The following is a 72,089-nucleotide window of genomic DNA, read 5'->3' on the forward strand; positions in this document are numbered from 1 at the left end:
ACTAAGAGCAGGAAAAATGCTACTAAGAATGCATTAGGAGATGAGTAATTTGAGGGGGATGGATCAAGAAAATAAATACAATATCTTGAAACTTACAGTAAGGGGTCCATTTGTGATAGACTGAAATTCAGCAATCACTTGCAGAACAAGAACTTTAAAACAGAATGGACTAGTGAGGCTCTATTACGTAAGTTTTATAAGAAGTTCTACATTTCTAAGGCAACTTTCAGAAAATCCATCAGTCTGGTGTAAAAGCTTTAGCAAAGCCCTTTCTCCCCTCACGCATATTTCACTTGGAACAAAGAGAGGGCCCTTAAAGTAAATTCCCACCACTATCAAGAGTTTAACCTAAACAGGGGCGCCTGGGTGGCGCAGTCGATAGACGTCTGCCTTCGGCTCAGGGCGTGATCCCGGCGTTCTGGGATCGAGCCCCACATCAGGCTTCTCAGATAGGAGCCTGCTTCTTCCTCTCCCACTCCCCCTGCTTGTGTTCCCTCTCTCGCTGGCTGTCTCTGTCAAAATAAATAAATAAAATCTTTAAAAAAAAAAAAAAGAGTTTAACCTAAACAAAATCAGTACATGGTTTGTGATAAGGACTGTTAATAAAGCCATCTTTTTGATTCGGCAGCTGTTCTTTGCTAGTCATTCTCTTACAGGATCTCATATGCAGTCAAGGTGGCTTTAAAACTGGACAATGTTAGGAACCAGAAGCCCAGTGCAGGCTTTACCGGTATTTACAGGTATTTTTTTTCTTTAGGCTTTACAGCTATTGAATATTCTTCTATTCTGGTAATTTAGTAAAGGAAAATTCTTATCAGACTCTGCTGAGCCTTGGGAAAGACAGTCGCTGACAGAAATATTGCGACTAGAACTTAAAATTATCCCTACGTGAAAATGCCCTCTTCTACCTCTCCTTGCTGAAAGAAGGCACTCCACTTGCTTTTTTTGGAGAAAGTAAAAGTATTCTGCACCAGAGGAAAATAACAGGTTTTTAACTTATCAGGTGGAAGAAGAAGAAGTTTCTTTAAAAAAATTGTTTTTTAAACTATGCTGTCGACCACTCTGCTCCATTATACTGAGATGGGGAGAAGACTGAATCAGGAGATGTGGTGTTAGGAGGGATCTGGTATGTTCGGGTTAGAAAGGCTGGCCAAGTGATTCCGATCCCCCACTTGAAGCAGCACTGCCCTACAACAAAGTAAGTGATCCACAGAAGGTGACAGGCCTTAGAGATGGTTTTATAGATGGCTGAGAGATCAACAAAATGGGGACTGTCACCACTATTTTTATAGAGATACTTCAAATGTATCAATACTCCAACCTTGGCTAACATAAACCACTGGGACCAAGTAATAGAGTAAAATTATATATCAAAGGAACAATAAGCATCTCACTGATTTGGATTCGGGAGAGAGATGAATTTGAGTTAATTAAGATTTGATTAGATAAACAGAGGTATGATACTGTCAAGTATGAATAGTAACTAGAACTGCTCTAATAGCTTTCATGGCTAAAGGAGAATAATGACAGTGACTCCCACGGCAGCTAACACATACCGACCGACCACCTGCTATGTGCGAAACACTGTGCTGAATACTTTATTGCATATTACTCTGATTTTATGGATTAGGAGACTGAGGCTCAAAGTTTAAGTAACTTAATCAAAGTCACACAACTAGGTTTAAGAGTCAGAGTGAGGACTCAGCTGAAGTCTATGTGATGCCAGTCATAGTCTGCTTATAAATTCTGATCGGCATAATTAATTCCTTATCTGCCTAATATTTCTGGAGAATTTGGGAATGCTCATTGTCTTACGAATTTCATTCATCCTATAATCATTTTAGCCTCTTGATTTGCCTAGTAAAACCTCCTAAAAGATAGTTTAAAGGTAAACATTTTGGCTTAACCAATTATCACAAATTCTAAATAGAATCAGTTTAATTAACTAATTAGTGAAGTATTATCAGAGACTAAAATGGTAAAAAAAAAAACACAAAACCAGCAAATTCTTGGCACTTTTAACCTGTACCTTCCAGGAAAGGCCCAAAGACATTCTCTAATATACGTCTAGAAACCAGTGGACACCTGGTTAATGGGTCTGCAGAAGAATGTGGATTAAGAAAGAAAAGCAATAAACAATTCAATGGTGATTTCTTTGGGATGTGATTTCTCTGTAGAAAAGCAGAACTTTGAGATTCATACGTGTTTTATGGTAATTAGAGAAAAGTGCTTTTATTCAGGGAGAATAAAAGATTCTGATTACTGCTTTGAAAACAGACTTTTTGATAGTGAACTAAAATTGAAAATAAGAAAGGATTCCTAATTTGGATCATCTGTAGCAGTGGATGGGAAGGGCATTGTTCTTACAATCTATTCTCATCAGATTTTAATTGTTCTACACCCACAATGACATAAAATTAAACAAACCTCAGCGATGTCCTTACAAAATTAAAATGGACTGTAGGAAATTATGGTTTTTGTTGTTGTTTTTGTTTTGGAAATTACCTTTTTAAAAAACTGGACACACAGGATGGATTTCATTTCAGCAAAGATTAATGATGTGTACCAAAAAATTCTATTCCAAGTAGCTAGCAGAATGTGTTTCATAGTGTTTTCCAAAACCATGATTCTAATACTTATTAGCTGTGTGGCCTGAAGAAAAATCACCCAAGCCTTGGTTTTCTCATCTAGCTAGTAGGAATAATACCATGAATTTGCTTCAGTTTCTCCAAGCATCCCTGGTCCCCAGAAAAAGAGAAGTCCCCAGTTAAAAACTGGGGGAGTGCAAGTTATTCCAGCTGCTGTTCTGTTGAGCAGCACGGCACCTATCATACCAGAATGACGGGGTCTTCCCATTACAGACTGTCATTAGTGACTTCAGGAGCAATAGCCCTCAAACTTCTCTCAGAACTGAGATAATGCTGCCACCACCAATGTGTCAAATTCTATCTATTTCTGTTAATTTTGACCCTTTGTGCTCAAATTTCTTCGCTCTTGGTTCAGTTCACAGTCCCTAATAATGGTACCATATGCATTATCAAGCAAGAGGCTTTTGGTATATAGCCCAGGGAGCCTGTCTCTCTGGGGAATTACTTAAGTCTATCAAACTATATAAAAATCCATTCCTTGCTCTAGGTTGTGTGAGAATAACATGAAAAAAATGTATAAAAAATACAAATTTTTTGGTAAATAATAAACATTTAATCACATACACACAATTCATTATCACTGATCATCAGTTTAGATGACTAGGACACAGGTAACATTCTCCAGGCTCTATCATTATAGAGAAAATATGTGACTCCTTTAGGATCTTTAGAAGTGCCACATTTAATCACACACACAAAAAAACTATTCTTAACTATAATAAATTGAAGCAACTCACTGTTAATCTTGATGATCTTGGGTAAGTCGCTTCATTTCTATAGACTCCCTATTCCTTAGGATAAAATGAAAGGGTTAGCTCTGTTGATTTCTAATAAACTGCCTAAAGTACTTTTTCCATGAGACCTATATCTTACTTCCAACCCCATCCTACCACCTTACAGTAAGGAAGAGGTGAAGCCGCACAGCCAATGCTATAAGAAAAGGCCACTGGCCATGCAATCAAGGTGAGCGCTCCCACCTTCACTAAAGCAGAGATCAGACTGCCACCTGCTCCCTCCTTCCACTCACACCACCCAAACTACCCTACAAGGCTATTGCGCAATTCACAGATTTCTGACATTGAGTTAAACCTGGTCACATCCATATATGAATATTTTGCTGCAATGCTGTTCCAGGATATGTTGGGTGTAGGGACAGGAAGGAGAAGGGAGTTGTGGTAAGGTTTTGTTTTCTTAGCATGGGGGGCAGAGATAGCAGCATCCAGTGAAATGTATTCTACATGGGTCAGCTCCCACTACGAGACTGATCACTAGAATTACTGCTTATCCCTCTTCCACCACCAAATCTTTTATTCTTTAAATTTTCTAATAACCTATGGTGAAAAATTACAAAGACACAGGAAAGTTTTAAGGAATATATGGTAAAAAAATATATATATAAAGATTCTGCAATTACTAACAATTTACTAAATGTGATTCACCTAGAAAGTTCATTCATATCCCTTCTCAGTCAATCCTGGCCCCCACTTTGGCTCCCAAAGGCAACCACTGATCTATTTTTCCCACGTGTTAGTTTTGCTTGTTCTAGAACTTGTTGGTAATGCAATCACAAAACACATTCTCTTCTGTTTTTTACTTCTCTTACACAATCTCATGTTTCTGAGATTCATTCATGCCGCTGCATGTATTTTACAACAATATAGTGGGTTATTTATCCATGCTTCCATTGAGAAACAGTAGGGCTACTCTCAGATTTTGCTATTATGAATAAACCCACTATGAACCTTCTTGTACGAGTCCTTTTGCAGACTTATGTTTTCAATTCTCTGGGGTAAATACCTAAGGGTGGACTTGGTGGACCAAAGAGTCAGTGTATGTTTAGATTTAAAGATTTTAAAGAAACTGCAATATCTTTCCTAAAGTGGTTTTACCGTTCACATTTCCAACATAGGAGAATGAAATATGTGACATCCATGTACGCCTTATATCCTACAATTTGATGCTATAATTGTTGCTTTCAACAGCCATACGCATATTTTTTAAATTATGAGCAAAAAGGTAAAAGCAGTATTTTATATTTACCAGCATATGTATTATTGACGGTGCCATTCCTCTTTTCCTAAAGATCTGAGTTTCCGTTTGATACCATCAGCCTGAAAATCCTCCCTCAACCTTTCTTACAGTGCAGGTCTGTTGACATTTTTCTTGGTTTTCATTTCTCTTTAAATATCTTTATTTCGCTTTCGGTCTTGAAAATTATTTTTGCTCATTCTTGAGTTCTGGGCTGACAGGGTTTTATGTCTTTTCCCTTCAGCATTTTGAAAATTTTGTTCTGTCTTTGGGACTCCGTTATTTCTTATAAGAAATCAGCCATCATTAGTATAGCTGGTCCCTTTTTGTATAATAGGTCATTTTTCTCTGGTTACTTTCAAGACTTTTTTCTTTACAATTGGCTTATAGTCAGTCATTTCCCTATAAATTGCATAGGTGTAGTTTCCTTTGTATTTATTCTGCTTGAGGTTAGCTGAATTTTTAGAATCTGTCAATTTGTTTTTAGTAAATTTAGGGAAATTTAGCCAGTATTTCTACCAGTGTTCTTTTTTCCATTATTTTCTTTATCTTTCTGCAATGGATATATATAGATACAGATATCTATATATATGTAATACCCTTTAATATTGTCCAACAAGACACTGAGGTTCAGTTAATTCTTTTCAATCTATTTTCTCTCATTTTCAGATTAGATAATTTCAAGCTGGTATCTCCTCTGTCATCTCCAATATTCGATAAAACCCATTCAGTGAGGGTGCTTTGGTGGCTCAATCGGCTAAGTGTCCAACTCCTGATTTCACTTTGGATCATGATCTCAGGGTTGTGGGATCAAGCCCTGAGTCATGGGCTCCGCACTGGGCGGGGAGCCTGCTTAGGATTCTCTCTCCCTCTCCCTCTGCCCTAACCCCCCTTCTTAAAAAAAGAAAAACAACAACAACCCATTCAGCAAATGCTTTCATTTCAGATATTGTACTTTTCTGTGCTAAAATTTTCATTTTGCATTCTTTACTTTCTTATACAACAGTTCTATTCCTCTATTGAGATTTTCTTTTTTTTATATATATATATTTTATTTATTTATTTGACAGAGAGAGACAGCCAGCGAGAGAGGGAACACAAGCAGGGGAAGTGGGAGAGGAAGAAGCAGGCTCCCAGCAGAGGAGCCCGATGTGGGACTCGACCCCAGAACACCAGGATCACGCCCTGAGCCGAAGGCAGACGCTTTACGACTGAGCCACCCAGGCTCCCCTCTATTGAGATTTTCTGTCCATCCATTATGAGCATATTTTACTTTCCAGATTTGAACAGTTATAATAACTGTTTAAAAACTCTTGTCTAGTAATTCCAACCGTTGGGGCATCTTGGGGCTGGTTTCATTGAATGCCTTTTTTCTCTTCAGTATAAATCATTTTCCAGTTTCTTCATATGTCCAATATTTTAGAATATACCCTGCACATTGTGAATGATACATTGGAGACACTCAAGACTTTGGTATGTTACCCTACAGAGTATCAGTTTTTTTGTTTTTGCAGGCAGTTAAACTCAAACACCAAACAGCTCCACCGTGAGTAGCAGCTGAAATCTCTTCAGTCCTTCAGCCTTAGCCAAGTCGCTTGGACTCTGCCCTCATATGCTTACTGCAGAGATTACCCAGAGATTTGATGAGAATTTATACACAGAATCTGGGTCTTCTCTATGTAGATATCTCCTTTCCAGGATTTCCTCCTTACTTTCCAGTTACCGTTGTGAGGTCAACTAGGTCCTCCGATTCCACAACCAATAAGGCTACAGGTTTCTATATACATTTCAGTACCATTGTGGGGTATGGGGCTGGCATTCTGGCAATAAAGACATTAAAAATAGGAAATTATTATTTACAATAGCCAACGTATCGAAGCAGCCCAAGTGTCCATCTATAGATGAACAGATAAAGGAAATGTGGTATACGCATACAATGGAATATTATTCGTCCACAAAAAAGAATGAAATCCTGCCATTTGTAACAACATGGATGGATCTAGAGAGTATAATGCTAAGTGAAATAAGCCAGAGAAAAACAAATACCATTTGAGTTCATTCATGTGGAATTTAAGAAACAAATGAACAAAGGAAATGGAGAGAGAAAGACAAACCAAAAACAGATTCTTAACTACAGAAAGCAAACTGATGGTTACCAGGGGGGAGGTGGGTGGGGTTGCGTTAAATAGGTGAAGGGGATTAGAAGCACACTTATTTTGATGAAGACTGAGTAATATATGGAATTGTTGAATCACTATATTGTATATTTGAAACTAATATAACACTGTATGTTAACTACACTGAAATTAAAATAAAATTTTTTAAAAACAGGAAATTCATCTAGAGTTAGTCCCTTCTTCCAGGTGTTAACTCTCCTTCAATTTCTGCTAGTTTTTGGTCACTCTCCAGTACCTCCATGTAATTGTTTGTTTTATATTTTTCCCAAAGTTCACAGTTGTTATATGTGGCTGAGTTACCTTCCCATTACCTGAAGCAGAATCTTCCCTCTTTCCCTGTTCATCAACAGAAAATACAGATAATTCTAGTATAAACAGCAGGTACTATGGAAAAATGGAGGTGGTCTGTGATTCACACTGATGCACTTTTTGCCTTCTGATTAAAGTTTAGAGCTACATAAAACTCTAGTTGCAATATTCAATAAAACTTAGGTAACTGAAATTTTTTTCTATGATATCTGATATGGTAGCCACTAAACACATAGGCTATTGAGCACTTAAAATGTGGTTATTGTGACTGGGGAATTGAATTGTTTACCTTAATGTTAATCAATTTAATTTAATGTAACTACTTGTGGCTACTACAGTGGACAATAAAACATCATCTGATCTGGTCTTCCTGTTTACAGACAGTGAGCCAGCAACAAGAGGGCTTCCAGAAGAGGTCTGCCCGTAATATATGGCTACTAGTAGCAAAACCAGGATTCAAATTTAGATTCCTCATTCCTAGTCTGAGGTTTCTTCTACTCTGTAGAAGGGACTGCACAAACACTATCACTGGAAGAGGACACCCAAAATATAATGGGTGAAATGATGATAAAGTAGAACTTGAAAAAATTAGTTGGAGAATGGAACAGCTAAGGGCAGAATGATTTGCAAACATATCAGACATCACACACACACGCACACATATTCACTGGGTGTGCAATTTCTTTTGAGGCAATAACTATTTTATCAGTATGAGAGAAAGAGCTTTTTTATAACTCATTACAGGCTCAAAAGCTCTGGCTCAGCTAATTTATAATACAAAGTACAACGAGCACAATCAAGAAACTGATGTCCTATCTCCATTCTTCACAAGTGTCTACTTTCCAACTCTTCAGTGATTTGAAGAGTTACAGCTTAAGAATCTTATTTGTTTCTTAAAAGCCTGTAAGATACACACCACTGAAAACTGCCAAGCATTCCCCTCCTGAACTTAATACTCCCTATGAGGATATGGTTCTCTGCTAAAATGGAATGCTTTTTACCTTTTAACCTACTCTCCTGTACTACTGGTAGTAGAATAATTATTTCACTCCATTCTTTGTCTCTGTGTGTGTGTTTGTCCCTCTCACCCCTCTCCACAAATCTTTGTGTGGACTTTATACTAATATACTAATGCATACAGTGTAGAAAATGCTGCAAAAGGGTCCAAGAAAAATAGCATTGTTTTCAGAGAAAGTGCTGTGGTCGGGATGATGTCATCAAAACACTGTCTAATTAATTTCCTATAGCTACGTCCTAAAGGAAATCTAGCAGGATCAATTTTCTCAAAAAGTCAAGCAGTCCTTGGGGGGCGGGGGTGACTGTTCCTGTGAACCCAGAGGTTCATAAATTGATAATGATTATAATTTACTTTAAATTTTCAAATCACAAAGAATGATATTTCATTTTTATTTATTATATTATATTATATTATATTATATTAGTCACCATACAGTACATCCCTAGTTTTTGATGTAAAGTTCCATGATTCATTACTTGCGTATAACACCCAGTGCACCATGCAATACGTGCCCTCCTGAAATTTCATTTTTAAAACATCTTTTATATGGTAGGTATTATCAGAATATAAAAAGTATCCTTCTGAATGTAAATCTTAGATTTTAGTTACCGACACAAAGTACCTGCAGAAAAGAAAAGTAAAATTAGTCGGTATTTACAACTGGGCTTCCATAAGTCTTCCTCTCCAGCTCTGAACAAAATGAAGACCACCATTCATAAGAACCAAGGAGATAAGAGGACTCTCTAGCTACTATAAGCCTCAGTGTTTTTCCTCCGGGCTGTAAGCATTTACTGACACTGGACTGGAACACTGCAGATGGTTTGCCAGAACATTTGAGCTCCTTGAGGGCAAGAACAATGGCATATTCACTTTTATACCCAAAGGCATTACAGCATCTGGGACACAGTAAGCACCGAGTAGTAAACATGTGTTGAATGAGGGAATGAATGAGATTATCGATATAAATAAGCTATTCTCCTTTCCCTCCAGAAGCTGCCAATTATACAATGGGGAGAAGACCACCATTACAAACAAATGGTAAGTACTATAACTGAGGTATCACCAGGGGCTACATACTGCCAATCAATTTGGAAAAAAAAAATAAAAAGATTAATATCAAGGGCTTGTGGGTTTAGAACAACATTTTTGGTGTGCAATTTGGGAAAATCTTTTAATTTCAAACGTGTATCATAGCTGTATACCCAGCAATTCCACTTGCCCGATACTACTCTACTCCTGAATGTATACAAAGTGACTTGTACAAGGTCTTTGTTATGGCGACCATGCTCATAAAAGGGAAAAAAAAATCTCCGGAACATTCCATCAGCAGATGAATGGTACAACCATAACTGCAATGGTACAACTATCACTACACAGAAGTTCAAAAAAATGTGGTTGACCTACACGTGCTAACATGAAAAGAGGTTTAAGATTATTGAGTGAAAAAACCATTTGGAAAACAGGATCATACTCCCACATATGAAAAACAAAACCATAAGAGAAAATGGGCTGGAGCCATGCTGCCTAATACAAATAATTTAAACTTTCTAGTACCACATAAAAATATAAAACAAGAAAAGTGGAATTAATAACATATTTTACTTAATCCAATGTATCCAAAATATTATTATTTTTTTTTTTATTAATAATGATTTTTTATTATATTATGTTAGTCACCATACAGTACATCCCCGGTTTTCGATGTAAGGCTCGATGATTCATTATATCAAAAATATTATAATATTGTAGTCAATATAAAAACTTAGTGAAGAGATATTTTGGGTTTTTTTTTTTTTTCATTCTAAGTCCTCAAAGTTCTGTGTGTATTTTACATTTACAGCACATCTCAATTCAAACTGTTCACATTTCAAATGCTCAACAGCCACACGCAGTAGAGGCTACCACAGTGGACAGTGTAGGTCTAGAAGGGAAATACTTCAAACCGGTAACAGGGGTTACTTCTGGAAAGGGTAATGTTTTAATCTTTTACATCAATAATTAACTCATATTACTTATATAATGGTAAAAATATAAGAATAAAAAACAAAGTAGTATGGGAATATGAATGGCTGTGCAAAGAAACCTATTCCAAGGGCTGAATATCTGGGTTGAGGAAGAAAAGCAGGAAAAAATAAAATTTTTAAATGTCGCTTACAATAGAGAACAAACTGCTGGTTACTAGAGGGACGGCGGGTGGGGGATGGGTGAAACTGATGAAGGGTATCAAGAGTACACTTACCGTGAGGAGCACTGAGTAATGTACAGAATTGCTGATTCACTATATTGTACACCTGTAGCTAATATCATACTGTATGTTAATTACACTAGAATTTAAAAATAAATAAAATACTACTGAATTAAAAGAAAAAATAATAAAATACCTTTTACAATAGCATGCACATATGCACACACACACACCTAAAACCTAAGGATAAAACTAGAGAAAGATACACAATAGTTCTACACTGAAAACTATCAAACATTGTTGAAATAGATTTTACAAGGCCTAAATAAATAAAGAAATATACCAAGCTCATGGACTATAAGATTCAAATATATTTATAGATTCAGTGCTATCCCAACCAAAATTCCAGCAGGATGTTTGAGTGAAGGATGGGGAAACCATGAGCTAATTCTAAAATATATACATTTACTTACATGTATATAGATATAAAGAACCTGGAATAGCCAAAACAATCTCAAAGAAAAACAAAGCTACCAGAATTACATGATCAGAATTCCAAACTCATCAAAACGTTGCAGTAATTAGACAATATGCTATTGGCATCAAGATAGACAAAGAGATCAACAATGCAGAAAAGACAGTCCCTTATATACCTTACACCTGACTTACGACAAAAGCAGCATACAGCGCAATCTTGTTGAAATACTCAGTACCGGATCAACTGGATATTCATATGAGGGAAAAAGCTGAACTTTGATCCCTACCCCAAACCAAACATAAATGTAAATTCCAAGTGGCAGAAGACCTAAATGCAAAAGGTAAAACAATAAAACCTCATAGAAGAATATTTTCATGACATTAGGATACACATTTTCTAAACAGAACATAAAAGGCACTAACCATTAAAAAAAGAGAGATTGGTAAATCGGACTTCACCAACATCTGTATGATAATGGGTAAAAAAGATAAAAATTGAAAAAGAGAGCTTTCACGATGCAGAGAAGATTTAATCACACCTGAATGCAGAAAACCTTGCTGCGGGGTCAAAGATGGGGTCTTCCGTGCAGAGGGCCTCAAACGAGTAAAGATATGAAGGGTACAATATAAAGCATGTTTAACAAAGTATAGCAAGTAGGCTTGTATGAACAGATGATAAGGTGTATACAGAGTAGCCAAAGTAATGGGAAAAGATTATGAAGGGGTTTGGACTTTATTCTGAAGGCAAGAGAAAGTTATCAAAGGCTTTTAAGCAGGAAAATTGTATGATCAGAGCTGAATTTTCTGGGGATAACTCAAAGATCTCTGTAGGTGATGAATCAAATCGAGAAGAAACTAGAATCGGGGCAGAGTTAAAACAGATTTCACAAATTACAGTATTTATATTCTCCAGGGTGACAAGAAGTATGCAAAGTTACCTAACAGATAAAGAACACTTCTTCCAAGCATGCTCAGTTTACTTGACTATCTGGGGGAAAACAATTTTACACTGAATTAAGCTCTGCTATTACATAGGCATATGCAACTGCATAGGAATCATTTAAATGATGGTGACAACAGTAATGCCAATAATAACAGCAGCACCGTGTTTGAATTCCTATCGTGTCTCAGGCACTGTGCTAAGGATACACTTTATATGAACTCATCTAATCTTTACAACAATAAGCAAAGTAGTTACTACCACAATCACTTACAGAATTATCTACTCAGATATTTGTGTTTCCATATTCTTTTTACTTTTTATTTAACTGCTATTAAGGCTTCACCATCCCTTACATTGCTGATGACATAACTTGGTGCAACTACTTTGGAAAGCTGGTAAAAATCTAGTAAATCTAAACATATACATGACCGAATGCTTAACAGGTTTAAGTGCTGATGTTTCCCAAAAGATATATGCAAGAATGTTTATCAGGAGCTTTTTCATAACAGCCAAAAATTGGAAACAACTCCCATGTCCATCACACTTAGAAGAGTCTGTATCATTCTCAGGATCATATGGTAATAAGTGGTGGAGCCAAAGTTCAAGTTTGTCTATTATTTAAGTTCACACTCTCAACCACACTACACTATACTTGAAAGAAATTACCTACTTACGGCAGAAACTTCAGGCTATGCTCTAGGTCCAAGTAGTAGACACTCTCCTCTTTACATGGAGGCGAGTACATGTTAGCAAGTGTGGGAAGTTCTGCAAGGGTCCAGGTAAAAGATGGCACAGCAGAAGGCGGGCGCCAGAAAAGAGACTGCCAGGAAAAAAGAGAACCTAGTAACAAGCTAAACATGAGATTTAGGCAGCTTGGATAACAGGACAAACAGCAAATGCAGACATGGGCACAGACTGAGGGCTAAGTTAGGCAGACAGAATTGAAGGTGGGTGTCCAGGAGGCAACTGGATAAAGAAATACGATGCTCAGGAGAGAAATCAGACTGATGAAAAAACTTCAGAGTCATCAGCATATTTGCATATCAGATTCCCTGAATAGAGAACAACATCGCTAATACAACATAATTTATGCACTCTTCTGACAATTAATATTGGCTCATAGGAAGGTCTCAGTGGGCACCTGAAATTAATTTTCAAACCATTAAAGCAGATAGAAGGTTAGTTAGAATGAAAAATTCCTGTGGAGAAGGTATCGCCCCTCCTATTAAGTATCTGAGAGTAACTATATAGAAGAAAAACCTATTGCTTTCTAAGGTAAGTGGATAAAGTGGTTCCAGGCTGCTATCTAACTATTTGGGAAAATATTAAAATGTACTATAGCTGAAGATGTAAAATACAGAAAGATGCAGCTTGTTATTCTTACAGTCACAGCATTCATGGTGGTTAGTTTTTGTTTCAAAAGGCAGTTTCCTATTATTTTATTTCAATATCAAAATAATGCAAAAGGGAAGCCAAGGTACAATTTGAGGTCACAGATACAATGTAAGAATAGGATAATCATAAAAAGTTCATTCTCTGAACTTTTCATACTTAAGAGGAAGAGTGATTCTTTTGGGGAGAGTTCTCAAAGTTCTAACCAGTGCAATAATTAAGAGGGAAAAAAAGAGATATAACATAAGGAAACAAATGCACAAAACTATCATTACTTGCAAAAAATTCCCATTATAAGAAAATTCATAAGAATCAACAAAAAAGGGATGCCTGGGTGGCTCAGTCATTAAGCGTCTGCCTTCAGCTCAGGGCATGATCCCAGGGTCCTGGGATTGAGCCCCGCATCGGGCTCCCTGCACCGCTGGGAGCCTGCTTCTTCCTCTCCCATTCCCCCTGCTTGTGTTCCCTCTCTCACTGGCTGTCTCTCTCTCTCTGTCAAATAAATAAATAAAATCTTAAAAAAAAAAAGAATCAACAAAAAAATTATGAGCTATGAGAGAATTTTCACATGGTCCAAACACACCAAACATGTAAAACAAACACCCTTCCTATATGCCATCAACAGTGTCCCTAAAAGTGTAGATGACTAAGGACCATAAGAAATAAAGTACAAGAACAGATCAGGCTCCTGAATAGAAGACTGACTATTGAAAAGACATCAATTTATCCATAATTAATATGTAAATTCCAACAAAAATACCAATGGAAGAATCTCCAAAATTTGACATGATTTTAAAGTTTATTTGGGGGTAGTCAGGGGAGACAAGGATATCCTAGACATTTTTTTAAAAGAATAATGTTATGAAACTTGTAGCAGATGTAAAAGGCATAATGAAGCAACAATAATTAAAATTGTGCATTAGAACACAAACTGTCCAACAGCTCACTGGGCTGATATCGCAAGGCCCAGGATCAAATCAATATAAAAGAACCAACATCAAAAATAAATACATAAAAAAATAAAATAACCAACATTACAACAGAAAAAAATAGGATGAGTATTAAAGCTCTTTATAAAAGGTATTTTTTAAAAATAGTCAGCCCTGGGGTGCCTGGGTGGCTCAGTTGGTTAAGCATCCAACTCTTGATTTCGGCTCAGGTCATGATCTCAGGGTCATGAGATTGAGCCCTGCATGGGGCTCTGCACTCAGTGTGGAGTCTGCTTGAGATTCTCTCTCTCCCTTTTCCTCTGCCCCTCCCCCCCACCTCTCTCTCTCTCTAACAAATAAATACATCTTAAAAAAACAATAGAGTAGGGGCGCCTGGGTGGCACAGTCGTTAACGTCTGCCTTCAGCTCAGGGCATGATCCCGGCGTTATGGGATCGAGCCCCACATCAGGCTCCTCCGCTATGAGCCTGCTTCTTCCTCTCTCACTCCCCCTGTTTGTGTTCCCTCTCTCGCTGGCTGTCTCTATCTCTGTTAAATAAAAAAATAAAATCTTTAAAAAAAAAAAAAGAAATGCAAAGTAAACAATAAGATATCACTTTTTTTTTTACTTATCAATTTTACTTTTTATTTTATTTATTACTTAGTAATGCCTAGTGTTGGCCAGTGCAGGCAAATGGAACATCTGATACATTGCTGGTAGGACTAAAAACAGACACAGCCTTTCTGAGAGCTATTTAGCAGTAAGTAACAGAAGCCTTAATATGTTTTTTCCAAGCAAGCCCACTTTTAATAATTTAGCCAAAGGAAATGATGGGAGATATGTTCAAATATTTATTTACAAAGATGTTTTTCCAGATATTATAATACCAAAACATTTTGAAACAAACTAAACGTATTACAGTAGGGGTATAGATGAAATAATTTGGGATCAAACCATAAGACTTTCAGTAGAACATCTAATGAAATACAGAAATGTGTAAAAATTAAGTGAAAAAATATTAATGAAAAAAGAAGTTATAAAAAGTATCACAATAGTATTTCAATTTTTGTTTGGATAGGTCTAAACAACCATTACGTACATACATGACCAAAAGATACCTAAAATATTAAAAGAATAGTAGGCTTATGGTTGGTTATTTTAATGAATTTTTTATATAATTGGATAAAATAAATACTACCTTTAAATAAAAACTAAGTCTGTGACCATAATGAATTAATTGGGAGGAAATAGTCCCTGATCTTTGCTAACAGTGAACTAACTCATCCCTCATGAATGATATAAGGGATCACATGACTGATACGCTAACCAGATTTTAGAAGGCTGCATGCCAATTTCTACATCTCACTCAGGAGCCAACTTGAGTTCCACCTGTTTCACAAAGCTCCCACAATTCTATACCAGTCTCTCTCTCTCTTCTGGAATTTGAGCATCTTGGTAATGATTAAAGAGAATGTTCGTTATTCATTGCTCAAGCACTGTTTTGATATTTTTGTTATATTAAAGTTCTGTCTCAAAGAGAACATAAGCCCCTCAAGGAGAGTGACCCACACCCACTGCCTAGGCCCCGAACCCTCAGCGCTATACACGTTAGGTGCTTTACAGGCAGACGTCACAGTTAACTGAATTACATCACAGAAGACTGGCCAACTAAAACTTTGAAACTGAATGAAATACATATCATTGCAATAGTTCTCGTTAGGCATTTTATATGTTCCTTTAAGTTCTGGACCAGTATTAACTCTAGTCTTAACAACTACTGGCTGGTTTCAGGGATGTGGGAATAAAGATTTCCAGCAAAATGCAGATAGACAAGCAGCAGCACTAAAATAGAACCTTAAAAATTAAGAGAAAAAGTAAGAAAATAACATTAAATTCTCAAGAAAATGAACAGTACCCTAGGATTCCAGAGGCAAATACAACAGAAGAAACACAGTGAGTGAAAGGAGAAATTCTACACAGGTCAGTCTAGAAATCAGATAAATGTGTCAACACAGGGCAGGAGCAGGGGCTAGAACATCCCGAAAGAAGTCTTCTGTGGTAGCCAACCTATGGCTAACCGGCTACCAGAATGGGCAACAGTGAAAGTGGAACAGCCATAAGAGGATTGTAAAAATTATTCAAGTTTTGATAATGAGAAACTTTGAAGAGAAAATTAAGGAAAAAAAAAAAAGAAAATTAATAGGATTTTCAACTTGGGAAAGGAGGGACCACAGGCCATTAATTGTGGTAGCTGAACATTCTCTATCTAGTCCCAGAGGGGTAAAAATCAGTCTTACTTATATAAGGAGGGTTTCCCAATAGGCAGGCTTGTGAACTACCGTAGTAGTGGTTAAGTAGACGCCAACAGAGGGAGAGACAGGGTGTCTGTGGCAGGAGGAAATTCCAAGAAGGGAAGATTTGGGGAGGGAACTGGTTCCAATATTATCTCAAGGTCCCTTCCATCCTTATAACCAACGATTTCTTAGCAACTTACTGTACAGCAAAGGTTTATAAAATCCAGAAAACACAGGCTAAAGAAAATTACACTATCAAGAATAGGGAAGGCAGAAAATTTTCACTTCTCTTTTTTAATACCTATGATGATCCTATGTCCTAATTACAAGTCTTTCTACCACATGAAGTAATTGGGCTAATAAATATGCATCCCAAAGGTCAGGAAAATAGATATAAATGCAGCTCTTGAAATATTTATAGCCATCTGAGCCCTCACTAAATAGCCCTATCTAGACAACTATGCTGTTTTAGTTCTTAAACCTGGCTCTCACTAAAAGGCATCAGTATATCTGTGTCCAAGTCCAACTCTTATCCTTCTCTTAACATCAAGAAGTCAGATCATCTGGCTTATAAGAATTGTTTGTAAATTAAGAGTAAATAGGCAAAGAGAAAAGTATTTAGGTAACTCTTTTGAAAATAAGGTCCCCTAAAGTCGATCTCCCTTGAATGATGTATTTGGCAGCTCTCAAAGGCTTTTTTCTGACACCCATGGATAAGAAAGACTTTATGTCTTTCCCCGTCCCAAGGGGCGATTCCAGCACACCATTAAAACAAAGGTTTTTTCTTCCCCAATTCCTTCCTAGTGACTGACCATGTTCTACTAGAGACTAGAGACTCACAGATGGTAGGTCGTTTAAATAATAAAATTAATCTCTATAATGTCCACGGTGAAATTCTAAGATGTAACTAAATATATCTCCCAATACATAAGATTGATTCATAAATCTGCTATTGCTTCTATTACCCTTCTCTTTCTTGTTAATAATATTATATTAGAAGCTACCATTGAGTTCCAAGTACCATTCTAGGCACATATGTATTATTTATAATTCTATCACAATTGTGTATGGAATAAATACAATCACTATTTTCTAAGTAAGAAAACAGAGGCAAAGAAGAGCTAAGTAATAATTTCCCTAAGATCCCAGAGCCAGAAAGTACTATAGCAGGGATTCCAATCTGGATCTTTTTCACCCCAAACTCCACCCTCTCTCCACTTTGCAAGCACTTTCTCATCAGGCTACAGCTATTGGATATCAATTCTCTGAGAACATTCCATTCCATTTTCTCTAATAAAGATAGGATGATATTCTTTATCATTATAATTCAGGTCTCTCAATCAGACTTAATATGCTTCTACCACCTGAGTTAAAAATCCACCAAAGAATATAACATGAAGAGTTTGCAATAATAATACCCCATCTCAAATAAAGCAAATGTGTGCTTCTTTAATTTAATGGATATATCATGAAGATATAATTTTTTGTTAATTTTACATGGGTCTCCTCCTTTCATATTTGAATAGAATAAGAGCCATGCATCTGAGCAATGCAAACTGTTAGATCCTGAGGTCAGGGACCAAGCTTATTCAATTCTATAGCCCCACGGTCTATACATGGTAGATGTTCAACACCTGATCGTTGATTAGAGATAGAGGCAATGATTATAACTTCTAAAAGCAACATTTTAGGGTACCTAAAACATTTTGAACAGCAAAAAAGACTCCATGTTTCAAAAAAAAATCTTTTTGTTCTACAGGTAAACTTCCTACCTCTCGATCCTTGAGTTTCATGGCGAGCACCAACTGATGCCTGTGGTTAGTGAGAGCCTCCCGATAATTTCCTTTGGAGAAGAATGCAGAGCCCAGATTCCCATCTCCTGTCTGGTCACCTGAGTTGGATTTTAAAAAAAGATAAAATTTCTCTAAGTTATAGTGTTATTTATAATTTATAATGCCCATCTTATTTTAAGAACCACAGCTTTATTAGCTAAGATTTCATTTGCCTTCTTTTAGAAAAGTATTTTCTTCTTCTACAAGACTCTGTGTAGTAAGTTATGGTCCAAGCTCTGGACAATAACTTGTTTTAACATAAACTACATCGAGGGACATAGGGATCCCGGAAATGAGAGGTTAAAGACCTTGACACTAACCAGCTGCTATGAGTCACCTCAATGCTCTGCTAACGACCTCTGGTTCTGAACAACCGTCAGCTTGTTGATTCAGTCACTTAACTAAACCCACTACAACATGCTGCTTCTTTACAAGTGCACTGATGATAGATTTACTGTATCTCTTCTCTTACTGCAATGCTGCAAATCACTGAATAATCACTGTAACAACCATCATAATCATAAGCCACACTTCTTTTACAAATGAGGCAATGGTAGCACCGAGAAGTGAGGCAACTTGCAGAACGTCATATGGCTAGTAAGTGGCAGAGCCAGGATTCTAAACTCGGCCATCTGGCTCCACAGGCCACACTCTTAACCACTGCACTGTACTGTTACCTCTGACAAAGTGCTCATGCATTCTAAGCTATGCAAAAATTAAAATTAAGATGAAAGATTCACCCATCAATACTACCATTTGGGATATTAAATCTGTGAGCCCAAATCTCTGAAGAGGGCAATGAATATGTTAAACCACATATCTTGGCCTTTTGGGAGTCTTGGTATCTTGTTATAAGAAAAGCCCTGAAGACCTAAGTACTCTAAAACACAGAACATTCTAGAGACACACTCACTTTTCATTGCATATGTTATTCCCATCCATGTCAGGCTAATCAGCCTTCCTTATTTCCTTTCTGTATTGAAATAAAACACAGAAGCAACCCTACCTAAGGTCTTGGCTACATCCAAGTCCTGCTGCATGTATCCGGTACTCTTCTCTGTGTTTCCAAGAGACCAGTAAGCACTGCTCAGGGCAGAGAAAACAGAACCTCTCAGTTTGAGGCTGCAGGTGCCAATCTTGAGAGCAGCTTCTAAGACAACCACAGAGGCCCCATGATGGCCAGCTGTCAGGAGTTCCTGCCCAACCACAGACACGACCACAAAGGGGCTCTTGTCCAGTTTCATTTTCTGAAGCTGCTGATAAGTGGGCTCGAGGGAGTCTGGGGGAAAAAAAAAGAAGGAAACAAGACAATGTAGGATGATATACAAAACAATCTTTTTTAATATGCTCTAGAAACAAAGGTGTATCATACCTCTTTATGGGCCATATCAAGTACAAACTCTTCAACCTTCAATCTAGCACCACCCCCAGTGTCCACTTATCCGCAGGACTCCATAACCCCAGCCTCAGTCCGGGAGGTAGTCCCCTTCTCCCCACTGCACATGCATAAGCCACACTCACCTTCTCTTCTGGTCTTTCTTTGAATATGACACGCCACTTTCCCTGAACAGTTCTCCCTCCGCCATCCTGCTGTCTTCTCAAAATCTTATAAACACACCCCTCAAGTTCAGACTCCACTGTACGGTATCCTCAGGCCCTCCCGCCCATCTGACTCTTTGTATCTAAACCTCGGTGCATTTTTATAGTAGGTATTGCCGTTTGACCCTTAACTATTTTAGAATTGTTCCATGTGTGTTCATTTTTAAGACATTTCCCCAGCTAAATGCGAAGACTGCTGCAGAGTGTTGAATGCTTTACAATAATTCCATAGCAATTGGCACGATGTGGGCACTAAATTGAAAACTTAGTGGCCGTTGCCACACAGGTGATAGTTCCTAACACATCTGGCGTTCAAAAGATGTTTGTGCAATCTGAATCTGAATGACTGATTAATAAAACTCCATCTACCTTTTCCCCAGAAGATGCAATAAAAGAAGCTCTCCCAACAAAATCCCCATCGTCCTCACTGCAACCCAGCGTCCACTGCTGCTTCTAAGACCAATATGACCAAATAAAAAAGTATTATCAGTTTTTGTTGGGGTGACAAATGAAACCATAAAAGAAAAAAATCATCTGAATTTACTAAGGCAAGACAGGAGACAAAATTAATGTTGATCTCATTTTATTTTCATGTGTGTCTGGAAAGAACACAGATTGGGGGTTAGAAAGCCACAGAGATTCTTTCCACCTGAAGCTAGGTTTGAATGTGGATGACCCCTAAGTGCTTTCTCCCCCTTCTCCCATTTTTTTAAAGACAATTGCAGAGCCAATGACAATGATGGGGTGTTTACAACACATTTGTTAGCTTACCTGAAAAACTATTTCACATTAGTTGTTCCACTGTGCATATGTATAAAAAAAAAAAACTATTAAAAGGCTGGTCTCTTTAAATCTTGAATATCTCAGCCAACGGTACTGCATTAAAATGTAATTTTTACAATTTATGACTTTGAATTTCAACTCTACACTGAGGAGCTCTCGTCTGAATCAACATTACCACAGAAACCTCAAAACCTACTGATGCCTAAAGCATTTTTCCCCTTCAATCAGATCACTAAACAGAGAACAAAGAACATTTTTACACCTGTCAAGATGCAAGGGTGCGTAGTACCAATAAACACTAGCTAACCAATAGGGTTAAATACAGGCACAAGAACCCAGGAATTACTAGAATAGAAAAGAACAGTACCATACTGAAATCAATGTGAGCAGAATTTGGTGGTACCCGCTGATGGGTTTGGCAGCCAATGATGATCCTATTAGCATCCCACCAGCCAATTAGCAGAAGCAAAAATAACAGAATTTTAGAGCTGAAAAGACCTTGAAAATACCCATTTTAGCAATGATGCATCTAAGTATTGAAGTGATTCACCCAAGGTCAGACAGCTTGGGACAGAGCCAAGACAAGAACCCACTGCAAGGCGCTCAGGCCAGGCTCTCTGCTGCCATACCAGGCAAAATTCTTAGTTGTTGACAAAAGAAACCAATCTTGGCTGGTTGTAAGAAATGCACTGAGGAGCTACTGCCAAGGGCGAAAAAGCAGGCCTCCAGACCCACAGTCAAAATCATGCCACAAAAGCTCCGTAGTGAAAGCAACAACCGTCGCAGCGAAACACAGGACATCACAGCTTCCAATGCTGCCTCCAGCACCACCGAAGGCCACCTTTAGAATAGAGATATCCCGACTGCCAACCAACACCAGCAGAACAAATTCTGTGCTAGCTTTTCTTCTTTGAGCCTGTAGCTCCTGACTCAAAGGTGGATCCTAGCTGCAAAGGAGGATGGGAACACTAGGACCTGATGATTTCAGTTTCGACAGTGGAAGGCAGGAGGCAGAAGTAGAACATGGGGGGGGGGGGGCCGGGGGGGCGCGGCCCCCCCCCAGGGGGGGGTGAGCCAGTCAGGCCATTGACTGTTGGCCTTGGCGGTCGGCATTCTTGCACGCGGAGTGTCAGGAGCCCAACTGCTGCATCCAGGCACCTGGCATGAAGCTGGCAGCTGGCCAGAGAGCCCAAAATGACTAACAGCCAACAAAGATACCATGCTTCAGCTGGTGATTTTTTTTAACCATAGCAACCACAGCCAAGTTCAAAAAAGGAGGCTTCTCATTGAACCTCTAAAATTACATAATGTTAGAAAGAAGAGAGAACATCGCCACAATCAGAGGACTGAGGGAAGTACCTGGAAGATGACCCCTAAAAAAAAAAGAGAGAGAGAAAAAGAAAGAAATCTTCAATCGTACCAATTTTCACTAAATAACAATGAAGTTGAAGGAACACGGTAAAAGAACAAATTTCCATTTGCAGTATAAAGAGACTATAAATACATTAACAGATAAATTAAATGCAAGCTCATATACATGTTATAAGAGTTTGGAAAAGGGAGTGACTGTTAAGGGTAATCAGAAAGCTTCATGGAAACATAACTTGATTTCTTGAAGAAAGGGTAGGTAGGACTTAGACAAGTCTTTGTTTTTTTTCTGAGAGTAGAGAGTATTTTAGGCAGAAGTTTTGTCCTAAACAAAGGTGCCAGAAGAAGAGAGGTACATGGGATGATAGACAATGAAGAACAGGCCAGCTTGAAGGGACCAGAGAATATTATAAGAAAGGAAGCAGATGTGGAATAATGGACAAAATATTTAGCTAAGGATAAAAAGACTTGGATTTCAAAGCCGCACACCTTCATTCTCCTCACTTGGTCAGATGTATAGATTGTGATTCTGGTGATGGTTACATAAATCTATAAATGTTATAGATATGCATGTGTCTGCATATACTTGCGTACATGCATGCATCAGCACACGCATACGTACACATGTACATACATGTGTGTACCTCTATGTGACATATATGTGCACTGATATGTACACAAAAGTCCATTTCACTTTTGTAAATTTGAATTTTAAATGTCAAAATTCTCTGCTTTGGGCTGTAATTATGTCTCTTTGGCCCACGCTCATTAGTCGGAGGCGCCGGTTAGCAGGTATCCGTGCTTTTGATAAATAAAAGCGGTAGGATATAGGCGAGATTAGGTATCTCTGAGATTCTTTCCAAATCTACTATTCTACTACTCTAATCCCTGTTCTAGAGTAAACTTGGACTACTAGCAAAGGGACTAATTTTGTGATTTTATCAGGCTAGGCAAAACAGATTATCAGCCTGTAGCTGTTAAGATGCTTTTCCTTCTAGAAACTATGCATGATATATGAAGTAGCCAATGTTAAACCAACTCCGTGAGAATGTGGAGGGCCTCTGCAACATTCACTGAATACCACTTACATGCTTTCAAAGTGTGTAGGCTTTAAGAATTTAAGATGAACAAAGTCACATTTCCTGACATTTGAAGAGCTTGTAGGAATGTAGCAGACTATTAATAAACAATCTCGGGGCGTCTGGGTGGCACAGCGGTTAAGCGTCTGCCTTCAGCTCAGGGCGTGATCCCAGCGTTATGGGATCGAGCCCCACATCCGGCTCCTCCGCTATGAGCCTGCCTCTTCCTCTCCCACTCCCCCTGCTTGTGTTCCCTCTCTCGCTGGCTATCTCTATCTCTGTCGAATAAATAAATAAAATCTTTTAAAAAAAAATAAAATAAACAATCTCACTCAGCTAAGAGATATACTATATTTTATCAGTTCTGAGATACACATTTATTCGCATATTAACATCCCTGGATTTGGGATTTAATATCTCTGAACACGATGGTGCCTCACAGTGATGTGTCACTTCTATGTCTGAATGGGTCCAACAGAACTCTTTCAGTTTATATAAAATAAAAAGTTAAAGGACAAGAAAGAACTGTGTCATCATTTAGACATCAGCACTTTAGCATTATATAATAATGATATAACTCTCAATTCAGCATTCTTAGCATTGGCAGGATATGCTACAGGCCCCCAAAGGAGCAAAGTGCTAACTCCACACACAGAGGTCTGGGAATGCCTTCCAGAGGAAGTGACATTTAAATAGAAATTGAAGATATAAAAAACCAGCATTTTCCAGGAACTGCAGGTTGTTTTAGTTGGAGATGAGAATGAAAGTGAGGAAAGATCTCTTATACTAGGAGGCTGGCCTCTATCCTGTAAACAGTGGAGGAAATAGAATTATGAATAAGAGAATGACCAATCAGACTTACATTTTAGAAAGCTCGTACTGGGAGGAAAACAAAGCATGGACCGGTTTAGGAGAGATAAAAGCCAGGAGAACCAGTTAAAAGCAAAGCCCTGAATTTTCAATGACGAAACAAAAGGAGAACAAAGGATAAATTTCAGACACAGAATTAAAAAATGTATAGAATTTGAGGAATAAATGCACTTAACAGACACAATGCCTTATTCCAAAGGAATAATACTCTACTGTCTCCTGTGGATCACGTTTGAGGTAATTAACATTTTCACAGATTTCAGTTTGTCTATGGCACTATGAAGACCTGGACTCTTCCAGTACCCTTATAACATTTCCATACATACATGATTTAAAAAGTTTCAATTTTCCTAAAAACCTGGTGATACCACTACCAATTATGCTTGGATACAGCACTAAAATATAGTACTGCACTGCAAATCCAGGAGCCTGACAGAAACAGTTCTGAAATGAATCTCCAACACAGTGATCCAAAGAGAGAACAGCAATTAACGAAAGGTAACAAAGTAAGCAAAGCATTATGAGGGTAAAGTACTCCCCCCCAAAAAAATTTAGAGTTGAGGTTCATAACATTCTCTTAATTTTAATGTTCACCTTTTCTTAGGGTGATTCCTTAAAGAGACAACTAAATTAAAAACCACTTAGCTTGTCACAAAAGGACAACTATTGTATGATTCCACTTATACGAGGTACCTAGGGTGGTTAAATTCACAGAGATAGAAAATAGCATGGTAGCTGCCATAAGCCAGGGGAGGGGGAATGGGGAGTTATTATTTAATGGGGACAGAGTATCAATTTGGGAAGATGAGAAAGTTCTGGAGATGGATGGTGGTGATGGTTGCACAACACTGTAGATGGACATAATGCCACTGAATTGTATAATTAAGAATGGTTAAAATGGTCAATTTTATGTTACCCATATTTTACCACAATTAGAAAACTTTTGGTTTATACAAAAAGTAAAACTTAACCCTCCTCAAAAAAAAAAAAAAAGAAAGAAAGAAAAGAAAAGTGAAACAACTGACATGTTTAGCACTTTGTCTAAGCCACTTCACATTTCCCCAGTTTTGTCTGTATATCGTCCCAAAAGGATTCAAAGGCCTTCCATAGAAATAAAGGTAGAAAATACAGAAGTCAGAACGAGTAGAAAGCAAGGATAAGACAAAAAAAACACAAACACCTCAGCATGTAGGCAGGCAGTCTGTAAGCCCACCCCCCCCTTGCCTAAAGGTGGCCAGGACATTTCAGGCTCTACACTTTACATAGAGGACAAAGCAAAAGGATAAAGATCACTTCTAAAATTCCCAGACCATTTAAATAAAAATACAGCAACCCTCGGGAGAAATGCAGCTTTTCCTGGCACTGGGGTCTGAGCCAAAGTTCTCCAGTGCGCACTCAGCAAGAGGACCGCGGGCGCGGTGCCGCGTTCATCCACACCCTCGCCACCGTGCCTGTCCTAAATACAAGAGCGGGACTGACTCGGCTGCTGCGCGCTCCTCCGTGACAAGTGCATCACACCGAAGGCAAGGCGGCCTGCAAGGGCCAGCTTATACCTTCTAGCGGAGGATTCTCCAAACAAGACTAGGAGGTATATATTGTCATTTTCCTCAGGTAGGGACTGAGGTGTAGAGAAAGGAAGCAACCTTGCTCAGTCGATGCAACAGCAAATGGCAGCACTGCGATTCGATTCTAATCTTCTTGTAAGAGAACATTTCAGAAACAGGCCTCCTGTGAAGTGACTGCCACCTAAAAGAAAATCTAAGGGAAAGAATTCTCCGAGGGTGGGTGGCAATTAGGCAAATAAAAGGTGAGTCCCAACTTGACCCTGAGAGAAAAGCTTATACATTCCACAGCCATTTTCCACCAGCACTCCACAAAATTAGCTTCCCTGGATCCTCTGGAGCTGGTAGAAATACCACGACAGGTGATAGCCCATAAATGTAATAGTCTTTAGATTACCGAATTAACGGGAGGAGAGAAAATATACACAAGAGAACACTCAGCAAGAAGCAGCCCTGGCGTCTTTAGAGGAACAAATAAAGGTAAACTCAATCTCACTTTGTAATTATATTATTGAATTTGGTTGGCAGTAGCACTATGCTCTACCATGCAAATTTGCATAAACATTTATAAGATACAATGAGCTGAAATTGCTGAAAGGCTACCTGAAAAGGAGAAACGGAAAACAGGACAAGGATAACGTGAGAGGTCAGGAAAAAGCGTATCATTTTATATTTAAACTTATTTTTATATTTTCATTAACGATTTAAGGAAATACAGTATCTATAAGGGTGTAAATATATCTACAGGAGAAGTAGTTTAACTGCTATCTTGGTTGGTGAACATGAGTGAAACCATAAAGTAATGATTACACAAAGTAAAAGAGACTTAATTCAGTTAGCAGTATAAGTAACAATATAAAAAAAAAACGAGTAAAAAAAATCAGTAAGTTTCAATATGGATAAATATGACATATTTATTTGGGAACAAGGACATGTTGATGTGGATTGGTCCTACCTTTAAAAAAAAAACGAAATCTTGAAACTTCCCCAAAAGGCCAAACCACAGGGATGCTGTGCAGATCACTGGAGCTTTGTTTCCTTATAGAAGCACCTGGACTAGGGAGCTTCCTCTGTTGCATTTAAGAATTACAGAACAAAAACAACTGATACAACAACAGGTCAAACCTCCGTGTACAGTGACCCAAACCGCACCGCTACACAACAGCACGAACTTAGAGAGCTGCGTGAGGCTAAAATAAACAGTGGGTAAAAAATGGGCCGCAATGATGACAGATTTTGAGAATTACAACCATATGACAAAAAGAGAGGTCATTAAGATGTGAGATGATGCCCAGAACAACACCGTGCAAAGCAACAGCCTCTATAAAATGTTGATAAAAGAAACCCACCTGGAATAGACACAGTGGTAAAAGCAATGCTAAAAATAGATGAGATAAATCAAATTGCCTTAAGGCAAGAGGAGAAAATATTGAAGTGCTCCAGGCACCTGTAAGATGCAGCTTTCTCCAGGGTCAGCCTTAGGTCACTCAGCATAAGATGGGAGAGAACATGGCACAGAAAACCCTAAGGGGGACGGCAGCACTGAGCGATTTCTCACAGTGCAGGGAAGATTTCCTTACATTTATCCAAACAAATTGCTTCAAAGGCAAAACGGTAAGTATGATTCTGCTGATCTCAACACATTCACTCCAGCATTCTAAGGCAGCAGCAGAAACACCTCAGAATAAAGAAGTGATATCTTCATGAACTAAATTAAAAAATGTTCCATGTAAATTACTTGCAGAAGGGTATAAGGAGAGAATGAGAAAATGCCAGAAAATGGCAAGGAGAGACAGATTGATTTTTTTTGTTGTTGTCCACTTCCCCCCACAAGCCCTGGAGCTCCAAAGCGCATCTGCTCTAAGTCAGAGTTTATTAACAGCAGGTCCCCCAGTGGGAGAAGCCATTAGGTTCCTACAAGCAAAGAGTCAGCTTTGTATGGGGTTATAAAATCACATGAGGAGAGATTTCCTTATCGCTTTTTTTCTAAAACATGCAACCTTCCACTTCCAGGAAGACATTTTTTTATAGCTATGAATCACCCAGAGACTATATGAATCCCATTTAGTTCATCAAACTTTTATTTAGCATTTATTTTGAGCCAAGTACTGTATTAGCCGATATATTAAAATATTTTCACAAAACAAAAAATATTTCACAAATATTTTCAAAAGTAGATAAAATGTCTAATGACACTGCCATCAAAATTTTTAGATTCATTCAAAAACATACCATTTCGGAGATAAAACAGAGTTCTGACTGACATAATCTAATTAATATGGAACATTATTAGCTGTCTACTATTTGACGTCAATCTGCCTTAGTGTCTCCATCACTGCAAAAATGGTAACTGGTGCATCCTTTCAGCCCAATCTGTCTAAGGGCTACTGCAAAAATCAATGTTCCTCAAAGTGAAGCCAATCGGTTTTGGGCTTTAGAACTCCTCCAACCTCCAGTACTATTTTCAATCCATTGTTCTTCCAGAATACCAATGGGTATAAAACAGAAGTAACAACAGGAGAAAACCATGTAAACCAGTGTCTGTCTTTTCTCTTTCCTTTTAATTCAACATAATCTTTTCATGTTCCTCTGAAAAATGTTAGACACAGCCTACAGTTAGATCCATATTTCCTTTTCTGAAATACTAGAATGTCTAGTATCTTCTCTTACTTGATTATTTCTAGATGGCATATTGGTCCCACTGAGTAAATCAATTTACTTCTAGAGGTGTTGTGATTTAGAGGTACAGAATCTTAGAGCTATTAAAAAAAAAAGTATTCTTTAGATAACCCTGAAATCCATTCTTTAGAAAACCCTGAAAGCAGAAGTTAATTCATTCACACACAGTCATATAGTTATTGAAAAATTAAAAAAATATAATCCAGGTCCATAAGCTTCTGGGCCAGTGGCCTTACCACCATCCCATTCCACCTCATTAACATCAGCTATGGACAGTGATTCTTGATCTTCCTTTGTGCAAAATATTCAATCTTGGCAAATTTGATAACCTATCAGTTTTCAGTGCCTGAGTCCAAAGTCTTCAAAGGCTAAGAAATGTCCTACTTTAAATTGCTGTCAGACCAAATACTTTCATCATATTTACCTCTCATGGGAGATTTCATGGCAGCTTCTACCATCCCCACCAGAAGCTGGAGACTCTTGGGGTCCTGAGCCAGTCCAGAGGCAAAGGCTGCCAGGGCATCGGCATGACGTCCGAGGTACTGGAGGGCAACACCCTGTCGGAAGTATGCCTGGAAATAAAGAAAAGATACTGCGTGTTTTACTTATACACTATGCTCCAAGAAGGCTGATGGTGATTCTTTATTACAACAACTGGTCAGCAGGTCTAAGATGGAGATTGTCTTGGTTCAAAAACCTAGTAAACAGTCTGAAATCAATTCTGATTTATTCCAACATCCTAAAACGTGAGCCTCCTTCTTTCAAGGAAATTATATTTAAAACTTTCACTCTTCTCACTTCTAGAACATTTATTAACTCTACAACATTCTTTGGCATTACAAATTGCTTTTTTTGGATGTTTTTTAAAATATTTTTTATCCTACCTTTAACCACACAAGCTCCTCAAAGACGGGTGTTTGTAGATTTTTCTATATCTCACCAAAGTATCTGGTACGGTGCAAGATACATGAGAGACACTCAAATTCCACTTACTTCAAATTTTCCCCTTTTATATAATTAAAGGGAAAAATCAATGTGTGATGGTTATTAAGATAATTTTAATAATGAGTAATATAACATGGCTATATTTAATGTGGTGTTTCAGACATAATATTTAAAAGTTGATATCTAAAATATGCATGCTTCGCTTGGAAACAAAATAAGATTATTGTCCTTTGTGTTCTTTAATTGGATTAGTTTAAAAACTAGTATTACAACTCTGATTTTAGAAAACATCTTTCCTTGCAGCTAATTGCAGAAAGGGCCAGAAAATTAATAAAATACTTAAATTTTAGAATAGTCTTAAGATACGCAGTTTGTTTTTAGGCACACAGAGTAAAAAGAAGTAAATGAACAAAATGTTACTAGCATATAACTACTGAAGGACATCGTGCCTGATTAAATGATACACAAAAATGACATTGATACACTCACTGCTTATATGACATCTACTTCTAAAATACCTGGCCTTCTGTTTCACTTAAATAATCTTATTATATGTTTATAACAAACATTTAACTTTTTCAGTCCAATATACTTTGAAATTGTCACAAATTATATTCATGGCATCTAAATGAAGTTTCAAACAACTCCTAAAACTGCCACTCAATAAACTTAATACAAAATTTTATATTTTTATATTATATACACTGAACAAGAGCACTTTTCATGTATACAAAACATATGTACTTACTTATCTTATTTCATTTTTATAACTCCCCGTTGAAGTAATTTAGGATAGGTAATATTATTAAGTGTTTCTATTAAGAAACAATCCATAAACAGAATGAATACTCAATTATGGGCTATTCAGACTTCTATTAGTTTAAACTACCAGCAGCTGTTAGAATTCAGACCCTAGTAAGACAATAACCTGTAAATGCACTTTCATTACTAATTCATAAGATCACTTCCTTTCAATGGACTCAGCCACGGTTTTAATCTTTAATGTGTTTATAGACATTTGTCACTACCCTTTTCATGTCACATTTTCGGTGATTTTTATAATCCAAGAGGCAATGTATACTACATTCCAACTAAAAAAAACTATAGTTTAGCTTTAATATAGCATTTCTAGAAAATGTAAACTAAAACAAAAAGTATACTTATTTATATATACACATATATATGCCAAATATCTGTAAATTATTATTATTATTTATGGAGAGAGACAAAAAATGTCTGTAGTTTTTTATTTCAGGTCTATATTTTAAGAAACACAAAAATCTACTGTGGTAATCATTTCAATTACAATTACAATATATATAAGGCAAATCTTACCATACACCTTCAACTAACACAGTTATTTCAATAAAACTGGGGGGGAAAACACACAAAAATCTTATAAGAGTCTCAATGAATTTTGATAATTTCTTGTATATTTAAAACAAAATATCATTCATTACTTCACTGAAAGAACTGCTTTCCCGGTCTGACAATGAGATCACTGAAAAGTATGATTTATCTATTCTGTCCAGGTAGGCAAAGTTCAGTATTAAATGCAAGTTAAGGTCTCAAGTTTACACGGCAGTTACACAAGAAGAGTGTGCATGTTTTGTCGTTTTCTTAGGGCACTCAGAAATGAGATAAGAAAAGGTACAACTTGGCCATGCTTCCAAGGAAAAGAATCCTGGTTTCCTTTCTTCAGAAGATTTTGAAAAGAGGTACAAGAGAGAAGGCTCAAAGGTCTCCTTGGTCCTCCCTTAGGCCCCTCCAGAGCCCCCAACTCAACTTTATATGATCTCCTCACTTAAAAGCTTAAGAGTTGTATCCCATCTGATTACCCCCCCTTTCTTTATCCCAAAAGGGGGAATGAAGCATGAGAGACTATGGACTCTGAGAAACAAACTGAGGGCTTCGGAGGGGAGGGGGGTAGGGGAATGGGATAGACTGGTGATGGGTAGTAAGGAGGGCACGTATTGCATGGTGCATTGGGTGTCATACGCAACTAATGAATCATCGAACTTTACATCAGAAACCAGGGATGTACTGTATGGGGACTAACATAATATAATAAGAAAACATTAAAAAAAAAAAAAGAGTTGTATCCCAGTCAAGACATAAAGCATAATTGGATCAAACTCTGACAAACCCCTGTTCTAAACTCATAGATTGGGACTCCCCCAACTTTTTCCATACAATACTCATTGCACATACAAATAGCTGTTGAATAAAAATTAGTTATCTGTATTAGTTATCTACACTTTTGTGAGAGAAATGCCACTATGGAGTTCAACTGATTATGATAAAACATAGACCGCAGGTTACTGTGATAGAATAAAAAGAATTTAGCACAGTGTGCCTGACACAGAGTAAATACACAATAAAATTAGCTGTTTTGATTAATGAGAAGAGAATCATAATACATAATTACAGACCAACAGAATATAAGGGGAATCTAAGAAATATTTCAAATATTCTATTATTCAATATAATATGATTCAATTCCTATCATTGCTTCATTCACTCCTCCCCTTGCTCCCTAAAAGACTGTTTAAAACTGGGAACTCACAGCTTTAAGGCTCCCAGACAAAATTTGATCCACCCAACTAAAACGAATTAGTATTGTCAAGTCTTGAGAGATTCAGCAGCCACTCACAGGATCTTCTGCCAGCCTTTTCCAAGGCAAAGGTCAAGATGTGCTGAAATTCATAGCTGTTTACCGTGGCTTCGAGAGAACTGATGTGATCTGCTGTAGCCTATCTGCTTCTCCCCTACCGATTCCTGCTACTAGTTTTACTCCTACCATCATAGGTTTCACAGGAAGCTAATTCATCTAGGAAAGGGGCAAATTTTGATCATCAAGGATTGAGCAGAAGCAGTAGATGCCCAGCACAGCAAGGAACGGGGTGCCCTTGGAGCAATGTTGAACACTTGGTGCCCAGCCAACCTCAGCAACCCCCTCATGTACACCACATTCTAGCCACAGATTATGCAGCAGATGGAGAAGGAAGAGCAACATGGACTCACTACTCAGAGCACCTATACCCTGAGAATAATGGTTTTAACCTAAAGCTTTAGCCAAGAAGAGAAACTTAAAGGGTGTCAGTGAATACGCTGGACTAAAGGTGGAAAGCCGAGAGTTTGAAGTGTTGCAGAGTCATTCACCACAAAGAACCCTCAATGATTATTCCACACATGCTACTCAATAACCTCACAAATAATACAAATACAACTGGTTACAAGAATAAGTTTCCATGCTTCCTTCCTTCCATTAATATTCCCGAAAAATCTACAGCACCAGGCACTGTGATGTGTACCACAAATAAAAAGAAACAGGCAGGACTCTTAGCCTCAAGCTACTCGCAGTCCAGAGGAGAAGAATATAAAAAGCTCTAAATGTCTTGACTGCTACCTGCAGTAGCCACTTACTAATAGTAAGGGCTTGTAATATTTCAGCAGTAATAAAAATGTAACTAACAACCAAAGTATTCATGCCTATTGTTGAAATTGTTAGCATTTGCTTTTGATTATGTGGCCATTCCTCTCATCTCAGAGAGTCTGCAATGGACTGAACGTTTGTATCCCTCCAAATCAGTATGTTGAAACCTAATCCCCACCGTGATGATATCTGGAGGTGGAGTTCTAGGAAGGTGATTAGGTCTAGAGTGGAGCCCCCATGAATGAGATCAGTGCTCTTATAAAAGAGACCCAAAATCTCCCTCTCCCCTTCTGCCACATGAGGACACAGCAAGGAACAGACACGGCCTGTCTATTCACTAGGAAATGGGCCCTTACCAGACACTAAATCGGTCACCTTGATCTTGGACTTCCCAATGAGAAATAAATGTTTGTTGTTTAAGCCAACCGGTCTATGGTATTTTGTTACAGCAGTCCAGATGGGCTAAAACAGGGTTAAAGTACAAACACTCAAAGACTAAATGGGGGAAACAGCAAGCTCTTCACCCTTCAAGCACTCCTGGAAGCAGTGACGGACCTGGAAGCCTTTACTTTGAACATCCCATTTCTGGTTTCCAGTTCTAAAACATCACTGAACTCGGTCATAACATAACATGGTACTCTCCCACAGCTCAAGTGAGTGATGAGGTAAATTACTATGCTCATGGGCACATATATATACTTAGGACATAAAATATAGAACAAATACATGTAATATGTAATGCTACATAAAATTACACGTGTTTGCTTATATGTACAATCTGTTACCTAGTTCAAGCACTCACAAATATTCTGCTTTCAATTAATCTTTACTTTCTCATGTTATACTTCAATATTGCTAATCTTTCACTGTTTGAACATTTTTACATTTTCTAAAGAATAAATATGTCTATAACATGGTGATATGCTTGCTAGCCAATCATACCACCTGCTACCACATCATCGCCACCTTTTTCAACAATGTTTATAAACTGCCTAACTACTTTGCTGAATTTTCCCTTATTATTTTATTTAAAAATGAGTAGAAATGGGGAAAATAGAAATGCCAATTCTCGTTTCTAAAAAGCAACAGTATTAATCTATAATTTAACACAACTGGGTCAAAACGAAAATGATTACCGGGTGCCAAAGGCAGAAAAACTTTAATATCACTGGATGTACACAGAACAACTAACTATGCTCAGTTGTGATGGAAAAGAATAAAATTAGAGAACATGAAAAAATGATTCTTAAAAGGGAAAGGCATGATTTGAGATTTTATTTTTTAGTTATCTAGGAAGTAACACTTTCCACTCACTGAACATGTCAATCTCTGGTTTAATATTTTCCTTCTTAATATTTTATATATTTGACTTTCAGGAATGCTTTGTATGGGAAAATAAAAGACTATTAGTACTTAAAATAGATATAAGACATATGAGAAAAATGTAAATATATACAAATTACCTACTATCACATTTATTATACATTATAAATTACACATTATATCACATAAAAATGTATACATAAAAATGAAGGCATAGAATCCACGTCCTCAATAAGTTGTTTAAAAAAATAATAAAAAAAGATTTTATCTGTACCTGAAAGAGAGAGAGCACAAGGAGTGAGAGGAGCAGAGTGGGAGGGAAAGGGACAAGCAGACTGTGTTGAGCCCAGAGCCCAACACAGGGCTAAATCCCAGGACCCTGAGATCATGACCCAAGCTGAAACCAAGAGTTGGACGCTTAACTGAATGAGCCACCCAGGTGCCCCCTCAATAAGTTGTCACCCTCTCATATCAAATAGGCACCTGTATGGATACATACATGCTACTTACTTTTTTTCTTTCCTTACATGCAAATTATTTTTGTTATATATTTTGTTACATATGTTTCACTTAGAAAAAGGGATAAATTAATAGAACTTTCTACAATGATAGAACTGTTCTCGGTATTCTCTAATGATGGCAGCCTCTAGCCAGTCACACTTGGCCACCGAGCACTTGAAATGTGGCTAAAGTGACTAAGAAACTAAATTTGAAATTTTATTTCATTTTAATTACTTCAAATTTAAATAGCCAGGAGTGGCTGGTAGCTACTAGAATGGACAATGCAGTTCTAAAATTTGGTCTGCCTCTAACAACAAACCTCCAAACACAAATCTAAACTGGAAATTGAAAGGGGATATATTAAATGAGAGAAATAACTACTACCAAGCTCTGAACTAAAGCTATGTGCCTTACTCCCAACGCAGCTGTGGTGAAAAGAGAAAGGACTCAGAAGGCTGACGTCGGAATCCTGTCCTGATTTACTTTCTAGCTGTGTGCCTTTGGCCAAGATACTTAACTTCACCAAACTTCATGCTCCATTTCCACTTTTTTTTTTTTTAAGATTTTTATTTATTTATTTGACAGAGAGAGACAGCCAGCGAGAGAGGGAACACAAGCAGGGGGAGTGGGAGAGGAAGAAGCAGGCTCCCAGCGGAGGAGCCTGATGTCGGGCTCGATCCCAGAACGCCGGGATCATGCCCTGAGCCGAAGGCAGACGCTTAACGACTGAGCCATCCAGGCACCCCTCCATTTCCACTTATAGAGAGAATAATGATGACCTCAAAGGGTTGTAACAATGATTGCTGACTGATTTCACGTATGAAATACAAAACACAGAGTAGCCACTTTTTAAAAAGCTGAACAGAACTGATTGTTTCACTGTTACTCTTATTTGGTATTTGCTATTTAATCAAGTGGCTCATCTGCTTCACCAGCCTGCAGATCAGAAATCACCTTTGGTGAAGTGGGCCAGGGACTGACAAAAACTAGACACAAAACAAAAATTAATGATCATATGATTACCTTGAGTCACTAGGGAAAGAGTTAATTTACATTTGGCACCTTCTGTTTAAGAAGCCTGTAAAGTAGGAGTGCCTGGGTGGCTCGCTTGAGCGGCTGACTCTTGATTTCCGCTCAGGTCGTGATCTCAGGGCTGTGAGATCGAGCCCTGCAATGGGGTGTGGAGTCTGCTTAGGATTCCCTCTCTGCCCCCTCCCCCTGCTCCCCTCTTCCTCTCTTTAAAAAAAAATTAAAAATATTTACACTTTGGCAATTGATTGGGTAGGCTTCAATTATCTAGTAAATTCATTATCTGGGAAAAACATCATATGTAGTTTAAATAAGGTTCACTGGCCCAGGTGAAAAAGAAGATGGAGGTGGCAGAAAATAGATGACCAAAAATACAGTAAAAAAAAAAAAAAAAAAAATCAAAAATCTGTGTGTAGAAACATGAAACAGTCTTTCCTCCCAGAGGCTCTATACTGACACACCGATTATGAAAATTACAAGGTTTACAAGGTTGTAAGGCCCAAGCCTGACACCTATTTTTTTAATTATTTATTTATTTATTTTATAGGTTTTATTTATTTATTTGGCAGAGAGAGAGAGAGAGAGAGCACTCCTTCCATTAGGAGCCCGATGTGGGGCTTGATCACCAGGACCTTGGGATCATGACCTGAGCCAAAGGCAGACGTTTAACCGACTGAGCCACCCAGGCATCCCAATGACACCTATTTTAGAATCAACAAGAGCCCCATCTTACCATAGCAGTCCTGCCACTATAAATCATCACTAAGTTCTACCGCATATATGTAGGTGTTTTATTTTCTAAAAACTTTTCTGGCTATCATTCCTTCAGCTGCTAACTCTGTGCCCCACACAGTGCTAGGTGCTTTCCATAGCTTATCACTAACCCTCACAATGTCTTGCGAGACGGTCCTATAATGCCTATGACACAAAAGAAGTGGTTATGAAACTTGCCCCAAATCATACAGCTACAAAGTGAGACAAACCCGCTGCCAAACTCTTTCTCTTTCCACTATTCCACACTACCTCTTTGATAAAAGAATTAATGGTGTGCAATTAACCTCTAAATCAAGGTTTTTGTCTGCGAACTCTTGTACTCGCAAAATTCAACCTATGGAGGCAGAAATGAAGGAAAATCAGAATTGACACAGAAAATTTATGAACATGAATATTTAATCTCTATTCCATTAGCAACCGTTGATTGTAGAACAATTTTTAATGAATTGAATGGAGGAAAAATTCATTTCATTAACCTTTCATATAAATGTATTATTATTGAACCAAACAGGCCACTGTACTTGCAACTCAGTTCGATGTTAATTAGATTACAGGCATGAGGCTTTAAATCAAAAAGAAACAAAAGAAGCCATCAGCAAGCTTCTCAGCCACTGCTTGTTTGTTTGCTGGCTAAAATGGATTTTTACCTGCAATACAAATTGCTATGCTTCTTTTATTTTCCGACATTTTCAAGTGAATTTTCTCTCGCTTCTGTATGCCGACACTTTATATTAAAAATAAAAATAAAAATAAATAAAACCTTGAGAATCAGCAAAGAGCACATTCTTCATGTAGCAATATGTTTTACCTGCTCAGCTGGGAGTAATCATTCCTATCTCTCCAGAAAACTACACTTGTATTTTTTACTAGTCTGCCTTATTGTATGCTGAAAGCACATGCAAGATATTGGAAGCTATTTTAGAAAACACCATTATTGAGTTTGCAACCCGGAGACAGAGGCCCAAATGGCCTAAACATAATGTTCTAACCAAATCTGCAGCTGTGAGTTGTTTTTCTCCCCAACATAGGCTTTTCGTCCATTTAATCTGCTCTCAGTCCTAATTGTTTCATATCATATCAGTTATTCCTTTTCCCAAAATTAATTTTTAGCTACTTGTAGCAAAAGTGTCAAGATAAAAAAAATTTATGGGAAAATCATATTTTAAAAAGAAATTAGAAATCTGATAAGAAGTTAAAGAAAAGATAAAATGACAACCAGGAGTTAACTAAGTAGGTGTCATTTTCTAGAGCTGGAGTGATTCCCAATGTTAATGTTTATGTCAGATTATAAAATGTGTGTACCATCATCTGGAGTTTCTCTTCTGAGCTTTAAAAATAAACAGTGAAGGAAGTTTGAAGTCCCCTAGAGCAATGGTTCTGAAGTTACCATATCTTGTGCCTTCGCTCTATGGGTGTGGCATAGGAAGAGTATAAAATCATGCCAAGAAGAAAAGCAGAGAATTTCCTGAACATTCTCCAAGAAATCATCTGGCTTTAGCAAGAGTTCTATGCCCCTGCCCTACCAATCTTTCCCCAATCCTGGAACACAGAGCTTCTGTGCCTTCACACACACAGCCTGGTCCTGGGGAATGTGGTAAGACTAGAAGCAAAGTGGAAAAAAATAATGGTGGGCAGAGAGAATGGTGGATGTGGGAAAACAGTAAAACCAACAGTATGGGAATGAAAAGAGACTGTATCTCACTAGCTACTGAAAAAAACAATTGGCATCTCACCTACCATAATGTAGTTACACCGAAACCATGCCACATTAATGGGAATCCATTCCTTCCAGAAAGCAGTTTATCAGAAATTATTACAGGGCACCTAGGTGGTTCAGTTGGTTAAGCATCTGCCTTCAGCTCAGGTCATGATCTCAGAGTCCTGGGATTGACCCCCAGGTCCAGGGCTACCTGCTCAGCGGGGTGTCCGCTTCTCCCTCTCCCTCTTCCCCTCCCCTCCTGCTCATTCTCTCTCTCTCTCTCAAATAGATAAAATCTTTAAAAAAAAAATATTGCCGTAAGTGCTATATATTGGGATAGGGGAGTTCTACATAAGGTTTCCTTGAGCAGATGAAGTTCTACCATTAGTAACTCACTTCATGATCTTGCTGATCTATCAACTCTTTTTCTCATAAAATTGTAACTTAAATGGGAGTCCATAGCATTGTACCATGGAGAAGAGCAAAGCTATACAATGACATAACACATCTCCTGAAAAACCAAATTTATTTGAAGCTTCTGGGAGGGAATTTTTTTTAAATAATGAACTTTATTTTTAGAGCAGTTTTAGATTCACTGTAAAACTGAATGAAAAGTACGAAGAATTCCCATTATAACCATTGTTCTGACATACTCAGGACTTCCCCCACGATCAACATCCCGCACCACGGTGGTACTTGCTTACAATCAATGGGGAATTATTTTTATAAGGAAAATTACAGAAGAAAATGAAGAGCTCACACTTTTTTTAAAAAGAACATAAGGAAATGCCCGTCTCCACTCTGCCTATGGTCCCAATAGGAAGAGTCCCTGTCTTCTGACTTTAGGTGTTTGGCAAAGCAAAATTTGAGAAGCACCGCCTAAACCACCGACAACTAACCTTTGTCAAAGGCTTCAGTGGCAAGTTAGCAGAGTCTCCAGAAAAGAGGAGGGGAGAGGGACATGAAGAGGGTGACATGAGCAAGTGGTGAGAGCAGGGTTGAAAGGTAAGAATATATGCCCCCAAAAGCTTGCACAAACATTTCACTCGTGTTTTTCTACATGATAAACTTCACTGCCTATATCTCTCCCTTTCCTACGTTATGTAATCTTTCCACATTGGCACCTGTGTGTTAGGGTGCCACATACCACACCGAAAAACGAGAACAAGGAAAATGTCAGCCTCTCAATACTTACCAGCACAAAAATGTAACAATACACGTTGTATCTTTTCAAAAGAGAAGGGGTTCCATCTCTAGGCAAGATGGAGTATCTAGTATTTCCCACTGAATACAACTACGCCCTAGAAAGACTTAATGGAACAGCTCTCTGAAGATTCTAAAGAGTAAATGGTAGCAGATGAATTGAGGAAGGAGAACAGAATTCAAAGTAGTATCAAACCAGCAATGGTTTTCCTGTTTTATTTATCCTTTCCATCTGGTATTACCGAGCTCGGATTCAAAAGCAGCTCAAAATAAGGAAGTACTCATTGGATTCAAACAGAAAACACTCCAAGAAAAGTCTCCTCCCTCTGGTCAAAGGAGCAAAAAGGAGGACTCCTGAGGGTAAGAGTGGAGAAAATCCTGTATTTTAAGTCCTCTTTCCATTCTTTCCCAGTCTAACACCCCAGACAAGTAACAGGAACAGCAAAAGCAGTGGTTGCTGGACAGGCATCCCAAATTCTGAGGGACCATTTTCTCTGGTCCCAAGAGTACAGGATGAGTCCCAATGCTTTTTTCTTTCTCTCTGCCCTCTCACTGTTTGATGCCTCATATAAAGGTAATTGTGGGATATGCATGGCAAAACAGAGAGACTCAAGTCCCACTTTCGGCTAGAGAATGGGAAGGGAAGGGGGCAGCCAGGGAGTTGGAAAGTATCAGGGAGATCAGATACAGAAGGGGACTTTTGAGAATAATCCCATAAAGAGCTGTTCTAGATCTGACCCTAAATAGCATATCAAAGGCTTTGAGAACTAAACTACCACCCAGTTCTCAGACTGGCCAATGCAATGGGTGATACACACAAAAGAAAAGTCCTAGTAGAACGACAAAGGCTCTGAAAACTTAACTGGCATTGGAACCAAAGTCCACAAAACGTGGGATGGGGCTTATACCCTGAACCTCACCAGGTAAACTGTTCATTAAAACAAACCAAACAGCAATTTAAAAAAACAAAAAACAGAACAAAAAAACCTACATGACCTAATCCCCTTAGCTCTCCCCTTAGAAAAGAAAACGGCTTTTATTTTATAGTTGGAAAACCTAGGTAAAGAGGTTAAAGTTCACAGTGCCTTCCCCTTAGCACAGTATAGCTGTAAACAGGCAGTTCTGTTTTGCACGTCCTATTTACAAAGACTTTAATCCTGAAAGGGTTTATGCCAGGGATTCAGGTTTCCCGTTTTCTTTCTTTGTTTTTGTTTTCTTAGGTAGTTATTTATGTGACTGTCCTCCTAACTAAATGGACCAATCTGGGCATAAACCATTTTCTCATTTTCTCTGCTTATAGAAAGGAATGGTTTATTTCAGCACTACAGATAACATCTTGAGGTCTCAGGAGGATGACAAATTGAAACAGTCTCTTTCTTGCCTAACATTTCTTACCCAAGAGTCAAGTGATGATGTTAAGGAATAAACCTCTCTTCTCCTGACAATTTGCACTTACTTTCTTAATAGCCCTGCTAAGATTCAATGAATTTCAGTTCGCTTAGAGCCTACTTAGTGCCTGCCAACAGGCACAGGAAGCTTTCATTCATCAGCATAATAGTCCTTTTGGTGAAGCCTTCCTATTGAAATTATGGCAGCAATTCCAAAAAAGAAACAGCAGAGATGGGACAAATGAATTCCCTTTCAAAAAGAGCCATCAGAATAGCATAGTAGTTCCTACATAACTAGAAACTTAAAAAATTATTTTGATTGAGAAATGTTTGGAAATTTTATTCAGGATATTTATTTGAATATATGTATTCAAATATAATCAATGTAAAATCACATACCTAGTCACTGGGATTATCTATACTTTGCAAAATCATTTGAAAACAAGCACAACCACCAAAAGCAACTATTGGTAATCGTGCACAAATAGCAACATTCACAGACAAGTGGTGCCTCACTGGCTAAACGGTTCCAGATTCGTGCTCTTCTTTGACCTGGTAAGGTCTCTTGCACCACATAATTCTAGTGTGCTACTTGACAGGTACCTTTTGCTGCAACAATGATGTGGTAATGCATCTGTCCCAAAGATCGCAAATTGCTAACATTGTTCCCTCTATCACTTAAGCTCTCTATAAAACTTTTAGACTGAAACATTGTCTAGTATTATTTGTTGATGAGTTTTAAACTGTAGAATCAAAATGATTTCATATTTTTAATTAAATTAATCTTTGGCGGGTTTTTTTTTCCTTTAACTGCATCGCCTTTTATCAAAAATGTGTTCTCTACCTATTGTGTATAAATGAATTCAGTGCTGTAGGGATATAGAAGAAGAGATCATTAATCTCAGCTTTCAGAAAGCATATAGTCAACGTGGGGAAATATATAAAAAAAATGCACAATGAATAATTAAAGAATTGTTTCAGGGGCGCCTGGGTGGCTCAGTTGGTTGAGTGTCCGACTTTTGATTTCAGCTCGGGTCCTGAGATCAAGCCCCATGTTGGGCTCTGTGCTCAGTGGGGAGTCTGCTTGAGATTCTCTCTCCCCCTCTCCCTCCACCCCTCCCCCGACTTGCACATGTTCTCTATAATAAATAAATAAATAAAATCTTAAAAAAAGAATTATTCCCAAGCAACATATAAATAAGTGCATGTAAAAATTGAATATGGGTCTTCCTCAATGTACAAAGGAATTGTTTTCTGAAAGTTCACTTTCAAGTCAGTTGCTCAGAATGCCTTAAGCATTTTTACCATAAACAAATTATGCTGTAAAGTATGGTTATATTATCCAGCCAGTTCACAATGACCTGGTTCATATAAAATGTCCGCAGATCACAGGACTATCAATATTACAGGAAGGATCAGAAATGGAACTGATGTTTGTTAGTATGTGGCAAGCACTTTCACATAAGTAATGTTATTTAGTCTTAATAATCCTGTAAAGTAGATTATTATGCCTTTCTTTAAAGATAAGGATCCTGAAACTGATAAAGGTTAAGTCACTTGCCCAAGGTAATAGGTTGTAAGTGACAGAACACAGATTTAAACCCAGAACTGTCTAACTCTGAAGCCAGATCTCCACTCCTATAGCATGTAGCTACCCTCTAAAACAACATTGATCAGGGAGCACTTTTTCAGTGCCCAAAAGGGAACGTCAGGAATATGTCCCACAGACTGAAAGCTCTTGAAGTGCAGAGAAATGCCTTTTCATCTTGGTATCTCCAGTGTGGCTGTCTGACACCGAGTAGGTACCCAAAGATTACTGAATGAACAAACAAAAGAACAAATGAACAAATTAATGGAAAATGAGTTCTTAAAAGGAGGGGTTATTTTTTATTCATATCTATATACATACAACCTACCATAGAGATATAATCTATCAATAAATATTTATTAACTAAAGAATTCCATTCCACTAGCACACCTTCTCTCGTTCTGCTTTTCCTAAATTTGCAATCCCGACCACTTCCAAATTCATGCTGAACTTAATGTTTTTCAAAATCTCAGTTCTCTCCTTCCTTTGCTTAGATGCTGAAATCCAGAAAGACTAAATCCATATTTACATCTTTTATGCGGCTCAGCATGCTCCCCAGTCAGGACAGATATGAATTTAACCTAGCAAGCTTTACCCATAAAGCTCTTGGATCTCTGAATTTGAAAAAGATGCACAGCCCCTTGGGGAAAAATTATCCAAACTGATATCAATGAAGTGGATTTATCCTGTCCAGAGGAAATGCAAATGCACTTGGTTGCATCAACTTTCTGAAACTACACTTCTAAAGCAAATTAAGAAACCCATTTCAAGTTGTTTGAAAGGAATGTTGGCTGACACTTGCAAATTAGTCTTCTATAGAGAAGTAGCTCTAATTCTGCAGCTTATCATTTCAAATGATTTTAGAGATGAATATTCACATCCCATATCAATTTTTAATGTAATGGATAGAATCCCAAAAGCTTAAAAACTAGGTTCTACTTCATAATCTGTCATTCTCTCTACCTTCTTTCAGGATACATTAATTTTTTAGTAAGTTCTTTTAAGTAGCTCCTAAGATACATTTTTAACCACTACAAGTTCAAAAGCGATATGCAGAGCCCCTAATTTAGTTGATATCTTATGTAAAGAATCCTTATTCATTATAAAATGGTGACCATAATTAAATAAAAATATAGAAGTGATGGGAACACAGGTTCTGAAACTCTCACACTAAAAGTCCTTGAAAAAAAGACAAATCATTTTCTTAAGCTCCCAGATGAACACATTTAATATCCTATACTAACCATGTTGATTATTTTCAAAATTACCCTGAATATTATTAATGGCAAATGTTAAACTACCAAATATCCTGTAATATTGATAAGTACTCTCTAAAGACATGGCTCAGCAATTTCAGGGTATACACTTTGTGAAACAAGAGAACCAGCAGTACTTTAAGAAGGAACAACAACAAAATCTTCAGTCCCTTCAGCACAATTGGCTCAGAGCAATGAAAGAGAAATACTTGTTTTTAAAACATACTTTATATCTACATTTAAATGCCTAATTAATCCTAATAATTAAATGCAACCACTGACCACTTTCTGCGCAAGATCTCTTTTTTATTTCCATAAACTCTGGAATTTAATGGAAATCATTGTGTCATTATGTCCAGGGTAATAAATGCCTATTGGTCAATAAGCTCTGAACCTTAACAGGCAGTTAACTAATTCAGTTGGAAATAAGACCAATAGTTCTAATGGCCTCTAATTTCACTGCAAGAGTCCAGCCTTATGAACTATAGATGGTTTTCATGAGCTCTTCCTATAGCAGAGGACAGCAATTTAAATGTAAAAAACACGCATTTGAAATTCAAGAGCTTACACTGATCTCATTTGCCAGGGAGACCACAGATCAGAAGAGGTCCTTCCTGAAGAAATATTTCAGCGCCATAAGCAGAGCCAACGCAAACAAAAATAGAACAATTTTAAATTACAAGAGCTCAATTTAGTCTATTTGAAAATTATTCAAATTTTCTTATGGTTATTTCAAACAATCTGAATAGTTTGCTTTAAAACTGGACAAAAGTAACAACTGTAAAAACACCTTGTAATAAAAACAAAAAGGGAGGCTTAGAAAGTTGATCTCTTCCTGCTGTCTCACTCACCCTCCCCTGAGAGTGAAGGCCTCTAGATTTCAACATAAATAGATACACTTTAGTATACAGATATCAGTGCACTTGAAATCAAAATAGTCTGGAGACATCAGTATCCACTCAAAACCCAATCCTTTCAAGCTTTTGTGTCACATTGCAACAGCAGAGAAAGCACTTCAAGCGATGAGGTAAGAATGTCCCTTTGCCCTATGATGCCAGGGGGTGACTTCTACATGAAAATGAAAAGAGGTTATGTTCATTGTTCTGCCAACGTTCAATTCTGACCTGACCATTCCAGGCCTCTATCCACCCTTCTACAGTAGCTACACCTACTTCCAGGAAAATCTCTTAAATTACATATTTGGGCTCCTTTATTTGAAATGACATTTCATTTAAAAAACATTTACGTGCCAAAACTCAAACGCCTTTTACTTATTCATCACTTACTTTGTTTAATTACGGTGAAAGAAGTTAAAGTTCTCTGGCATAATTTTGTACCAAATTTTTTGACAAACCTAAAGAAAATAAATTGCTATATTTTCTAGCCTCTAGTTCAATCATAATCACATTTCCTGCAAAACATTTAGACTAGATTAATCTTCCTGAGAGCACAGTAATTAAGACCATAACAATATATGGTAGTAAACTGGAACACTGTTCAAGAAGTAAAGAAACCTTGGGCTGGTTTAACCCTTGTTACTGACCAGCTATGTTAATTTCAATTATTTGCCTTCTCTGGGCCTCAATTCCATCATTACTAAAGTGAGGGGTTAGGTTTAGTGGTCTCTTAAGGTTCTTTAAAACTGTAACATTCTAAAATCCTATTCTATGAAATGAAATCTTCTTTATTTATAGAGTGGCTAACTGCTGAGGCATTCCAAATTTCTCCTTAATAGTTCCACATTCGGGGTGCCTGGGAGGCTCAGTCAGATAAGCTGTTGACTCTTGATTTCAGCTCAGGTTAGGATCTGGGTTCAGGTAGTGATCTCAGGGTCCTGAGATGAGCCCCACATAGGGCTCTGTGCTCAGCAGGGAATCCACTTCTCTCCTTCTCCCTCTACCCTTCCTCTCTCTCTCCTTCTCTCCACCCAAATAAAAAATCTTTAAAAAAAAAAAAATACTTTCACATTCACTATCATTTAGAGCCTTATGATTATAACACTTGGTTTCATTTTAATGTCTCCTTTTCAAACACCTTCTTCCTAAAGAGAAAACCTAATATAAGAGTTTTGTGTAAGAAATCTGCCACAACCATCCCCCACAAAGCAAGGCAAGCTTTTCCTTTTAACAAAACATTTGCAATTGGCAAAGAAGGGTGTGAGCCAGTCTATTTCTTTCCATGTGTTAATGAACCACCTATTGCCAAATGGAACTCTCTTCTAATTCCAGACCAGCAAACACCATTTTCTGATGAAGTAAAATGACAAAGTACTAATTAGAAGGAACCTAATCTGAAGTCACAATTCTCATTAATTGGAAGTTACTACAGTAATTATTAACAAGTCACATTATCATTAGACCAAAGAAAACGTCAAAATTGATTTATGCATTCAGGGGTCTCTAATAAATAGGGTCTGAATCCAAGGTCCTCTCTAAAATGACCAGAGTAAAGAAAATAATATTTTACAGGTTAATGAATACTTTGAAAATACCACATTTTTCATCACTCAGATGACTTTTTCCAGTATTAAACATACCCTGAAATATTGAATCAAACTAGATGACCAAAAAGACCAAATACTTCAATGTCTCCAAAGAGTACAACGCGCAGCATCTTCAAGAAGCCTACAACAATCCCAACGAAAACTAATGCCCTGATGATCCTAAAATACATCTATCTCCAAGGTCAAAGGAGTACTGCCTTAATTCAACTGGCTAACTAAGATGAGTTGAAGATAAATGAAAACAAGAATTGTGGGCATTTGGAGACCAATACATCAAAACAACAGAGCAAGGGAAAAAGCTGCTCAATTAATTGGAAAGTCATAATAACATGGGTAAACTTCATGTTTCTTTTGAAATTTGTCAGACTTCCTGATTCTTACGGGTTTTTTTCCCCAATATTTGAACTAGCTCAGCCTATATCATAGAGACATTTTCATGTTAGCAAATTTTCATATGTATTTGTACTCTGGACATAACTTAAAAATTGTTGTTTTTTGTGTTAAACTTCCTAATTGCTACATATGGTCTAGGTTAGAAAAATGTGTTCTCAGAGCTTAATTAACATGTTAATGTGATGGTGACATAAAAAGGTAATATTACTTAACTATTTTACAGTTAAGTTTGCAATTTGAACTCACGTACTTTATGCTAATGCATTTATCATATTATTAATCAGATATAAACATGTATTTCTCAGCTAAAAGGTAGAATAAGCTAAAGATTTTTTTCAATGAGATTTAAACTACACTTACTTTATTTTAAAGTATTTGTATTTTTCTCATTAAAGAATATGGGTTCATTCTAAAAAATTTGGGAAAAATATAAAAGCACAAGAAAAGTAGACTCATCTTTTAATCCTATCACACAGAGATCATTTTGATTCTAACTTACATACTGCCAATATTTTTCTATGCAGACATCAAACATACATTGTTTTATAAAACTTGCAATTACTCTAACCTTTTGTTTTGGCTTAAACTGGTTTAAAATAGGCATTTGGTCATATAATCTCCACAGACAAAAGTGGACAAAAAGCAAGATGAAGTTAATTTATAAGACCCATGATTTTATGTGTATATGTATGATACACACAAAAATTACATACATATGCATGTATGTAAAATCATGTGCTAAAAACTCATCTTTCATACAGATCCAATCAAATTTATATTTCAGAGCTGAAGTCATACCATTATTTGGTCAAAAAAATGTATCCACGCAGCATGTCTAATTTGTATAGCAAACTATTGATTATGTTATAACTATATAACAGAGGCTAAGAGATAAGAGAAACTAAAACAGGTTAAACTATAAAGCACTTTTCAGACAAGTGTGACAAATTAACATACACACATTCAGACCTAGACTAAAACTTTTATTAGACCCACAAGAGGAAATTCCAAACACCTTTTAATTCACATCAGCCTCTGCTACCAGAGAACCAGGCTATTCTCACAAAGAAAAAAAAAAGTTAAATGAAAAGAAATGCTTTCACTCTGACAACTTCTAGTTGGTGGCAGAAGGGAACATACATACACATGTACACATAATGAAAAAAGACAACACCTTACACATGATGTATACAAAATTTATAAATTTACCTCACAGTCAACTATCTCCCAAATACCCAATCCACAAAGTTGTTTAAATTAAGAATAAAATACGATAGAGTTAGACAGAAAAACCTGGATGGGAAACTCATGTACGTCTTTAAAAGTTTCTTATACAAAGGAGCAGCAAGGCCCTCAGTCTAATTCAAGAATTCCAAAGGGTTACTTTTATGGAGCACAGGTAAGTCTTTTTTGTGAGATCTGTAGAATGTGGCACCGGAGATGAATATAATTTAATTTGGAACATGTGCAAACATCTATAAACATCTACTGGAGCCCAGTCTGTTTGCAGCAACATTTTCACTGAGTTATGTATTCTGCACACCAGTACGGCTGGCTGTTCCACAGCTTTCAAATGCTGATATAAAACTAGTTTCTACCTATTTAAAAAATTACACGAACACTAAAAACTTGGATTAACCCAGTGTTCTGGTATTTTTAATTTCCTTGGGAGCTTACAGAGAGGACGAAGAAAAGGATTCTTTACTTCAACATTAAATATACGCTATTGTTTATATATGAACACAACCATATACATATCACTATTAGTTTTTAGCAATATTATAAAATTCAATAGAAACAAACAACATTATTTTAAACAGCCTTAGTGGCTCTACAAGTCATTTGGCATCTGGTCTATGCCTGTGAAAGAATGTGCTAACCACACACATGCCTGTCCAGAGATCACTGGTCCAGCAATCTAGTGCGGTGTCTCACAACTCAGAAATTAGACCATGTTCAAAACAAGGACCTTTGGGGCGCCTGGGTGGCACAGCGGTTAAGCGTCTGCCTTCGGCTCAGGGCATGATCCTGGAGTTCTGGGATCGAGCCCCACATCAGGCTCTTCCACTATGAGCCTGCTTCTTCCTCTCCCACTCCCCCTGCTTGTGTTCCCTCTCTCGCTGGCTGTCTCTATCTCTGTCGAATAAATAAATAAAATCTTTAAAAAAAAAAAAAAACAAAAAAACAAGGACCTTTAAGCTGCATCTTGAAGAACCACTAACCAGAGAGAATGAAACACATACCCCCTAAAGCAGTATTACCAAGAAAATAACAGCAAATTCAACCGTGTTGTCTCTAAAATAATCTCAACTCAAAATTTCTTTGGCTTTCCTTCTTGATACAAAGAATCTGGTATCAAGATATTTTTGAACTGTGTAAAAATTAACACATGACAAATACCTTGTTGCTAGTATTGGACCATGATACCACCTGCCAAACCAAAAGTCTGGCAGCATTAAGAAAGTTGTAGGACTGAGTCTCTCACTTGCTAGAAAATATGGTAGTTTAAAAGAAATATAACTGAGAATAATAAATCCATTCTTCTGATTGGAATTATTATAATTACTAACCACACAGACACTCCATTTATGCTCCAATCAAAGCTATTTTATAATCATTCTAATTCTATAATCTGCATGAAATAAGATACAGCCCACCACTGGGATAAGGAAGTTTCCCAAAGGGGTGAGAAAATGAGTCTCCCCGACCTTAATTAGGAGGAAGAAGGCAGGGTTTTTCTCTCCCTTCATCTCCAGAGGATCTGGTAAGGCTCTAGCTCTATGAAAATCAGAGGTTGGATTCTTTTATGAATAAGGCGTGGAAGAGGAAGTGTAAGAAAGAAAAGTACTAACATGGGTAGACCTTTACACGTAGGACACGTTACATAAATTAATGCTCTCAACCACCCTGAAACATAAGAATTGGTCATTTATTTTTTCAAGTGAGGGATAGGAGTCTCTGAGAGGCTGGGCACCTTGCCCTACATCACACACTCTATTACCAATTGAGTTGGGACTCAAACTCAGATCTAACTTTCAAAGCCTCTGCTCTTTCCCATTATAGTATGCCGCCTCCCTGACTGAAGTTTTATTTAGCACAGTTTAGTCATAATACCTTTCTGTATCAAAATAAATAACTTTAACCAGCTGGTCTTAATATTACAGGAACTGAAATTAAAAAGAAAAACCCACAACAGCCACAAACATTTGGAACCACAAAGGAATATGTCATACTACAGCCAATGAAGTGCTAGTTAACAGAACTTCCAAAGCTAGACCCCCAAAATAAAAGCTCACAGGGAAGAAAGAAAAATAACTGTTGCCACAATGCTAATAATCACCCCCTAAAACTTCTTATACAGTGCATGGGACTATTGAATCCTCAGGTCCAGAACCGTCTCCTTCCCCAGGCCTCCTGTTCTGTTTCCCCGCAAGCCCCCCTCTCCTTAGAGAGTTAAGGACACTGAGTTAGCTGAGGGGCCTGCAGTGACCTTTTATGGATCTGCCCAAGCTTGCTCACAGAGCCCAAGGCAAAACCACTTTGAGAGTTTGGCAAAGGAATTCATTTTTAGTTGTTTTTATTTTTAAAAGAAAACATCATCACAAAAACATGAATGCTCCGGTTACATAAACAAGAAAAATTTCTTATGAAGCTCCCTCTTTTTTCAAAGACTTTTACTGCATAGAAATCAGAACTTAAAACCCAGAAAGGCATATTATATTGGTTTTTCAAAAACTACAAAGAATCATAAAACTCCAGGGCTTGAAGGGATCTTAAATAGTTACACAGTCCATCATTTCACTTCAAACAAAATTATATTAAAGTATTTAAAATAATTGAGAATTCATTCAACGTTAAAACCTTCTCTCAGAAAAAAAGTCAGCATTCACAGGCAAGAAATTATTTCCTATATAACTAAACGGAATCACTCATTTTGTCTTATAAACCTGTAAGTCCTTATTAAATCTTCAGGGTGGGAGTTGGTGGTAGGGATGGTTTGTGTGGAAGAAAGGAAAACAAACACTGAATGTCAGGCACTCACCACCCTGGATGTTTTTTATATATGTTATCATTTCATCTCTACAACAATCTGTAAAATAGGTACAATTGGCCCATCTTCAGAGCAGAAGTTAAGGTTCAGAAAGGCAAATAAATCACCCAAGGGCATAAGGTAATAGGTGGCAGATGTGGGACAGGAACTCAGGTCTGTCTAACTCTTCCCATGGCGGTGCAGGGCTTATCATCCTTTACACCAGGCATACCAACCTTGTCCAAATGGGGCGCTCAAGTTTCACACTGCTTTCATTCTAATGTGTCACACTGGATTAGGGACAGCAATTTGAATAGCTGGGGTTGAAGACATATGCCAGCCAACAGCTCTTATTTGAAACACTGGGTCTACTTTATGCTCACTGGAAACATCTAAAAGCCTGGAGGGGTGACACCAGCCCCAAACTCTCACCAGAGTTTGAGAATGGCACCCAAGCTGGTAGACGATGGGGCACAGTATATCAGGGAAAGATCCAAAAGCTACCACCTGTTAGGGTAGGTGGCTGACAAAAGTCTGTGCAGGTGATGAGGCGTGGGACTTGTGGATATAACCTTCTTGAGTAGTCATGAAAATTGCCTAACAGCCGTCCTTGGTACATACTTCATAGACGGCCACTCTGTAACATACATTTTCTATGTACAGACGATGCAGATAATTTAGAGGAAGGGGAGGAGGGAGAGAATACAGTGAAAGTAAGATGCCCAATCCACCAAGGAAATGGGGGTAGGAGTGAGGGAGAACATTGGGTAAGCACCCTGCATAGCACAGCAACAAAGAAACCAACTTAAACCAAATGGAAATAACAACAACAATAAATAAATACAAAAAATGGGAAAATCAAGAAACAAGCAAGCAAAAAACCCAAAAAATATTCAGTGAGGTAATCAGGATGGAAACAAACTAAAGATTTTTAACCGAAAAGCTCTTGAAAGTTGCTGCCCTTTCTCAGTTCATGCTCTTTCAGTTCCTTTTACTCACCACTGTCCTCCATTTACAGCACACTCCATTCAATTTCATATTTCATCCCTAGGGTTTCACTAATAGAGTTTCACCACAGGTAGCCTGAGATACAACGATCAATATATTACTCAGCAACAATGTACATGCATAAAGCACCCAACACCCCAGATCAACACATTTACTCCTAACCCATTCGGGGCAGGTGAGGCCCATGGAGAAGGGCAGCAGGGAGAACAGCGCCCACACCATCCACACATTTGGAGAAAGGGACTTAAAGCAATGGAGTTTTGACATCTCACTTCAGAACTATGAGACTGGTATCAACCAATCAAAACCAAAAGCAGGCTTGCCACTCAAGTACGAAGCCAGCAGGAAAGAGCCAGGCACATGCCGTACCAGTGTTCCAAGTTAGTCTAGAACCTGTACTTTGGTTTCAGACAGTCCACCTAGTGCTTGAGGGCTGTGATAGGAGAAAAATCCCCCCTTGGGTAAAAGTCACAGAAGAAAATAGCCATGACTCTCCTAGATACCATGGACAACTGCATAACCCACAGATGTCTCAGTTTGTCAAAAAAAAACAAAACAAAAACGAAAGCAGTAGATGCACCCCCAGCCTCTGCCCACATGCATGGTGGCCCTCAAGTCCTGTCTCATGTGCCTCCCATCCTCGAAAGGGGGAAGGTAGGGCCAAGGGAAAGGCATGATATTCAGGATTCACTGGGGCTCCCAGAAGATACTAGGTATAGACCTAGCCTAGCAGGTCTCCTGGGGTTATCTGAGGGCAAGATAAAGCACACAGATTTCCTTAAGTTCTTGAAATTTGCTTTCACCTGAGAGGAGGTGAGGCTTCAGTAAAGCCTAGAAGAACTAGACTGACTTTCCCATATTTGAACCAACACAGGACAGAAGTCCACAGGCTGAAGATACACCCAGTTATTGGGGGGCTGACTTTCAAACATGTGGAGTTTTCATTCATGATCGAATGCTATTTAAGCGTTATAGACTACTGCTACCCAATCGATAGCTTCTGATCCCATACTCCCTGCTCAAGTGAACATGGAGAAACGAAATGTCAGGCTCTTTAAACATGCCAACTGGAAATCAAAGTGAAACGCTGAAGGAGAAGTGACAGCCCAGTGTTTCTCTCTGGTATAAATTCCCTGATGTTCACTCTTAAAAGAATCGTCCCAGCCCTTTCCTGTTTGACATTTCCTTCCCAGCTCAAGCTAAAGTGGGCCCTGTGCATAATCACTGATGAACTAAATGCCCACAAGACCATCTCAAGTGACACACACAGTGCCCTGACACAAAAAACAAAATCAATAATCTGCTGCTCTATGTCACGTGGAAATCCTGACTGCTGTCAGCAGACAGGAGGAAGAGGCTTGGGGGTTGCAGTAGAGGCAATTAGAGCCCTTGGAAAAGCAGAGCAGAAAGTAATGAAACCTCCCCAAGTTCATCCGTTACACACACACACACACACACACACACACACACACACACATATATATTCATGAAGTAAAAAGGCCACATAGCCAGAGGTCATATTTTTCTAGTCTGCTAAATTAAAGTGACTGAAAACCTCTGTAATTGCATAGAAACAGATGAAATTGTTATCTTAACTAAATTGTAAATGCACTTTAAATGTCATAAGTTTTGATGCAATTTAATATTTTAAATGGACATTGCTCAGTATAGTGACTGATTTTCTACCAAGCAGATGGGGACATAATACACGTCCATTACCAAGACTGAACAAACGCCCACCCATCTGCCTGAGCAGTGCAAAAAGATACTGCAGAGAAAGCAAAGACAAAACTTTCTCGGCCTGGAGTTACAGAAAAGAGCACTAGAAAGGAACCAAGAGGGCCTGAGTTCCCATCTCAGCTCTACCATTTACTTACTCTGTGACCTTAGGTAAGTCACAGCCTCTCTTGGCCTCAATTTCCTCTTCTATGAAACAGAGATAAATAATCCCTGACATACCTGTGTCACAAGTTACTGTGAGGACAAAATGGGATCAAATAAGTAAAAATGTTCTGTAAACAGTTAGATACAAATGTATGCAATTATTATAATTCATGACATTATGTATTTGGGGCAAAATATGAAAATAAATCATTTCCTACTGTAACCCAGAAAAGATCTGAATTAACTTTCCACTAACAAGCTGGTTTAAAAAAAAAAAAAGTGGATGAATGACATGATCCCAGTGCATTTCCCTTAATCCCCCAGACAACGTGACACTTCTAAAAATTAACCCAGCATTACATTACAGTGAAGTTGAGACAGTAATGTTATCTTCATGTACAAAACCAGCATACCTGTCCAGTATGTACCCAGAACGTTGAAAGAGTAAGTAAATGTACTTTTTTTCATATCTAATTCATTAGCAGAGAGCGACATAAGCACTGAAGAGAAACAGATCCATTATCTCTCACCTTTCTTTGTCCCTTCCTACACACATTGTATATAAAAGAGCAACTAAAGAGAGCTATAAGAGCAGTGCTTAAGTGGCAAGTTTAAACATTAACCACATCCCAGATAAAGCACAATTTTCTCATAGCTATTTTAACTTATTTTCCTATTATACCTTCTGTGTATCTAGCAGATTTACTAGCAATTTTAGGAATTGAATGGATTGTGTATATGAATTAATATTGTTAAGAAAATCTGGGTCTTTATTCTTAGTTTCTAGGCTTTTTGAAGTACTAATAGTATTAGTTATCTGTTCATCAAAAAAAAAAAGTTGTTTTTTTCATGGTTTAATGTGTTTTGCTCAGACTCCAAAAATTTGCTTTGGGGTTAATCATAAGAATGGAAAGTTTTAGCTTCGATGAAATATTTTTTGAGGTCTGGATTAGGTTAAACTAGAATATATTTCACACTTTGAGCTGTACAGGACTCCATGGATGAAGCTGTATTTCTATAATCAGTCTTTTTTGTAATCAGGGGCTCCACCAGACTACTAAAGGGGTCCGACCCTCCCCCCTACACACACACATGCACACACACTTAAGAACCCCTGAGTTAGTGGGAAGCCATCACAACAATGCCATCCGAAACAAAGAGGGCCAGAGTTAATGTACCGATAGTGGAGAAACAAAAAATGATTCAAGGGGCATTTAAGAGACACCCCCCCCACCGCCCTTGCTCAACTTTGGATTTTAAAGCACCACTCTATGCGCATATAGGAAACATAATTTTTTTATAGTAAATAAAGTTTGAGAATTATAATCTTCAAGAAACATTGCTCCAAAGCTGTTAAGAAAGGACTGGTAGCACTGCACAGTGTGTCCTAACAACCTGTGCTCTGCAAACAAAAGAACTCACTCTCATAACAAACAGATCTCAATTTTATATGTGTACAAAAGGGGTTGTTTAGTCCACCTAAAAAGAAAAATACTACCAAAACAAAAAGGAGAACATCATGTCTTAATACAGTCTTCCATCGTTTCAGCCTTGGGCTCACTTGATCTGAAGAATTCCATATATGCTCTGAGAGGTGAAAAGCCTTTGTGAATAATTGAAGACAAAATAATGAAACCCTAGAATGTCAGAGACATAATATAGTTTTGTAGAATTCATCATGGAGCTTTTAAATTCCCAAATACTACATGCTGAATAATTTATTCCTGTGTCAATATGGGGCCAGCAGATGTTCATTCAAAGCCAATATTAACCCTCCTCGAGCTGAAGAGCAGAAAATAGGCTCTGCCTGAGATGCAAGGAGGCACTTAGTTTAAGTGAGATTATCTTGGTATTTATGAGAAAATTAAAGCAGCTTTGGAAGTCAAGAAAAAACACACTACTTAGCCGGCAATCTTTTATCAAAGTCTGCCTATAAAGATAAGGAGGTGAATTTCATGAAAAAACACAAATGGTTGGTACAGGGGGAGCTGATAACACTGCTCTTTCCTTTCAGAAGGGTCCCTGGGGGCTTTTCACTGATTCTGTCTAAGAATATCTTTTAGTGGCTTATTGATATTTACCTCCCTCTTTGGATCACTAATTCCTGATGCAGTTTTGAACTCTCTACTGTGTTTTGGTTCTGGGTATTCTCCCCTCCACAACCCGCCCTCTAATTCAGTTCACTTGAACTAACATAGGTTATGTAGTTGATTTAAAGAGAGAATAAAGCAGAAAAAAAACCTGAAAAAACTAAGCAATGATGAAGTTTAAAGTTTCCCCAGTGGTCTATTATATTTCAAAACTGGAACGGAAACCAATGTCTTAGATCTCATTTATTCATTCACTCATTCAACAGCTAGTTACTGAGTACCAACTCGATAAAGTTTACACCAGGGATGAAAAGGGGGAAATGTTTAATCAAAGATTCTAAAGACTTATTAGGGAAATACACATGTACACATCTAGATATCTGCAGAGGCTTCCAACCTGGCAAAAATGGTATACTGGGCTCCTGTGGAAAGATAGCTGTCAACCTGAAAACACAGAATGGGTAGAATATATGAAAATAATTTTAGGCTACATGTCCAAGCTTATATCCAAGGAACTCCCCCCTGAATGCTAAAAACAGATGAAATAAAGACAGAGTGGTAAGCAGGAGCTAAAGCCAATAAAGCTCCCAGGAAGAGTGAGTACTGGAATCAGTCATAGGCTTCTGCCACTAGAGGGGTGCGCTGATGACACCTTGGTGAGAGATGCCCGGGTGGCACTTCTCATGAATGCTGCTCAGTGGATATGAACTACCTGAATAAAACCAAGAATTGCCAAGGTCTGCCCATGCAGACTGGAAAAACCTCACCCACCACCCAAGGCAGTGACACAGATGACAGAATTTGCACCACAAGAGTTAAGCATCATTCAACAGACTAAAAGAAACTTTAAGATAACTATGTTAAAAATGTTGAAGATAAATAAGAGAAGTAATTAGGTAAAAATGGACAGTATGAAAAATGACCAGGCATATTTGAAAAAGAATCAAATAGAAACTCTAGAAATAAAAGGAGGAAGGGACCTTATTTAGGGGAGAGGACCTCAATAGGTAGCCTGAACAATACACAGATGATAATTAGCGACTAGAACGATTAACCCAAGGAAATCACCCCAAATGCAGGACAGACAACGAGATAAATGCAGGAAAAATAAGTTGAGGCAAAGAAGACAGAATAAGATGATAGGTCAGAATATATCTAACAAGAGTTCTGGAAAAGAATACAGAGAAAAATAAAAGAAAGACAACTGAAGAGTTATAGCTGAAAGAGACCTTATTTTACAAAACTCCAGCCCAGAATCATCTTCAATCATACAAGCCTGTTAGAGGCAAAGCTGGCAGAACACAGATCATCAGCTGCCCACTCTTCCATTATCGAACATCTACCCAAAAGGATAACCCCATTAAAAAGAAACCACATAAGCCTAAATTTCTTTTTAGCTATCTTACTATTTGAGGATTAAAGTGTATCTGACTTTGCACTACAAATCCTTGTATGTTATTACACTGAATTTTTATAACAACCCTATTATTATTTTCATTTTACAGCTGAGATAACTGAGGCTCAAAGAGAAGTCCCTTGCCCAGGCATACTAGTGAGTGCCGGAGCCTGGATTCAAACAAAGCTATGTCTGATTCCATACTCTTAACCACTGTATAACAATGCCTTTACAGTGATACAGCTTTAAAATAATAAGGCATCTCTTAAAGTTGCAAAGATCAAATTCATTATGCAACAGTCTCACTGTACACTTGGAGTATGATTTTTTAAATATCTAGATCAATTTAGTATATTTTGTATCGCCTTATATGTTGGCAACTACAGGAAGCCTAAAGGATTTTATTTTCTGGCGTACTCACAAGTTTTTTCAATCTGCTGTTTTTAAAATGTAAATGAGCGAATATATTAAAAGCAGATAGAACAAAAACCTGTCCTAAAATTCATACATAATCTCAAGGGTTCCCAAATAACCAAAATAATCTTGAAAAAGAACAAAGTTGGAGGACTCATACTTTGACTTCAAAACTTACTACCAAGCTACAGTAATCACAACAGTGTTATACCAACATAAACAGAGGCACAGACCAATGGAATACAATACAAAGCCCAGAATAAACACCCACATATAAGGTCAACTGACTTTCAGTACAGGTGCAAAGACCATTTGATGCAGAAAGGACAGTCTTTTCAACAAATGGTGCCAGGAAAACTGTATATCCATATGCAAAAGGGTAAAACTGGACCCTTACCTTATACCACATACAAAAATTAACTCAAATGGATCAAAGACCTAAACATAAAGGCATACAATTCTTAAAAGAAAATATAGGGGTTACCAAACATCATATTTGGTAATGGTTTTGTGGTTATAACACTAAAAGGACAGGCAACAAAAGAAAAAAACTGCAAATTGAACATTATAAAACTCTCATGTGGCATTTCAAGAGCGAAATGCCAACCTACAGAATGGGAGAAAATATTTGCAAATCAAATATCTGATAAAGGATTAATATCTAGAATATATAAAGAACTCATAATGAACAATAACAAAAACTAACAACCCAATATAAAAATGGGCCAAAAACTTGAATAGGCATTTCTCCAAAGAAGATATAAAAATGGCCAACAAGCACATGAGAAGAGGCTCAATGTCATTAATTATTAGGAAAATCAAAACCACAATAAGATACCACTCCCACTCAGTGTGGCTAGTATCAAAAAATGGGAGGAAAAAAGTGTTAGTGAAAATGTGAAGAAAGTGGAATCTGGTGAATTACAGGTGGAAATGTAAAATGGTGCAGCTACTATAGAAAACAGTTGGGCAGCACTTCAAAAAGTTAAACATGGAGTTACCATATGATCCAGCAATTCCAATTCTAGGCATATACTCGCCAAAAAATAGAAAGCAGGGACTCAAACAGGTAATGTATGCCAATGCGCATAGCAGAATTATTCACAGTAATATACAATGGGTAGAAACATCCCAAGTGTCCACCCACAGATGAATGGATAAACAAAATGTGGTATACACATGCAACAGAATATTATTCAGCCATACAAGAAAATGAAATTCTGATACATGCTACATCGTGGCTTAAGCTTGAAAACATTATGCTAAATAGAGAAAAAAAATTTTAATTACACTAAATGAAATAAGCTAGACATAAAAGGACAAATATTGCATGATCTCAATTACATGATGCACCTGAAATAGGTAAATTCATAAAGACAGAAAGTAAAAGAGGCAAGGGGAAGGAGGAATGGGCAATTTAGTGTTTAATGGGTACAAATTTTCTGTTTGGGGTGATGAAAACATTCTGCAACTGGACAGTGGTAATGTTTGCACAACTGTGAATGTACTAATGCCACTGAATTATACACTTGAAAGTGGTTAAAATGATAAATTTTATGGTATGTATATTTTATCACAAAAAATAAATAGAACTGGTACATGACTCACAGTGTGCCTCTTCCCAACATTACTGACAAAAATATAATAACATATCTTAAACATCTTTAAGAATAAAGAAAAATACTGCTTTCCTATCACAAATATGGGTACAAGTATTTAAAAACAGAATCCTTAAATAATCTCAAAATAATAATTATTGCTAATATTTATTAAACATTTACATTATGCCAGCCACCATGCTCAAACTTCATGACAACGCCACGTTACATATTAATATTACCCTAACTTTACAAATAAGGGAGATTCATAGAGGTTATAATCTACTTGCCTTAACTTGCATAAATGTTATAAAGGAAAATATTTTTTAAAATATTTTATTTATTTATTTGTCAGACAGAGAGACAGCACAAGCAGGGGGAGTGGCAGGCAGAGGGAGAAGCAAGAAGCCTGATGTGGGGACTTGATCTCAGGACCCTGAGATCATGACCTGAGCCAAAGGTAGACACTTAACCAACTGAGCCACCCAGGTGTCCCAAGGAAAATAGTTTTTAAAAATAAACTGGAGAGGGATGCCTGGGTGGCTAAGTCAGTTAAGTGACCAACTCTTGATTTCGGCTCAGGTCATGATCTCAGGGTGAGATTGAGCCCCAGGTCAGGCTCTGCACGGGAGTTCAAGCCTGCTTAAGATTCTCTCTCTCCCTCACCCTCTGCCCCTCCCCCCCAAGCCGGCTCGCACATGCACTCTCTAAACAAACCAACCAACCAACCAAAGATATTTTTCTTTGCAAAAGTCTTTTTTCCTCTTTGGAAAATGAATTATCCCAGAAAGCTTTCTTGCGATGGAAATTTCATCCAACATAATCTAAAATTTTAAACTGATTTTGCACATAATTTTTGTGACCATATCTATTGCATCAAGAAAGGCATATCCCGGGGCGCCTGGGTAGCGCAGTCGTTAAGCGTCTGCCTTCGGCTCAGGGCATGATCCTGGCGTTATGGAATCGAGCCCCACATCAGGCTCCTCCGCTGTGAGCCTGCTTCTTCCTCTCCCACTCCCCCTGCTTGTGTTCCCTCTCTCGCTGGCTGTCTCTGTCAAATAAATAAATAAAATCTTTAAAAAACCCAACACTTAATTAAAAAAAAAAAAAAAGAGGAACCAGAAAAGAAAGTACTATTTGTCAAGCATCAAATCATGAGCCAGACACTGTACTAAGCATTTTACGTATTTTATCTCATTTAATCCTCTCAATTTGGGTGGTAGAATTGTTTAACATTTTACAGATCAATAAACAAAAATATAGTAATCCGCAATACTCTTATTCACTACTTTTAAAATCTGATAAATATTCTATTCAAGTAGGAGCCAATTAATTCCAATTGCCTAGGGAATCAAAGAATAGTAGTCACTGCCAAAAGCTATCCCAGATACCTGAAGGAGCCAATATGACAGCTGCCCCCAGCATGTTGCATGGCTGAGTATTCAAAAGCCCAACAGATCTCACACCCAAACACCGTGTGCAAGGGCAGAAGATCATCCTGCTGTACTGTTGAGTCAAGAAGAACGGATTGTGTGGCCTTCTGCTCCAGCACCAGCCCATGACAGCTGAAAAGACAGCCAAATATGGATGGCCCTGAGCCACAGGAAGGGGGTTCACACTGCCCTCCCGGTTTGGGGTATAAAGACTAAAGTCTAAAGCATCTTCTGGTGCTTTGAAAAATGAAAACTTTTAAGCCTCAGTTCAAGAACGTACAGCAAAAACCATGTAATACATTTCCAGTAAATATTTGGAAATGATTACATTTAACTTTTCCCTCTTAATTATCTTATTAACATCTTAATATGTTCAATTCTCTATTAAAAAAAAAAAGCAAAACAAAACAAACAAAAAAAAAAACAAGCAACTCTTGCCTCTATTTTATCTTCCACTCCTCCCTATTCTTCCAGGCCAATCTTTTGAACAAGTTTGTTTCAATTGCTGTCTACAAAATACATTTTTCACTCACTCCTACATACGCTCCTATCTGGCTACTCCCTACTCCACCCTTACCAAACTGCCCTTGTCAAAGTCTATATTACCTATCCCCACGAGGGCCTTGAAGGGGCTCAGTGAAATCCGTAGGGCCCCAAAGGGCAGAGCTGGAAAATTACCGTGCTTAGGCCTGGTTACATATTTTGTGGGGCAGCCACCTCATTTGTGGAGGCCAGTACAAAGTGAAAATGTGGGGCCTCTTGTTTAAAAGCTGGAAAAAGAGCTTTTCCCTTTTTTCTATTACCTCTCTCTAGACAAGTTAGGGTGTTTTTTCAATTTCCTACTTAATATTGTGGCATGAGGATGTTCACGGGACAATGCAGATTCTCACGGGCACCTAGGAACCACCCACGACTCGGTATGTAGGGTACACACTAAATCTACTCCTATGCCCATACCCAAGTTCTTGCCAGGAATGGAGGGGGGCAACAGTCTCTGGCCAGGGGCAAAAGTGGGCAGCCAAGAATTTACAGGGGAGCTGAGAAGTGGCCAAACACTGGCTCATAGAGGCACCATGCCCGTAGCACATGTTCCACTGGCCCATCTGACTTCACATCAAAATACAACTTCAAAGACACAATTATTCAGAATTTCAGGATGATGACCACAGCACATTAAATTCCATGCACAGGACCCACTTCTGAGCATGAGATCTTAGGTAACTACCCTGGCTGCAGGCCCACAAAGCTGGTCCTCGCTATGCTACATGATAAACATAATACCACTTAACATCTGCATAAAACATCATAGTCCACGAAATAGTTCCAATCTCATTTTTGTCTCACAATAAACCTACAAATAGAGATGAATAGTTATTCTCACTTTACAGATAAAAAACTGACTCAGAGGTGAAATGCATTGCCGAAGGTATGGAAAAGCAGGTGTTAAACTCACGCCTTCCGACTCTTAAGTTCTTTTCAGTGTAATGTGCTTCTTAAGCAAAGGGCAGATGGGAGGGGATGAGAACAGTGACCATTCCTCTACATGAGCCACTCGTTTAATCATTAGTTGGAAATTATTTCTGTCAAATTTCTGTCAATTCCAGTCAGATTTGAAAACTCAATTGATTTTTTAACATTCTAGAATTCAATGGCTTTATATAAACATGTAGTCTAAAAAAAGATAAAGCAACACCTGCAAAGTTAGTTTTTTTCCACAATGTACCCCCTATCCAATATGCACCTTGCCTCACCAATTTTGGACCCCCTACACATACATCAGTCACCGGCAGCCAGTCACAAAGGACTACAGAGCCAGCATATGAGACTGTGCTATCCTGGGATACAATATAGTTTCACGACAGGAGAGCTGATTCCTTGATTTCGTTGGGAGAAAGTTCATCAAAATGCCAGACAGATAGTAACAAAAGGGATGACAGGAAGTACTTAGCTAGGAGATACCAAAATCAAGGAGGGAGCTGTTTACTTCAACCTGACCCTCCCCTACCATCATTTCATATATTTCATAGAATTCAATCTCTCCAGATAGTGAAATTGATGCTAAACTCCTCATGTTAACATAAAGTACTTTATTTTGAGACTTGAACTCTCAACTCATTCGTTACCTAATTCAGTTACTCAAAAGTCTCCCCTGAAAGCAAGAAGAGAGCATTTTTTGGTTGAACTAATATGCATTTGTTACAACCATTCGCACTGGTGACCCTTCACACTGGCTGATCACCCAGAAAATATCCAAGGAAAAAGAAGTGCAACCGAATGTTAGATCCAAATAGCACAATCTCTCAGCTCACTAGAGCAGAATCTCTCTCTAATACACTGGTCACAGGCTATATTACCAGCTCTTTTTATCCTATCTCTAGGTAGAAAAGCTATAATTTAAACTGACAGCATTACTTGTCATGAAGTCTGAAGGTTTACAATTTCTAAATGTCAGTTTGAACTTCTGACTAGTTCCTTAGAGCACTACTGTTTGTTTCTAAATGAGGCAACTTGTCAGCTCTGCATACATAAAAGCAGTTAATCAGCAATTTGCAGTGCAACACAAGAGGAATCAGCTGGTATGCTAATGGTGAGCCCACAAAGCACCTCCAATTAGGAAAGAAAGCCTTGTCCTAAGCCAATAATATCCTCATATATCACAAAATTTATCCTACTCCTCAGTAGATGAAACATTTCATGCCAAGGAACTTATTATTTTGAAGTAATTGTCTGCCTCCAGCCTGACATACCCGTGTTCCCACCGGCCTATAATGGAGGAGCTGCACGCAGTAGGTGAATGAGGACCACGATGATTCCTGACCCTCCTCGCTGTGGCTTCTATTCGGTTCCCACTGGGTTCTTCTTCTTGACCCTGTCCCTGTTTACTATTCTGCTCTCCCCCTTTCTACGTGGCCTTCACATCGCCTGTCTTCAGCTCTCTAAGTAAAATGGGATGGGATCTTACCTGAGAAGTACCCTTGTTCCTCTAACCTTCTAGAAAATTATTGAACTATATAACAAAATCCATTCCTAAAACAGCAATAATAACTCTAATAATCAGATTATTTCATTAATAAGAACACCCACTACAGGTGCAAAAACACTTTGGCATGGTCTTAACTATTAACAGGTCTGAGCCTATGGACTGAATTCTAGAATATGGATTGTAATGAGTAAAATTAAACAGTAAGTAAAGGAAAGGAGTCTAAAAGACTTTTAAAGGAAACCTCTTCCATTATCTCCAGTGGTTATCTCACGTGTCATAACAGGATCATATTGAAAAAAAAGTGGTTGGTTGGATTGTAGTCACCTACCTCACCCACTTAAGAAATAGCCTTTGTCTGTGATAGCCTCTCAAATCAGATCTTGAATTGATCAAGCAAATTTGGTTTAGTGATTGAAGGAAAAGAGCTGCCAGCCAGAATGCAATAATCCATTCTTCCTCACATGAGACACATTTTATTGGAGTTACAGAATAGTGCTTCCAAATAGGCTTCCGATTTTTCCTGAATGCCTAAGACATTGGTGGGGAAGGGCATGTGCGGGGGGTGGAATCATTTCTGGATCCAGCGGCATTCACCTGCCTATCAAATAATAGGTAGTATATGGGCAGATCCCAAGAAATGGAACACGGCTCATGGTAAGCCCACAAGCCACCAGTTCATTGTCAAGCAGACGCTCACTGGTAAATGGAGAAGCCATGTTTATGGATCACAATAATAGGCCAGTCGACAGAGGGAAATTCTGACACTGGAGTGGCCTCTTATCACAATGTCAGACTTTGGTGGCTCTTTATGAGACCATGTGGCCGGGGGATGTGAGCCTGGCAGAGCCACAGCACAGAGCTCTGATCTACATAGCTCAGGTTGCCCCTATTCTGAACAATAAATAGGATATTGTAGAGATATTATATATCTTGAGATCATCTACTTTAAACCTCTCCCCCCATTTACAGAAGAGAAAATCAAGGCCCAGAAGTCAATTGCCCAAGATGACGTGGAACAAGTCAAGTCAGGCCTGATTCTAAAACACCTAATCCCTAGTCCAAAACATTTACTTCTTCTACTCCTCCTTCTCTCTCCCTCCTTTCTTCCTGTCCCTCCCCCTTCCTCCCTCCCACCTCTATTATCAGCCCCAGCATCTTGAAGCAGCCAGTATCCTTCTCCAAACAAAATTTTAACTAGAAATCCACTATATAAAACAGATTAAAAAGGGCCTGCTTAGATGCAAACAGAGGAGGGAGATAGAGAATATTTGCCAGAATCCTACCTGCTTAACTAAGCTGCCGCCCCCTCTGGGATCCTATTATGATCATGGGAACTTCTTCCTTGATAGCTTGCAATAAAGCTAGGTGCAAATACTAATTAGGATCATATTTTTATATAAAACTATTATTTTCTGAAACACTGGTAAAGTATACATTGGGAAGGCAGTTGCTTTTAAAAATGTTATTTTCTTGTGTTTTTTTAAGACCTTTTTTTTTTTTTAGAGCAGTTTCAGGTTCCCAGCAAAATGGAGAGGAAGGTACAGAAATTTCTTATATAACCCCACACATATTTAGCTTCCCCCGTTGTCAACATCCCCCCACCAGAGTGCTACATTTGTTCCAACTGATAAACCTACATTAACACATCATTATCATCCAAAGTCCATAGTTTACATTAAGGTTTACAATTGGTGTTATACGTTCTATGGGTTTAGACAATGCACGAAAACATGTATCCACCATTACAATATCGTGCAGAATACTGCTGCTGCCCTAAAAATCCTTTGAGCCACATCTAATTTTTTGTTTTAAAACAAAGTCCAGGGGTGCCTGGGTGGCTCAGTCGGTTAAGAAGCTGACTTCAGCTCAGGTCATGATCCCAGGGTCGTAAGATCGAGCCCCACATCGGGATCCTGCTCAGCAGGGAGTCTGCTTCTCCCTCTCCTTCTGCCCCTCTCCCCTGCTCGTGCTGTCTCCCTCTCTCTCTCTCAAATAAATAAATAAAAATGCAAAATAAATAAGTAAGTAAGTATGTAAGTAAGCAAACCAAAGTCCAACATTTTCCAAGCTGGGTACAAGGGTATCCTTCTCACTAAGACATCAATACCGAATCGGAAACTGAGAAACATTAATTTTCTTTCAATACCATCAGCGTACATGAACAACTCTGCTGTGATACATTTATTTAGGTAATATTTAAAATTAGGGAATAAGGTCATGAAATGATTGGCAGTAATGAAACATAAGTGTCATTCCTAACAGCTTAGCTATCAGAAAAAAAGGCACATGAACCTGAAAACACAGAAGCAAGCATTGGGGCATTATTTGTAGCAGAAAACATACATGAAATTACCACATGCAAACACCAGACATCCATCTTATTCCCTCGGGTGACTCTTTTCATTAGTGCTAATGGGCTCAGGGCCTCTGTTTGGAGACTGTTTCTGCAAATGCTAGAAGAACACAAATCTTGTTCTGTTTGGTGAAGTCCAGTCTCATAAGCAAGAAAAACATGAAATCAATGTGTTGACATTAACACATGTACACACGCATATTTGCCTGTGTATTACTTCTAATCACTTCTTCCTTTAATTTGAATTTATTAATCTTTAGAAATCTTGCCAAACATCACTGAGCAACACAAGGGAAAATGAGTACCAAAATTAGATCCCAAGGACATTTCTAACTAAATCCCTTTCATCAGGATTAAGAATTTTTTAAAACTATGTGCAAATGAGGCAGTGGCACTAAATGTCATTCACCACAAGGAGCTGAAAAGCAGTAACAGAAAATACGGCACGTATCAATCAGTTATTTATTAGACACCAATTTGCACATGTTTAAGTGCTAAATACTATGTAAACCTGGACGCCCCCCCCCAAAAAAAAAACCCAGCATGTGTCACAATTCAGCAGCTGTTAATTCAACAATTTCTTTCTTCTTCCTTTACATGTATTTATGTTGAAAATACCATTCTCGCAGTGCCTGGGTGGCTCAGATGGTTAAGTGTCTGCCTTCGGATCAGGTCATGATCCCGGGGTCCTGGGATCGAGCCCTACATTGGGCTCCCTGCTCAGGAGGGAGCCCATTTTTCCCTCTCCCTCTGCCTGCTGCTCCCCCTGCTTGTGCTCTTTCTCTCTAAAAAATAAAATAAAACAAAATAAAATAAACAAATAAATAAATAAATAAAATCTTTTTTAAAAAGGGAGAAACAAAGAAAATACCATTCTCAACATACATTTCTTGATTACTATCTTTTGTTATTTTCCTCTATAATTTACTAACTGCATTTAACTAGGTAAAGACACAATGCCAAATTTCATCCAAGCAGCCTGTGAAGTTAATTAAGAAACTCATGGACAAATAGGTAGTCCTATCTAAGATTTCCTATAGCCCATTTGACATTCTGCCCACAAAGGTAAACCAAATCTAAACACAATGTATTTTCTCTTAAAATACTCACTTCTAATTCCTCTCCCTTCTCTCAAGCCCCTGTTCTTTTAACACTGTCTTACTTAATGAGTTCTAGCCATTGAGATACAAAGATGAATTAGCCATGATCCTTTAACACGTCTTCTTCTGAACTCAGTCTGTTAAGAAAGACAGGTAATGCAGATAATGACAATAGAAAGTAGTAAGTAGGGGCGCCGGGGTGGCTCGGTGGGGTTGAATGTCTCACTCTTGATTTTGGGCACAGGTCATGATCTTGGGGTCATGATATTAGGGTCATGAGACTGAGCCCTGCATCAGACTCCATGCTCAGCAGGGAGTCTGCTTGGGATTCTCTCTCTCTCCTTCTGCCCCTCCCCCTGCTTGTGCGTGCTTGTGTGTGCTCGCTTGCGTGCTCGCTCGCTCTCTCTCAGATAAATAAATACAGAAATCTTAAAAAAAAAAAAAAAAGTATTCAGTAGAGGTCCACAGTGCTTTGGTGGCACAAAGGCAGGAGCAGTTAACTTAGACAATGGGAGGTTTCTCAGAAGCATTTGGATGGACTTAACAAAGGAGCTGATGATTCACTGGGAAAAGGGTATCTCAGGCAGAGGGAAGAACTTGTGGGAAAGCACAGAGGCATGAAAGCCAATGACACAGTCAGGGAACTGAAAGCAATTCCACACAGTAAAAGAGGGGGAGATGGGAAGAAGCTAGTTATGGTAGGAGATGAACAAGGAGAGTTGAATTGGGGCCAGATTATTAAAGGTCTTGTTTATTTTCCAAAGAGTCTGGTCTTTATCTGTTCTTTTGTTTTCACAGTATTGAACAACATAGAAGAAAAGCAGAAGGGCACAATAAGAAAAATCCATTGTTTTTAGACAAAGGACAAAAGCAAGGCAGTGAAGAAAGGATAGACTTTTCAATAAAGGGTGCTGAAACAACTGAATATCCAGATGTCACTCCCCCTCCCCAAAATGTAGATCCATACCTCACACCATATACCAAAAAAAAAAAAAAAAAACCAACTAAAAATCAACCTTAGACCAAAACATAAAACGTAGAACTGTAATATGTCTAGAAGAAAACAGGAGAAAATCTTTGTGAATTTGGAGTAAGCAAGGATTTCTAATATATGATACCAAAAGCACAATTAATAAGGTAACAAATTGAAAAAAATGGGCTTCATCAAAATTAAAAGCTGTTGCTCCTCAAAAGACAATTAGGGGAATAAAAAGATAAGCCAGAGACTGAAACAAAATCTGTAAAGCATATATCTGATAAAGGACTTATATTCAGGGTAAAAAGAACTCTCCAATTTCAACAATCAGAAAACCAACAACCCAATTTTTAAAAATTAGCTAACCAAAGATGTATGGATGACAAATAACCACAAGAAAAAATGTTCAACATCATCGGTCATTACCAAAATGAAAATTAAAGCCATAATGAGATACTAGTACTACATACCCATTAAAGTGACTAAAATGAAAAGACTGGCCATACATACCAAGTGTTGGCAAATAAAGGAGAAACTAGAACTCTCATAAACTCAGAGTGGGAATGTAAAATGATGCAACCATTTTTGAAAACAGTTTTGCAGCTTCTTAAACAGTCAAACATACACCTACTATATGATCCAGCCATTCTACTCCTAGGTATTTATGAAAGAGGAGATGAAATATATACCCAAAGATCTGTATGCAAATTCTTATAGCAGCCTTATATATACAAAAATTGGAAACCACCCAAATGTCTATTAACAGGCAAATGGATAAATACAAAGTGGTGCATCCATACAAGGGAACTACTCCACAAGAAAAAGGAATGAACTACTGTCATATGCAGCAACATGGGTAAATCTCAAAATGATTGTGCTGGGCGACAGAAGCCAGACCCAAGAGTATATACTCTATGATTCCATTTCTTCAAAAACGTAGAAAATGCAACCTAATTTATAAAAGGCTACTGGTTGTTGCCTGGAGAGGGCACTACTGGTAGGAACTATAAAGAGCACATACAAGGAAACTTTTGGGGGGATGGTGAATATTGTGAGAATGATTTCATGGGCATGGACATATGTCAAAACTTATCAAACTGTACACTTTAAATATGTGCAGCTTATTGTATGTTAATTATATCTCGGTAAATTTTTTTTAAAAAGGCATGGGGGCGGGGCGCCTGGGTGGCACAGTCGTTAAGCGTCTGCCTTTGGCTCAGGGCGTGATCCCGGTGTTCTGGGATCGAGCCCATCAGGCTCCTCCGCTAGGAGCCTGCTTCTTCCTCTCCCACTCCCCCTGCTTATGTTCCCTCTCTCGCTGGCTGTCTCTGTCAAAAAAATAAATAAAATCTTAAAAAAAAAAATTAAATAATAAAAAATAAAAAAGCATGGGGGGGTGGTCAGGGCGCCTGGGTGGTGTAGTCAGTTAAGCAGCTGACTCTTGGTTTTGGCTCAGGTCATGATCTCAGGGTCATGAGATCAAGCCCCACATTGGGCTCCAGACTCAGCATGGAGTCTGCTTCAGATTCTCTCTCCCTCTGCCCCTCCCGCTCGTGCTGACTCGCTCTTTCTAAAATAAATAAACAGAAATAAAATAAAATAAAAAGCATTAAAGGGGGGCGCCTGGGTGGCACAGCAGTTAAGCGTCTGCCTTTGGCTCAGGGCGTGATCCCGGCGTTATGGGATCGAGCCCCACATCAGGCTCCTCTGCTAGGAGCCTGCTTCTTCCTCTCCCACTCCCCCTGCTTGTGTTCCCTCTCTCGCTGGCTGTCTCTATCTCTGTCGAATAAATAAATAAATAATTTTTTTTAAAAAAGCATTAAAGGATCATATTCAAGTATTAATAATCATTTTGCTTCTACCCTGCTTTCATTTTTCTTTACAAGAGAACTGAATTAAGTGGGACAGTACAGCTCTCTCTCCCAAATAAATAAATAAAATCTTTAAAAAAAATAAGTGAGACAGTACAAAAAGACACTCTCTGAGGTTTGCATTTTCAGATAGTTTTCCATGTTTGTGACAAGGCTACTTACGATAAAGTGAATAAAGTAGACAAGGATGAAATATGCAAGTTGGCAGAGACCAAACTTCTCAGGTACCTCCAGAAGAAATCTGCTACCTATAAAGCAGTTGTTTTTCCTTATTTTGTTCTTTCTTAAGCTACCCAAACAATTTATATGACTCCTTATTTCTTCCATGACTGCGGAAGATTAGAGATACACAACAGTCTTATTTTTAATTTTCTTTTACTATAATGATGAAAACCTACAAAGAATGCTTCCATCCCATCACAGAAACAGGATGCAGCAATATTCCTGTGAAATCACATTTGAATGTGTACACTACAACATGTAAATGCTGTCTAGTAAGATGCGTGTTTAAACTGATAGAACAGTGAGTGGTGCTGAAAGGATGTGCAAAAACATTTAAGACAGTGAGAAGACTTTAAAATTTTTAACGACACCCATTTGAAGACTTTATAAACACATACCAACAAAATAATACCCTTCAGTAGCCCAGCTTTTCTACCTACCTATGTGCCCTAAAAAAACTACGCTCTAAAAGAGGTAACTATTAAACAATATTTAAAGAGAAGGAGATCCAGAAGTCCAGAATGAGATCATATCCTGGCTAGGGTGCATATACTTGAAATAACCCTCAAACTACAATGGTATAAGTCACTGTACTTTAGATGTGACTCAAGGACTTAGAAGGGTGTCTGGCTTTTCAAGCAGTCACTACTTAGAGCATCCACTTTTTGTCTACCCTAAACCACTTTTGCAAACACACACAAATGCACATACACATACACACCCCAAAACCAAAATTAAAAACAAAAACAAAAACAAAAAACACCCAGCTCTTTTCTTAAAAGTTTAGATTTGAAAAGTTACTCCTAGCGTAGTTTTATAAGCTAAAGAGTATGCTGATCAGGGACTAAAAATGAACCAAGGTGACAGGAAGATACCTGGCCTCACCATCAAGGCTAGGGGTATGACTGATCGAGGGTAGCTCCCTTTCAGTAGACAGTCCAGGCAAGACTAGCAAGGTCAGAGAACTCTCATATCTTGAACACAAAAGGGCTACATTTAAGGGCAGACTGCAGCACTTACCTGTTTGTGAATGTACTAAAAAGTTGTTAGGATTTTGTTGTTGTTGTTGTTGTTGTTGTTTTGTTTTGTTTGTTGTTGTTAAGACAGAACTTCCTCATTTAAAGGATAGGCTCTCACAGTACTGCCTGTGACTCTAATGGGTTACAAATAAAACTAGGCTTGTAAACCTCTAGAAAGGTAGTAGGTGATGGGGAGGTCCAAGTTGTATCATGAAGGTATGTCGACTACAGACACATTTGAAAAAGGTTACATTCTGTGTGATCACTTGTAACAAGTACTATAATTAGATTAATAACACATCACTCAAAAGAAAAGATCGGGTGCTAAAATAGAATCCTTTCTTAATACAATCCATGTACATCAGAGAACTGGTCATGTTTTAAAAATGAACTGGCAGGTTCTTCAAAGGTTCATGCTTAATTTAAAGCATCTTTCATCAGCTGTAAAAGAAAATGTCAACTTGACCAACTAGCATGTCTCCTTTTCTTGAGTATTATAAAGATTTGCAGAAGTAAATAAAATCTATGGAACAAGCTGATTTTGGCTTTCAGTTCCCCATAGAACTCCTTCTTCTTTTCTTCTTCTCTTTTAACTCTTTCTTCTTAAGGTATTCACAAGGCACAGTGAAAATTACTTGTAAAAAGTTTAAATGATAGATGTTAAAAATATATACATAAGATTAACAGGAATATACAGTCAGCAAGAGATGAAATCACAGATGTGCTTCATTTTACTTTGAGGCCGAATTCAATCTGTAAATCAAAATGTACCTTTTCTGTGCTGAGAATTCTGTTTGCTGTCCCCTGCCCCCCTTATCCATACCCTGCCTTGCTGGTGCACCAGGAGGCCAACCTCTATGACAACTAGGGTTCTCTTAGCCCGGGCTTTGGGGCTCAGCCAATGGGAGATCAGAATGCAAGAGGAGCAACGTATCTGAGTACTGTTTCCGGATCCCTCGCCCAGAACCCCTCAGCTCCCTCTCGGTCCTGACATTACTGTTTCAGGGACTTCTGCAGCTATAGCTTCTCTCACATGGCTGTTCTTCGATGCCAGCTCTCCGGCTTCCTCAGAAAACCAGGTCCAGATATCTCACTACCCTTCTTCAGTGACCTTCACCCTCCACAAACCTCTGTAAATGGTGCCCTCACTAACTTCTCTTCGGTTAAACCCAGACTTTCTATGTACTGCATTTCTTTAAAGCAAGATGTACCTGTTTTGAGGGATAAATGAACATTTTATATAAAGACTATTCTACATTTCGTCCAATCTGATATTCCCCATCTATCCAAACCTTCATTGTGGTACCAGTGACGGCACACCCCAATCTGCATTATCACTGAATTTATAATCATAAATCGTGACAAAAATCAAAAGTCTTATGACAGAAGATAATCACCTACAATTTCTTAATTAAATAATCTTAATTCATTTGATAGAAAACATATAATATATAAAACTTTGAGATATCGAATCCAAGCAACATTCAAACTAGTGGCAGCAT

The 72,089-nt window shown here is 38.0% G+C and overlaps 1 protein-coding gene across 1 annotated transcript; it reads right to left on the bottom strand.

Annotated features, from left to right (window-relative positions):
* Window positions 1-19,194: 19,194 nt before the first annotated feature.
* LOC103659265 (tetratricopeptide repeat protein 28-like) lies at window positions 19,195-28,802 on the bottom strand. The gene is made up of 2 exons (XM_008686746.2): window positions 28,597-28,802; window positions 19,195-19,511 (listed from the first exon to the last, which is right to left on the bottom strand). The coding sequence occupies exons 1-2, from the start codon at window positions 28,628-28,630 to the stop codon at window positions 19,195-19,197; spliced, it is 351 nt and encodes a 116-aa protein (XP_008684968.2). The 5' UTR covers window positions 28,631-28,802.
* Window positions 28,803-72,089: the final 43,287 nt, after the last annotated feature.

Source organism: Ursus maritimus, unplaced genomic scaffold (genome assembly GCF_017311325.1).
Source record: "Ursus maritimus isolate PB19 unplaced genomic scaffold, ASM1731132v1 scaffold_33, whole genome shotgun sequence".
Taxonomy (NCBI): domain Eukaryota; kingdom Metazoa; phylum Chordata; class Mammalia; order Carnivora; family Ursidae; genus Ursus; species Ursus maritimus.

Excerpts from the sequence above, each read along its gene's own strand:
- LOC103659265 (XM_008686746.2), bottom strand. The coding sequence starts at position 28,630 with ATGGTAGAAGCTGCCATGAAATCTCCCATGAGAG. Across the intron at positions 19,512-28,596 it reads CATGAAATCTCCCATGAGAG|ACTCCCTCGAGCCCACTTAT; the intron begins GTAAATATGATG and ends TTTTTCCCCCAG.